The sequence below is a fragment of the Chlorocebus sabaeus genome, chromosome 19, assembly GCF_047675955.1.
Source record: "Chlorocebus sabaeus isolate Y175 chromosome 19, mChlSab1.0.hap1, whole genome shotgun sequence".
Lineage (NCBI taxonomy): Eukaryota > Metazoa > Chordata > Mammalia > Primates > Cercopithecidae > Chlorocebus > Chlorocebus sabaeus.
In genome coordinates this window covers 27,424,817-27,488,708 of record NC_132922.1, presented here as the reverse complement: position 1 = coordinate 27,488,708, position 63,892 = coordinate 27,424,817, and the positions used below count along the sequence as shown (strand labels likewise).

Sequence of the window (63,892 nt, the reverse complement as noted above, 5' to 3'; positions counted from 1 at the left end):
TGGGTCTGGAAGGGAACAGCTAGACACAGCAGCCTTCACCATCGGCAGCCCCTCCCAGCCTCCCTCGGGGTCTGCTCCCTCCTCCGGGCACAGTTCCAACACCCGGGGCAGGGATCTGGGAAAGGCTGGTGGAGGTGGGCTGGTGGGAGGCGGTGATCACAGCCCAGCACCTGGGTATTACCAGGGGCACTGGGGCCAGGGCCCAGGTGAGGCCGGGTTGGGGCTCTCCTTTAGAAGCCCTGAAAACCTGGTGATAACAAAGGGCCCACAGACAGACAGGGTTTTGTGCCTGCGGAGTTGAGTACCACTGGGTCTAAGCCCTGGAGGGCTGTGTCCCTGGGGCGCCCCAGGGGTGAGATGGAGGTGGGCTCAACTGGTGTACCCGTCACTCCTCAATCCTTATTTTATGTATTTAATTTTTAAAAAAAATTTTATTTGAACAAATAGAGATGGGGTCTCACTATGTTGACCAGGCTGGTCTTAAACTCCTGACTTCAAGCAGTCCTCCCATCTCAGCCTCCAAAGTGCTAGGATTACAGGGATGAGCCACTGCACGCGGCCTCAATCCTTATTTTGGCCTGAAAGGAAAGGCTGTGGCCCCGTTTGCAGGGGAGAGGACTGAGGCTGGAGGGGCAGGGCTTGCTCTGGGTTGCACAGCAGCAAGAGAAGTGGGAGCTGGCCATGAGGCTTCCTGGACCCGAAGCACTGGTGGGGTTCACCCTGGTTCTTCAGGTCCCATGGGGCTCAGCCCAGGACTACCTTGGTGGGGGTGGGGGACTTAAATCCTCTCCTTCATTCTCATTGTCCCTTCCCCCATCATTTCCTGAGGAAGCACATTCAGGGACCTCCCTGGCTGTGCCTCGGGCCAAAACCGGAATGACACCCATTCCTTTCCCTGGGCCTTTGCTCAGGCGGTCCCTGCACCCTGGCCTCTGCCTGACCAGGGTGGTGGGGAGAGGAGGGGGGACGTCCCCTCCACTGCTGTCTCCTCTGTTCCTGCTGCCCTGGCCTCTGGGCTTCCAGGACTGCAGCGGGTGGGTGGGTGGGCTGGCCTGAGCCCAGGAATGCACTTCGGCTCCTGGTTGAGCAAAGTCACTGAGACTTGGGAGTCAGGTCGGGTTGGGAGGAGGAGTCCACAGGCCCCCACTACAAAAGGCAGCCGTGGGAACAGCCTGCCTGTAAACAACCACTCCAGCCCAGGCTAATCAGGGACTCTGGCTGGACATAGGGGCCTGGCAGGCTGTGTGGCCTGTAAGGACACAGGCTGTCTCTGTGCCTCAGTTTCTCTGCTGCCCAGTTGGGCGTCCCAGACTCCAGGTGTAGACATCTGGAGCAGGCAGTGCTCAGCTGGGAAGGAAGTGTGGAGGACTGGAGGAGCCATGTGGGAAGGATTCCAGCCCACATCACCTGCACCCCTGCTGAGCCTAGTCAACAGAGCCCCTCAGTGGGTCCTCACTCCCCTGGCTGCCTCCCAGTTAGACACCCTGAGGCCTGGGGAGAACAGGGCCAGGCCAGCGTCCCCAGAGAGGCTGCGCTGCCAGCACAGTAATAGCGGATTTGGATTCAGGGAAGCAGACCCGCAGCCAGGGTGGGGAAGAGCTGCAGGCTGGGCGTGGCACCTAGGTGGCACAGCCTCCCTCCCTGGAGGCCCACGCTGCATTTCCAGGACAGCAAGTCCCAGTCCTCTAGCCAAGGGCTAGAGGCATGGTCTGTCTGCATTCCCCACATGGACGTCTTGTAGTCACCAGCGTTTGATGCTGTCAAGTCCCCCTGTCCTCTCTGCGGACTGAGAAGCCCTTGGTCATCCTTAGGGGGTTGTGGAACCCAAACCAGGCTGCAGAAGTGTAGGGACTTGAACCCAAGTTTTAAGTGACACCACCTTTTGTCCCCCTCCCTCGGTCTCTGTTCAGTTCCACTTCGATATTGCCTGTGCTGGGCCATGCAGAGAGGGTTAGGCGATAGAGATGGGAGCTGGGGAGTGGGGCTTCACTCTGGGAGGGGCAGCCTTGCTGGATCCAGGGGAGATAGTTGAGCAGCCCCAGCTCTGCTTTCCTGGAGCTGTTGGGAACCCCGGGAATGGTGTGGAGATTCCTGGGAGCCCTGTCCCCACTTGACAACCACAGTGCAGCAGGCACCAAGTTCTCCTGCACATTGGGACAGTGTGACCCTGGGCTCTGGTGAGTGGCAGGTGGGGCCTTTGGACCTACCGGCAGTGAGGGAGTTAACACAGCAGCTGGCTCCTCTAGGGAAGGAAAACTCCCTTCAGACACTTTGGTGCCTGGCCTCCTGCCAGGAACAAGCAAGAGCTGAAAACTAGAAGTTGAGGCATAAGTTTGGCCACTCTGTAGTGTGTACCTGGGGAGGGCAGCAGCTCGCCACAGCTGCCAGCTGCCAGCTGTCTACCCATTCACCTGGCAGCCCGCTTTTCAGACCTGCCTGTCCCCCCATCTATAAGCCCATCTCTGTCCCGTTGTCTATCTGACCATCTTTCTCTTACTGTCCTCTCTGTCCAGCAATCTGGCCTGTCTGTCGATCCATCTTCTTGTCTATCTGTGGCCCCACCTATTTGTCCATCTGTCCAATTACCTTTGATTCTATCTGTGCATCTTCTTGTCCATCCATCTGCCCATCCATCTGTCCCTGGGTCTGCCCACCGGCCTCCCCTCTCCTCCTGGGCCACAGAGCCATGGCCCAGGGCTGTGGGTCCTTGGTCAGCCTGGTGCTGCTGGGGCTGGGGCTGGGGCTGGCTGTCACTGTGCTGGCTGTGGTCCTCTCTCGCCACCAGACTCCCTGCGGCCCCCAGGCCTTTGCCCATGCTACTGTTGCTGCTGACTCCAAGGTCTGCTCAAATATTGGACTGTGAGTGAGACGTGGGAGGAAGCTGGGTGGCCTTTGGCAGCCAGCCCCTCCTGGAGAAGACGTGTGTGAGTGTGTGTGTGTGTGTGTGTGTGTGAGATTGCGTGTGTGTGTATGTATGTGTGAGTGTGAGTGTGTGTGGGGGTGTGGGGGTGTGTGAATGTGTGTGATTGTGTTTGGGTGTATGTGTGTGGGTGTGTGTGATTGTGTTTGGGTATGTGTGTGTGGGTGTGTATGTGTGAGAGTGAGTGCAGGGGGTGTGCGTGTGTGAATGTGTGTGATTGTGTTTGGGTGTGTGTGTGGGTGTGAGGGTGTGACTGTGTGTGTGGGAGGGGTGTGGGTGTGTGTGAATGTGTGTGATTGTGGGTATGTGTATGTGTGAGTGTGAGTGTGTGTGTGAGTGTGTGTGTATGCACATGCACTGGCCCAGGAAGCAGGAGCCGTGTGTGTGTGGGCTTCAGCACCTGCAGGGCTTGGGCACAAGGAGGCAGCCTCAGGGCCCTTGCACAGAACAGGTGGCAGGGTGTGCCCATGGGGCAGATGGTGATTTCGGGACAGTCGTGTGTGAGTCCATACCTGGCTCCAGGATTCAGGAGGCCTATTTGCATATCCCAGGTGGGAACCGGTCTGGCCCCACCTGACCCTGCTGGCCGATGCAGGCCCCTTCAGTGAGGCCAATTCTCCAAGGCTGGGGTCTTCTCCCAGGGTCATAGGTGAAGGGCTTCAGTGTGGGTACTGACCTGCTGGGGTACACACAATGCTGCCACAGCCAGTCTGCCCCAGCTCCCAGCTGGGGGCCACATCTCGGGTTTCTCTGTCTTGGGGAGCCTTGTGCCCCACACCTCACATCCTCTCTCCCTGAGTTAGGGCCTGGGTCTGGTGAGCTGAGTGACTGATACTTGGTGTCCAGGATGAGGGTGTGGTGGAGAGGGGCCACGGCGGGTGTTTCCTGACCCTCTTCCAGGAAACCTAGCCCAAGGGAGGCCTCCACTGCTGCCGCTACAGAGAGGACACATACAGGACGCCCCTTCTTGCCCCCTGCCTCCCATTGGGCCCACAAAAGCCGGGGCAAGCCTCCCCTCCCTGCCAGCCACCTGGTCTGCTTCCCAGAAGTTCTGTCTTGCAGTCCGTTGGGAGGATCCCAGTGGTTTGTAAACTAAAGCAAGGGAGGCGTGGCCATTCTCTCTCTTTGTTCATTCATTCACCATTTGAGTCATTCCTTCCTCCCTCCATTCCCCCATCTGTCCATCCTTCCCTGCCCTGATTGCTCATGCCACCCCCCAGCCCCTCCTGACCTGGTCCTTTGGTTTCTCTTCATGGCTTTCTGTCTCCTCCCACAGGGCTGAGAATGGCAGCTCAGGGACAAGTAGAGCCTGGTGACTGCTTGGTCTCCCGGGTGACTCCTAGGGGATTTGAGGGATTGATGCCTGCTGAGGCTGTGCCCCTCCTCTGCTCAGGAGGACATACGGTGGCACCCACTTAAACTCAAAGTTGCACAGATGCAAATGAGACTGGAGTCTCAGGCACCAGAGACCACCGTGGGCACGTGGCCTTTGGGAGTGGGGACCTGCTGCCACAGATCTCTGAGTGGAGTCTGGACCTACTGGGTCTCTCCGAGTGACTGTCTGGGGGTCTCCATAGTGTGCCCTGCTGTGTGCGTGAGGGTCAGTGGTTGGATAGGGGTCTCTGCTCTAATGCTCCCTCCGCCGGCACTCCCTCAAACTCTCCCTTGGTGAAGAGAGAGGATGTGGTTTGCCCCAGTGTTTTATTGAACAACTCTCTCCACTTCCTGTTTTCAGAAGCTGGGAGTGGAAGAGAGCCTGGGGCTGGCCCCAGCTGCTGCTGCGGAACAGGGGTCACTGGACGCTGGGACCCTAGCCAGGCTGGCTGGGAGCCTCAGGAAGAGGCCTGCTGCAGCGTCATCCTGGCCAAGATCCCTCCCTGCAGGGGCCCCTGGCCATGCTGCCGCAGGGTCTGCTGGGGCCACCAGAAGCCCATGCCCCTGCCTCCATCTCTCCTCTCTGTGCTCACCTCTCACCAGCAGGCCCTCCCAGAGTCCAGTCTCTTCTGCTCTTTTTTTTTTTGTTTGTTTTTTGAGATGGTGTCTCACTCTGTCACCAGGCTGGAGTGCAGTGGCGCAATCTCGGCTCACTGAAATTTCCGTCTCCTACTCTTTCAGCATCATGTTTTATTATTGGGATTCGGCTACAGCCAGAGACCCTCAGAGCAGATTCCTAAGGCATATGTGAGTGTGGACCCAGCACCGTGCCCAGTAGACATACAAAAGGAGCATGGTGACAGTGAGGCCTGTCATCTCCAGCTTAATGACTGTTTTGATCCTTGTCAAAAAGGTGATTTTTGGCTGAGCGTGGTGGCTCATACCTGTAATCCCAGCACTTTGGGAGGCCGAGGCAGGTGGATCACTTGAGGTCAGGAGTTGGAGACTAGCCTGGGCAACATGGTGAAACCCCGTCTCTACTAAAAATACAAAAATTAGCTGGGCATGGTAGCGGGTGCCTGTAATCCCAGCTACTTGGGAGTCTGAGACAGGAGAATCACTTGAACCCAAGAGGCAAATGTTGCAGTGAGCCAAGATAGCACCACTGCACTACAGCCTGGGTGACAGAACAAGACTTGGTCTCAAAAAAAAAAAAAAAAAAAAAGAGAGATAAAAGTTTATATTTTTGTTCTAAAACTTATCTTAATGTCTTCATTCTATATTTTATATAATTATAAGAGCTATATAAGATATACTACCCCTAGTACTTTGTTTTTTGGATATTCTATTCACTCCTGATGGTTAATTTATGTGTCAACTTTGCTAAGCTATGATGCCCTGTTGTTTGGTCAAATACTTCTCAATATCTTGCTGGGAGGTTATTTCATAGATGTGATTAACATTGACAGTCAGTTGACTTTAAGTAAAACAATGTGATTAATGCTGACAGTCAGTTGACTTTAAGTAAAACTGAGGTTTCCCAGAGAAGCAGGAATTCTGCTTTAACACTGTAACATATAAATCCTGCCTGAGTTTCTGGCCTGCTTACTGCTCTCCAGATTTTAGGTTCCAGACTTCAAGATCAACTCTTACCTGAATTTATAACCTGCTGGTTTGCCATACAGATTTTAAACTTGCTAGTCCCCACAACCATGTGAGCTAATTCCTAAATAAATCTCTCTCTGACTATGTATAACCTATTGGTTTAGTTTCTCTAAAAACCTTTTACATCTAGTTTCCTGGATGTTAAGTAATACTGAAACTAGCTAGTAACTTCTTTTCTTTTTTTTTTTTTGAGATGGAGTTTTGCTCTTGTTGCCCAGGCTGAAGTGCAGTGGTACGATCTTGGCTCACTGCAACCTCCACTTCCTGGGTCCAAGCGATTCTCCTCCCTCAGCCTCCCGAGTAGCTGGGATTACAGGCATGTGCCACCATGCTCGGCTAATTTTTGTATTTTTAGTAGAGATGGAGCTTCTTCATGTTGGTCAGGCTGGTCTTGAACTCCCGACCTCAGGTGATCCACCTGCCTTGGCCTCACAAAGTGCTGGGATTACAGGCATGAGCCACCGCGCCCGGCTCCTAGTAACTTCTTCTTTTCTGTGATATGTCTCTTATCTCTAATAATACTTTTCTTCTTAAAGTCTATTTCATTAAAAATAGTAATGCTGGGCATGGTGGCTCATGCCTGTAATCTCGGCACTTTGTTGGAGGTTGAGGTGGGTGGATCACTGAAGCCCAGGAGTTCAAGACCAGCCTGGGCAACATGGCAAGACCCTGGCTCTACAGAAAAATACAAAAATTAGCCGGGTGTGGCTAATGTAATTCTAAGTTAGCACACCTGTAGTCTCAGCTACTTGGGATGCTGAGGTGGGAGAATCGCTTGAACCTAGAAGGGAGAGATTGCTGTGAGCCAAGATCATGTCACTGCACTCCAGCCTGGGAGACAGAGTGAGGTTCTATCTCCAAAAACAAAAACAAAAACAACAACAAAAAAAAGTTATACAGCTTTCTTGGTTAATGCATACATATTTTTCATTATTTTCCACCTTTCTGTATCCTTATATAAAAGGCATTAGTTGGGTTTTTATTTCTAATTAGTTTAATTTTTATTATCCTTTTAAATGTAACTAATGATTTATTTGGGTTGAAAGCCACCACCAATTTGTTTTCCATGCCTATTCTTTCTTCTTATCTCCTCCCACATCTTGTTTCGCATTTATTATTTTTATTATTTAATTTCCTCCTCTATTAGTTTTATAACTGTGCAGTCTTGGAGTTATTTTAAAAGAGACAGTAGATTATTTTAGAGCTTACAACATGCATCCTTCACTTACCAAAGTCTAACATGAGCTAGTACTTTTTTGTTGTTGTCCTCATTGAGACAGAGGGAGTCTCGCTCTGCTGTCCAGGCTGGAGTGCAGTGGAGCAATCTTGGTTCACTGCAACCTCTGCCTCTTGGGTTCAAGCAATTCTCCTGCCTCAGTCTCCTGAGTAGCTGGGATCACAGGTGTGCACTACTATGCCTGGCTAATTTTTGTATTCTTTTTTTAGTAGAGACAGGGTTTCACCATGTTGGCCAGGCTGGTCTTGAACTCCTGACCTTAAGAGATCCGCCTGCCTCGGCGTCCCAAAATGTTGGGATTACGGGCATAAGCCACTGCGCCCAGCCTATGAGTTAGTACTTCTATCCCCTTCCTAGTCGGTACAAGAACCTTGGAACAGGAACGAAATTGACCCCCAATGACATATGCTAATATTTTTGTGTTTTTAAAAGATATGTATATGTGCAGCTGGGTGCGGTGGCTCACGCCTGTAATCCCAGCACTTTGGGAGGCCGAGGCGGGCAGATCACAAGGTCAGGAGATCGAGACCATCCTGGCTAACACGGTGAAACTCCGTTTCTACTAAAAATACAAAAAACTGGCTGGGCGCAATGGCTCACACCTGTAATCTCAGCACTTTAGGAGGCCAAGGCGGAAGGACAACCTGAGGTCAGGAGTTTGAGACCAGCCTGACCAACATGCAGAAACCCCATCTCTACTAAAAATACAAAATTAGTCGGGCACAATGGCGCACGCCGGTAATCCCAGCTACTCGGGAGGCTGAGGCAGGAGAATCGCTTGAACCTGGGAGGTGGAGGTATATACACACACACACACACACACACACACACACACACACACGTGTGTGTGTGTGTGCATAGATGTATCTGTGTGTTTTTTGTGTTTTTATTCTTATTTATGTTGAGAGTGTAGAGCTGTGTAAAAGTAAAGAGAATTGTATAATGAAGCCCCATGTATACATTCAATTTCAACAACAATCTTATGGCCAAGCTAATTTCATGTATACTCTTCCTCTTTCCTGCTTCCTTCTATCCCACATTATTTCAGTGCAAATCCCAGATATATAACTTTACCCATACATATTTCAGTATGTTTTATTTATTTTAAACCCCACAAAATACCATTTTCTGTACTACTACAATTTTATAACAATAACATTCATTTAGATTTACCCAAACATTTACTTCTTCTGTTACCCTTTATTTTTATTTATAAAAATATATTTGGGAAAAAATATCTTTGCATACATAGTCAAGGATCTCGGCTATGTCATGGCCAAAATATACATATATATTCCATATTTATATCTATCTATATATACACACACACATACACACACACATATACACACACACACACATATATGTATTCCACTTTCACTTTTTTGTTTGTTTTTTGAGACCGAGTCTCCCTCTCTCGCTCTGTTGCCCAGGCTGGAGTGCAGTGGTGCGATCTCAGCTCACTGCAACTTCTGCCTCCTGGGTTCAAGTGATTCTCCTGTCTCAGCCTCCAAGTAGCTGGGATTACAGGCATGAGCCACCACGCCTGGCTAATTTTTTTTTTTTTCGAGACGAAGTCTCACTCTGTTGCCCAGGCTGGAGTGCAGTGGCACGATCTCGGCTCACTGCAACCTCTACCTTCCTGGTTCAAGCAATTCCCCTGCCTCAGCCTCCCGAGTAGCTGGGATTACAGGTGCACACCACCACGCCCAGATAATTTTTTTGTATTTGTAGTAGAGACAGGGTTTGCCTATGATGGCCAGAGTGGTCTCAAACTTCCGACCTCTGGCAATCCACTCACCTTGGCCTCCCAAAGTGCTGGGATTATAGGCATGAGCCACCATGCCTGGCCTGGTTTTTTTTTTTTTTTTTTTTTTTTCCTTTTTTTTTCGAGATAGAGTCTCGTTGTGTCACCCAGGCTGGAATGCAGTGGCAGGATCTTGGCTCACTGCAACCTCCGTCTCTGGGGTTCAAGCAATTCTTGTGCCTCAAGAATTGAGTAGCTGGGATTACAGGTGCCCACCACCACATCTGGCTAATTTGTGTATTTTTGGTAGAGATGGAGCTTCACCATGTTGGCCAGGCTGGTCTTGAACTCCTGACCTCAAGTGATCCACCTACCTCGGCCTTCCAAAGTACTGGGATTACAGACATGAGCCACCATGCCCGGCCATTTTCACTTTTGAAGGATATTGTTAGTGCACATAAAATTCTAGGTTGGCAGATATTTTCTTTCCTCAGTTTGAAAACATGATTCCCTTGTATTTGATTTCTCCTGTTTTTATTGAGAAGCCAATTCTCAATCTAATTTTGCTCATTTGAAGGCAATGTCTTTTTTTGTTGTTGTGTTTTTTGAGATGGAGTCTCACTCTGTCGCCCAGGCTGGAGTGCAGTGGCGTGATCTCGGCTCACTGCAAGTTCTGCCTCCTGGATTCACACCATTCTTCTGCCTCAGGCTCTCGAGTAGCTGGGACTACAGGTGCCCACGACCACACCCAGCTAATTTTTTGTATTTTTAGTAGAAACGGGATTTCACCATGTTAGCCAGGATGGTATCGATCTCCTGAACTCGTGATCCACTTGTCTTGGCCTCCCAAAGTGCTGGGATTACAGGTGTGAGCCACCGCACCTGGCCCCTTAATTGTTGTATTTTTAATAGAGATGAATTTTTGCTGTGTTGGTCAGGCTGATCCCAAACTCTTCGTTTCAGGTAATCCACCCTCCTCAGCCTCCCAAAGTGCTGAGATTACAGGTGTGAGCAACCCCTACACCCCGGCCTGAAGGCAGTATCTTTTTTCCTCTGGCTGCTTTAAAAAGGTTTGTCTTTGGCTTTGAGCAGTTTTACACTGATGCATTTAGGTGGTTCTTCATTCTATGACTTCATTCTTTTTTGTCCATTTTAGAAAATTCTCAGCTTTATCTCTTCAAGTATTACGTCTTTCTCATCCTCTCTCTTCTCTCCTTATGAGACTCCAATTTCACATGACTTATACCTTGTTAAAGTATCTCCCATGTCTGTTAATCCATTTCCTGTGTGTTCTATCTATTTTTCTCTTTGTACTTCAATTTGTACATTTTGTATCAAACTATCTCCCAATTAGCCGGACATGGTGGTGGGGTACCTGTAACCCCAGCTACTTGGGAGGCTGAGGCAGGAGAATGGCTTGAACCTGGGAGGTGAAGGTTGCAGTGAGCTGAGATCATGCCACTGTCCTCCAGCCTGAGCAACAGAGTGAGACTCTGTCTCAAATAAATAAATAAATAAATACCAGTTCATTATTATTATTTTTTTTTATGTTTGTGTCTACTGTGCTGTTCAAAATGAGTTCCTAATTCCATTTTTTTTTTTTTTTTTTTTTGAGACAGTCTCTATCTGTTGCTCAGGCTGGAGTTCAGTGGTACGATCTCAACTCACTGCAGCCTCTGCCTCCCAGGTTCAAGCGATTCTCGTGCCTCAGCCTCCTGAGTAACTGGGATTACCACCATGCCTAACTCAGTTTTGTGTTTTTAGTAGAGACGGGTTTCGCCATGTTGGCCAGGCTGGTCTTGAACTCCTGGCCTCATGTGATTCACCCCGCTGTCTCCCAACATGCTGGGATTATAGCGTGAGCCACCACTTCCAGCCTCTTTTTTTTTTTTTTTTTTTTTTGAGATGGAGTCTCGCTCTGTTGCCCAGGCTGGAGTAGAGTGGCACGATCTCGGCTCACTGGAACCTCCACCTCCTGGTTCAAGAGATTCTCCTGTCTCAGTCTCCCGAGTAGCTGCCAGGCACATGCCACCATGCCTGGCTAAATTTGTAATTTTAGTAGAGATGGGGTTTCACCATATTGGTCAGGCTGGTCTTGAACTCCTGACCTCAGGTGATCCACCCGCCTCAGCCTCCCAAAGTGCTGGGATTACAGGAGTGAGTCACCATGCCCAGTGCGTCCATTTTTTTATAGTAGCCAGTTTTCTGATTAAATTATTGTTTCTTTTTATCCTTGAATATAGATATAAAGTACTTATTTTAAAGTTCATGGTCTGACAATTTCATAATCTAGAGATCCTATGGGCCTTTTAAAAAATTGTCTCTGCTTTCTCTTGAGCTTTGTTCCTGCTGTCTTATTTCCTTGTTTGCTTGGTTGTTTTTAATTTGGCAATGGAGGGTGTGTATAAAAATCGTTAGAAATAATTTTTTTTTTGAGACGGAGTCTCGCTCTGTTCCCAGGCTGGAGTGCAATGACATGATCTCGGCTCACCGCAACCTCCACATCCCAGGGTTCAACTCTCCTACCTCAGCCTCCTGACTAGCTGGGATTACAGGCAGGTGCCAGCACGCCTGGCTAATTTTTGTATTTTTAGTAGAGATGGGGTTTCACCATGTTGGTCAGGTTGGTCTCGAACTCCTGACCTCATGATCTGCCTGCCTCAGCCTCCCAAAGTGCTGGGATTACAGGCGTGAGCCACTGTACCCAGCAAGAAATAATTTTTAAAAATAATTTCCAGCTCCAGCATGATGGCTCATGCTTGTAATCTCATCACTTTGGGAGGCTGAGGCAGGCAGATTGCTTGAGCCTAGGAGTTCAAAATCAGCCTGCGCAACATGGTGAAACCCCATCTCTACAAAAATTAAAAAATTAGCTAGGCGTGGTAGTGTGTGCCTGTAGTCCCAGGTGTTTGGGATGCTGAGGTGGGAGTCTCACTTGAACCAAGGTGATCGACGCTGCAGTGAGCCATGATCCTGAGACTGCACTCCAACCTGGGCAACAGAGTGAGATGCTGTCTCAAATAAATAAATAAAAATAAAATAATTTGAGGCCTAGGAGTCTGAAATTCTGGGATGTCCTTCACGCAGTTTGTGTGACTGAGATGATCTGAAGCTGGATCCAGTGCTCCTGAGGGCTGCTCTATTTCTGGTTGACTGTCACTCCTGGAGTGAGAAACCTGCACCCCACGTGTGGGGCATTATGGCATTGCCTCCCTCAGCCACGTGAATAGGTCAACAGCACTGCTCTAGACCAGGTGTGGTGGCTCACGCCTACAGTCCCAGCTACTCGGGAGACTGAAGCAGGAGGATTACTTCAGGCCAGGAATTTGAGACCACCCTGAGCAATGTATTAGGTTGGTACAAAAGTAAGTGTGGTTTTTGCCATTAAAAGTAATAGCGACCCTGTCTCAGCAAAAAAAAAAAAAAAAAAAAAAAAAAGAGAGAGAAAAAGAATCGGCTGGGCACGGTGGCTCACACCTGTAATTCCAGTACTTTGGGAGGCTGAGTTGGGTGGATCACAAGGTCAGGAGATCGAGACCATTCTAACATGGTGAAACACCGTCTCTACTAAAAATATGACAAATTAGCCGGGCATGGTAGTGGGCACCTGTAGTCCCAGCTATTCGGGAGGCTGAGGCAGGAGAATGGCGTGAACCCAGGAGGCGGAGCTTGCAGTGAGCCGAGATCGCACCACTGCACTCCAGCCTGGGCGACAGAGTGAGACTCCGTCAAAAAGAAAAGAAAAGAAAAGGAAAGAAAAAGAAGGAAGGAAGGAAGGAAGGAAGGAAGGAAGGAAGGAAGGAAGGAAGGGAGGGAGGGAGGGAGGAAGGAAGGAAGGAAGGAAGGAAGGAAGGAAGGAAGGAAGGAAGGAAGGAAGGAAGGAAAAGGAAGGAAGGAAAGAAAGAAAGAAAAGAAAAGAAAGAAAAGAAAGAAAATCACTGCTCTGTCTCTCAGCCTCCTCTTCCAGGATTGGCTGTCACCTTGAGGGGAATGCTGGCCTTGCCTGTCTCCAGCCTTGTTCTTCTCTGCCTCCTATGCCTTTAAGCACATGTTTTCTATTTGCTGGGCTGTGAAATCTGCTCTTCATCTGATGGGGTTTGCTTTATAGGTGACTAGATCCTTTTCTCTTGGTGGTTTTAGAATTTGCATCTTCACATTGACTTTAAATAGTCTGATTACAGTTTGCCATGGCAAAGACCCTTTGCATTGCATTGTTTGGGGATATTTGACTCTCTTTTATCTGAATGTCTAATCTCCTGTTGGATGTGAGTAGTTTTCATTATTATTTCATTAATGGGCTGGCATGTGGGCCGTGGTTCCAGGGGGGCTCAGAGAGGCACCGCCTGATGTCTGACAGCTTCTCTTTCTATCTCTTTTCTTACCTGGACTCTGGGTTGCTTGTTAGCTTCTTCTGCCAGTTCTGGGTTTTCAAGGGGAGAGGGGCCCAGTGATGGCTGTCCTTTGAAGGAAAGGGAAGAATGTCTCCTGCTTAACATGTTTCTATGTTTCCAGTTAGTTAGGTTAGTTAGTTAGTTAGAGCCAGGGTATCTCACTCTGTTGCACAGGCTGGAGTGCAATGGCATGATCTTGGCTCACAGTAGCCTCCACCTACCAGGCTCACGCAGTGCTCCCACCCCAGCCTCCCAAGTAGCTGGGACTGCAGGCATGTGCCACCATGCTTGGCTACTTTAAATTTTTTTTTTTTTTTTTTTTTTTTAATACAGACAAGGTCTCACTATATTGCCCAGGTTGGTCTTAAACTCATGGGCTCAAGTGATCCTCCTGCCTTGGCCTTTCAAAGTGCTGATATTACAGGCAGGGTTTCAATTTTTTAAAGCTCCCAGCAGGGGTATTAAACTCTCCCTTTCCAGAGAAAGCACACTCTGTCCCCATCCCTCATGGTATCCTCTCCTGCCTCTGCGTAGGGTTCACTCTGGGGGAAAGTGCCACTTCAGAGATTCCTTTTTGTGTGTGGCTTCTGACTGACCGGTCCCTGCTCACAGCTGCTGCTTCTCAGGGTGGGGTCCCTGAGGCCTGGAGTGTGGCCTCTGAAAACCTTCAGGGCCAGAAGCAGAATGAGAGCCTGTGGCCACATAGCCCCTGGTGGGAGACGTCCTGCCACCCTTTGCTTCTCTGTGTCACTCTGGCTGTACATTTCAGATCCCTGGGAAACATTAACTGGTAGGACCTAGAAGGGGAGGTGAGGAGGGTCACCCCCCAGGTGTGCCTGTGGTGAGCCTTTGTGCTGAGCAGGTGCAGGGAGGGAGGCCCAGGTGCACACATCTGTGAAGTAGGGGCAGCTGGTTGGGCTCCTTGACCTGCTCCAGAGCTTCTCCTTATTTTCTAGCCACTTCACCTGCAGAAGGCCCAGGTGGCTGTGGCCTCTAGGGTCCTTTGCAGTGAACATGATGCCTGTCCTCAGCCCCTCTCTAGGCCTGGCGCTGTGCTCAGCACTGTCGTATGTGTGTATGTGTGTGTGCACGCACAGGAATGTGCAGACATCATGAGGTGTGGTCTCTGCTCTTAGGCAGCTTGCCTTGTGGCTGAAATGAACTATCACCTGCATCAAGGGGTGGAAACACAAGGCCAGATGCAGTGACCTTGTCTGGAGTCAGACAGTGGCTCCGTGACCTGGCTTCACTCCAGAACTACCTGGGGTTTTTAGTTGTGCAAATCCCAGGTCCCACCCAGATTACGAGTCCAGTTTTCTACAGGTGGAGCCCAGGAAGGAGCATTTTTAACACGATGGTACTGCCCATTCACCCAGCCCAGCCAGTGGTCTCTGTGTACCCAGGAACCGCTGACACAGAGCTTGTGCTCCCCATAAAACGGGAGACAGAGCCTTCACGGACGGGGGACGTGTGGCTTGGTCATGACAGGGTGTTTCGTACCAGCACAGACTGTGTTCAGGTGACATTAAGGACAAGTTCCTGCAGGCTAGCTGCCTGGACAGGGCTGGGTGGGGGTAGAAGTTAGAGGGGTCACAGAGGGGCTTCCTCCCAGCCGCCTCACCAGCTGCTTGATTTAGGGCTTGGCTCTGGGTCCTCCTGGGTCTGATTCTGAACCACGGGACTGGTGTGGCCTGCAGGCTCCTCCTGCCACAAGCTGTTCATGGTGCAGGGGGAGAACAGTGTCCACAGTTCCCCGGACAGCAGCAGTGGATACCAGGCCACCAGGAGTTGTTACTGAAGTTGCTGCTGGACAACTCGCCTTTCACTGAGCTCCACATAGCACCCGTGGTGATGCGAGCTGGGCGGAGAGAGTCTGCCAGCCTGCGCATCAGCTCCCAACTGGGAGGGGCAGAGGGAGGAGGGGGTGGGAGCCCCAGGCAGCAGGGCTCTGGGAACAGTGGGGCCCTGGGTTCCAGGGGTGTCTGGCAGGCCCCTCCTTACTCTACCTCACTTAGCCTCTGGGTGGAGATGCTGGCCACAGTCAGGCTCTGTCTCTAAGGACTGGAGAAGTGGCGGGTGTGGGCTGCTGCCCCGTGCAGCCTCTGAACAGACCCCAGGGCCTCTGCCAATCATGACTCCTTGCTTTCAGCTGGACCCACAGGCCCTGCAGGACAGAGACTGGCAGCGCACCATCATCGCCATGAATGGGGTACGTGTCCGTGGGACTTTCCTGGTGCCCACTTCCCCCAGAAGGGTAGGGTGGCCTCTATTCATTTCAAGTTGGTCAGACGTAGCTGAGCCTGAGCCAGCATTTGACACGGAGCCTGGTTGGAGGAGGGAGGTTCCCTGAAGAGCAGAATCACCGTGCATGGGAATCGTCATTCACTGGCTGGGATGCAGTTGCCAGCCAGGCCCTAAGCATCCTTCCTCAAACAAAGGTCTCATGGCACCACCAGGACAGGTGGGGCCTCCACTCGGTGACCTGGGGACTGCCTGTAGAAATGGAGACCCCCGATTTGTCTTTAGGTACCCCAGAAAGGTTTAGACCTTAAAAGCAGTGACACACCCAAAAAGGCCTGGGCATATATGGTAAAATGTTAATATTTGATGATTCTTGGCTTTTTCTTATATTATTCTGTCTTTCCTAATTTTTAATTGTTACTAAGAAAGAGAGAGTGGGCACAGTACACCTATGGTCTCAGCTACTCTGGTGGCTGAGCCAGGAGAATCACTGGAGCCCAAGAGTTCGAGTACAGCCTGGGCAACATTGCAAGATCCCATATTTTAAAAAAAGTAAGCAAGCAAGAGAAGCAGCGGGGATTTTAGAAGGTGGTTCTGCAGAAGCCAGTCCTTTACACCATCTTCAACAATCCCGGCTATTGCTGAAGTAGACTAGGGGATTCCCTAAGGGGCAGCCCTACCCCATGCTGAGACCTCTGCATGCCTTGGGAGTGGAAATATTTGCTGAGACTCCAAGGGGCCCTTGGCACCTTGGGCTATGAGGACCAGAAGGATTAGTGGACTATGCCCCTTCTCCCCTCTATAGATTGAAGTAAAGCTCTCGGTCAAGTTCAACAGCAGAGAGTTCAACTTGAAGAGGATGCCATCATGAAAACAGGGGTCTTCGGAGTCAAGATTGCTGTGGTCACCAAGTGAGTGGGGATGGGCTTGGGCTCATGCACTGAGGGTACGTGTCCCTTCAGCTGTTTTTGCAGAAAAGAGCATGTGTGGGTCTCTCCTCTCTGTGCGTGGCCACTGCGCGGTGAGGTCAGGCCCCAGGGAACACTTGGTGTGTTCAGCTACCTCCTGTGTTTACTCAACACCAGCTCAGGAATGTCCTTGCCGCCTTGCTTGGAAGCAGTAGGCTGGCTCCAGGAACTGCCCGAGTGCAGGGTTTTCTGCCCTCACTTGGAATTTGTCATGGTCCCAGGTTCCCGTTGAATGGCCATAACCCCTGCCCCTTTGTCACAAGTCAGTTGCCAAGAGAAACCTGTTTGGTTTGAGAGCAGTTCTTGCAGACACAGACCACTTCCTCTGAGAATTCATTTGCTTCCCCAGGATGGAATCCGGCTGGGCCTCTGAACTTGCCGGTCATGTGGGCTGGGGCCTCCATCAATCATACCCTGGACTCCTTTCTGTGTCTAAACAGCACGTCCCACCCCCAGCTGCATGGCAGCCACTTGCGTAGCACTCTGGGAGGGCTCTGGGCATGAGCAGTGAGGACTCCAGCAGTAGCTCCCCCAAATAACCACTGCTAATGAGGGTGGCTTGAGAAGCAGCTTTGATGTGCTGGTAAATCTAGTTGCAAAACAAAAGTAAATTTAAGGCCTCAGCACAGCACTTACTTTGAAGTATTCTTACTCTAGTGTCCTGTGTGGCAGTATTGGAATTGTTCATTGCTAAGACTCAGAGGAGAAAAGCACGTAGCATCACAGGACTTGGAGCACTGGTGCTGAGGCAACCCTTCATTCATTCCTCGGATGTGTGTTAAGGCCCAGGCCCAGGGCAGGGGTCAGGGATTCTCCTCTCACACAGCACGCGGGTGGCAGGACCAACACTGGGTCTGATCTCCCAGCTGAGGGCACAGGCTGCTAACCCCAGGCCTGGAATCTATCAGATGCCCTTTCTGTGCTGACTTTACTTAGACAGGCCTCCTGACCTTCCCACAAAGATCATGTGTGACTCTCAGGGGTTCTAGCTGCTTGACAGGTTCCTGAGAAAGTACATGCAATGAGGACAGGGCTTGCAGAGGGAGCACAGACATGCAGAAGGCTCTGTGTGCAGCCCCAGACCTGGGCGCCTTTGTCACCGTCCTCACCCCACCTCCAGGTATGCAGAGAGGGGGCAGGCCTCCTGTGTTGTGGCCCAAGAAGGGCTGTCAGGACACTGAGAACATTTCCTCCTCCCGCAGGAGACAGAGGTCCAAGGTGCCCTACATTGTACACCAGCACATGGAGGAGATTGAGCGCCGAGGCATGGAGGACGTGGGCATCTACCGCGTGTCTGGAGTGGCCACGGACATCCAAGCACTGACGGCAGCCTTCGACGTCAGTGAGTGTCGGCCTGCGCAGGACAGGATGGAGGTGTGGGCGGTGGTGTCCACGATGTGATCTCAGAGCGCTCCATGGCCCGGGCATGTCACATCCTTCTCTGTGTCTTTTCTTCATTTACTGTTTTATTATTTTTAAAAAAGAGAAAACAAGAGTTGTAGAAAAAGCTTCTATAGAAGCCAGTTTTTACACCATCGTACCCACTCATGCCACTTGCTGGGGTGAACCAGGGGCTTCTGTGGGGCCTTGGCCTTCCTGCCTTGGGGGTGGACAGGAGGTGGAAGCCCAGGACTCAGTGTGGTCTGTCCACTGCCCTGTGTGAGGATGCGGTGCGAAGAGGGCACTGATGGGACCCAGCTCAGGCCGGGGCTGCAGCATCTCCACCTCCATCTCACAAACCCTCACAGGCTTTGAAGGACCCAGACCTGCCTCAAATGCCAGGGGAGGGCACTGAGACCCCAGAGGGTCCTTTCCAGCATCTTCAAAGCAACAGGATTTTGTGCCTGCAGACCCTTCTGTGCAGCACTCACCACCGACCCTGACCAGGACCCCTAGAATGCCCAGCACCCCTGGGAGGGCCTGTGGTAGTTTCAGCTCACTCTGGGGGCCCAGAATAGACCTGGCCTGTGGTGAGGATGTAAGCACCAATGACCAATTGGGTCCAAAGGAAGACACCGGTTCAAACACTGAAACCAATCAGATTCTCCCACAGCCTTCCTGCCATCAGAAGACACTGGTGCAGGGGTGGTTGCTATGTACAGGGCAGAGTCACCCGATTCCCACACAGGCGCTGTGTCCTGCCGTGCTGGCCTCCTCCTGGCCGTCACCTCGGAATAAGCAGGGGAGAGGAATGGGAATGCCCACGCACCCCCATCAACTCTGCAGACACAGAACCACGCACAGCTCTTGGGAGGGGTCAGATGAGCTGCTCAAAGCCCAGGAGGGACCCGCACAGTGGTCTGCGTGGCAGGGACGGTGCTTTAGCCAAGGCAGGGGTGGTGGGAGACTCACTCGGGATCCTGAAGGAGGCCGCTGCATTTCCGTGCTCTTTCCAGATAACAAGGACGTGTCGGTGATGATGAGCGAGATGGACGTGAACGCCATCGCAGGCACGCTGAAGCTGTACTTCCGTGAGCTGCCCGAGCCCCTCTTCACCGACGCGTTCTACCCCAACTTCGCCGAGGGCATTGGTGAGCACTGGAGGCCTTGGCCTCATGGGAAACGTCTCCTCCACGTGCACTGCTGCCCTTGGAGGCTGTGAAAAGTGATGTGTGGGAACCCGAGCTGTGCCCCCTCTGCCATGGTCAGTGTTTTAACCCAACCTCAGAAAACAGGGGACCAAAATCAAGCCTGTCCTGGAAGACCTCGCCCATCCCCAGAGGGCTCCCCGTCCCTATTCCTCAAGGAGACCAAGAGGGTGAAATGGTCAGCACTGCCGTGCTGTGGGGTCCTAAAGTCTGCTGTCCTCCTTCCTGCAGACCAGGGCTAAACACTGGTGACCAAGTGCTCTAGCCACGGGTCCTGGTCCAGTCAAGCATGGGTTCAAACATGGCCTGACCCTTAGTCAACCTGCAGGCTGATGTCTAAAGCGGGCGCTGACACGTGCAGCACCTGTCGTCTCCACATGACCCTTAGGGCAGGTCTTCCCGCAGGCCCATGCACAGAAGACCTGCTTTCCCAGCATGCAGGTGGCCCTGTGGTGTCCAGGACGATGAGGGGGTCTCTGCGTACTTGGTGGGGCTGGGGCCCCCTCCCACTTCCCACCTCCTTGTGTCCCTCACTCCCCTGTTTCATTCCACACTGAGCCTTGCCTGCATTGGGCTCCCCTGGGGAGGGGGTGGTGGCAGGAGTTGCCCAAGGGCAGCTCTGCCCATGAGCGGCTGTTCTCACGGCTCCTCCTGCTGCTGTTTGCTGGGTGCTGCTGACCCCTGTGAGGTAGAGAAAAGATGTTCAGGTGGTTCACATCCCACACAGGTGCCCCTCACAGGGTCCTCACTGGGAGCCAGCGCTGTGGGTGTGGGGATGATGACGAGCCTAAACTGTGCAGAGACTCATGTCCCAGGTGCTCCATGTGACCACCTCGGGAGAGGTCTCTGGCTGGTTATGACACAGAAGAGTAACCCATCGCCTCCTGCAGCTCTTTCAGACCCAGTTGCAAAGGAGAGCTGCATGCTCAACCTGCTGCTGTCCCTGCCGGAGGCCAACCTGCTCACCTTTCTTTTCCTTCTGGACCACCTGAAAAGGTAGCCCAGCTCTCCCATGGCTGCGGGGGGCTCCAGGTCTCCAGGCCATGGGGTGCCCCTCTGCTCCCACCAGACCTCCAGACTGAGGACCTTTTCCCCCGACCCCTCTCTGCAGTCACTTACTGCCTCTAAGGACTAGCAGCACTGCCACCCCTGCCCCTGCCTCTCCTCTTTGCCACCCTCCTCCCTCTGCACTGTGGTCTTAACAAAGAACTCAGAGCTTTGGTCATGGCCAGCAGTGCACTTGAACCACCCTCTTCCCTCCCAGTCACATCATAGAGGAGACCTCCCCACCAGCCCAGAGCTGGCCCTTTTTCCTGGGCCGCTGAGACTCGGAAGTACCAGGGCTGGAGTCAGCTTGCAGCATAGCCAGGGGTGAGGTCACTCCCTTCCTGAGGACTCCAGCATGGCACAGCCCCTCTGTCTCTCTCGGTGGTGGTATTGAAACAGCACCCACTGTTTCAGTCCTCTACAGTATGGCAGAGAAGGAGGCAGTCAATAAGATGTCCCTGTACAACCTCACTGCTGTCTTTGGCCCTACACTGCTCCATCCCTCCGAGAAGGAGAGCAAGCTCCCTGCCAATCCAAGCCAGCCCATCATCATGACTGACAGCTGATCCTTGGAGATCATGTCCCAGGTATGGGAAGAGAGGCTCCAGCCCACCCAGCCTGACAGACGTGGCCTCTACCTTCTCCACCCCCAGTCCTGCCCATCTTTCTACTTGCATTGTATGTAGTGGTGGCAGAGATCCAGAGAGAGGGACTTGCCTAGGTCTGCATGGATGGGAGTGACGTGGGGGGGCCCAGGCCACCTCCTGGTCCTGCTGGTGCACTTTGCTGGAAGCTTAAAATCACCTCAAGTGTTCGGGTGTGGTGGCTCATGCCTGTAATCTTTGGGAGGCCAAGGCAGGATAACCGAACCCAGGTGTTTGAGACCAGTCTGGGCAATGTAGCAATCCCCATCTCTAGAAAAAATACAAAGAAAAATTAGCCAGGCATTGTGGCACACACCTGTAGTCCTAGCTACCTAGGAGGCTGACACAGGAGGATCGCTTGAGCCCAGGAGTTAGAGGCTGCAGAGATCCATGATGGAGCCACTGCACTCCAGCCTGGGGGATAGAGCAAGGCCCTGTGCATCTCTAAAATATACAGCCCCCTACGAAGTCATGCCTTGTCAGGACCCCACCCCACCCCCGTCTCACTGTAAGGGGGTTCATGACACCAGCAGGGGTTTCCAGCACCTGAGGTGGACTTGGAGGCTTAGGCCCCAAAGACCTCCCCACCAGCAGCTGTGAGCCCCCCTCTGAGCTGCTCTCCTCTTCCCCACTCTGCCCGGGCAGGTCCAGGTGCTGCTGTACTTCCTGCAGCTGGAGACCATCCCTGCCCTGGACAGCAAGAGACAGAGCATCCTCCTCTCCACTGAAGTCTAAAGGCCCCAGTCCATCTCCAGGAGGTGGACAGACAGCCTGGAAACCTCTGGCTAATCAGGCCATCCATAGAGTGGGAATCAAGATTTTCTGAGGCATCCTTGGGCCTCAGTGTCAGGCCATCTGCCAAGAGACAGCGGCCCAAAGCAGAAGGACATTTGGCCTGGGCAGATCCCGCCCAAGTCTGAAAATCCCAGGCTGCCCTCAGACTGTGTTTTTTTTTTATGTGGCCACCTGAGGGCGTGCCAAGCCAGTGCATCTGAGAGTCCAGGCCTGGCCCTGGGAGACAGGGTGAAGACAGTGGTTTTTACGAACTTATAGAGTTTAAAAGGTTTCTACTGGATCACTTGTCAAGATACGCCCTCTCAAGGGAGAAGGGAACGTGATCAGATTCCCTCACTGTTGTATCTTGAATAAATGCTGCTGCTTCATCCTGTGGGGCCATGGCCCTGTCCCTGTGTGGGTGGGGCCTCTTCCATTTCCCTGACTTAGAAACCACACTCCATTTAGAACAGGGTTTGAGAGGCTTAGTCAGCACTGGGTAGCGTTTTGACTCCATTCTTGGCTTCTTTTTCTTTCCAGAAGGATTGTTGTGCAGAAATGGGTCTCTTGTTGCCATGTTTGTCCTCCTTGGAAGGCAGCTCCAGGCAGGCTGTGAAATGTTGGGGGACAGGACCCCCAGGGAGGGAGTCCCAGGCTACGCACTTTAGGGTTCGTTCTCCAGGGAGAGCGACCTCGTCCCCTGATCCTGACCGCCCTTCCAGCGCACGCTCTCCTGTTTGGCTTCCACAGACCTGGACTTCTCTGGTTTCTCTCTGCCCACACACTCCCTGCCCCAGGTGTCCCTGCCCCTGCCCCAGCACAGGTGACTTCATTTCTGTCCTCTCAGCTCAGCAGACTCGCTCAACTTTTGTAAAAGTCTCCACTTGGTAGCAGCTTGTTGATGACTTGTTTTAAAACTTTCAACCTAAATAAGCTTTTGATACTTGAATATTTTCAAGTGTTATGCATAGTTTCTAATTTTTTTTTTTTTCCTAACAGATCCAGATACCTAATACAATGCTGGAATGTACTCTGGGGATAATCCGTGTCCTGGCAGCATTTGCTCTTCCTCTAAGCGCCTGGCCCCACTGCTCTTAGGAGTGGGGTTCCAAAGTCTCTGGAGAACAGGATACGTGGAGGGTTAGGAAGGGGCCAGCCCTAGAGATGGAAGATTCCCTCCCAGAGCAGGTGGAGGCACAGGACCAATCACTACCCCCTCTGCCGGCACCTGCGGGGGAGCCCAGGCATTCTTTGTAAATCCTCATGACCACCTGGCTCAAGGAAAACGGAAGCATGGAGGCCGCCAAGTATTTTCAAGAAATAACCCCATGAACACTGCATCACTTTTTTAGAAAGAGGGGTTTGGGGCAGGGAGAGGAGAGAAGGGAGAGCAGAGCCGAGTTTCCAGATGGTCCTGCAGGAGGAAAAGATGCAGCTGTCCAGAGGGAAGCAGGATCGAATTCAAGAGAGTGTGTGGGGTCCCTGGATGACACCAGCACCCAGTGTGGCTCTGTCTGGCGACCGCTCCCAAGGTGAAAGCAGTGGGTTTCCCCTGTGTGTCAATGGGCAGCTCCTGCTGAGCCTGCAGCTCATCGGGGAGGCTGACAGCGGGGCCGTGCACTTGACACTCCTCTCTGCTTGTGGACCTGGTGAGGCAGGGAGCAGAAAACAGAGTCAGGGTCATTTGAAGGTTTTCTGTCTGTGTCTGTGTGCGGTGTGGATTTTGTTGTGCTTTTTTCTTGCTGGGAGAGCACGGCCACCATTTGCAAGCAGTGTCACCCTCATGGGTGGTGAGGACAGAAGAGGAGCCTCTGCTCTCTGTACCTGTCTGGGCCCTGTGAGCTCCCCTGTCCTGGGTTCCATCTCTGTCTCAGTGGCCATCCAGCCCTGCAAGGAAACACATCTTTCTTAGAAAAACCAAATCCAGCCCTTGTCTCGGTCTCCTCTGGTCTCATGATGTGCATCTGTCGCCTTGAAACTGAAAACCAATCTATCAGTGTCTCTACCAATTTTTTGTTCCCTCCCCAACCTCCTTCCCCGTGCGACTTTTTATTTATGTAGGATGTGTGCTGTCTAATGATGGGATGACCACACTTTTCCATGTTCTAAAAGTGCTCCTCTCCCACAGGGCCCCAGAGCTGATGGTCGCTTTGGGTCAACAGCTCCTGCCTCAAAAGCCTGTGTGGTGGTAAAACTGGTACGGGACTGGGGAATGCAGCATTCTCCAGGAGGGGACCCGGCTCTCCTTCTGCAATGCAGGCAAAGGCCTAGATGCCAGTGTGACCTCCCACAAGGCATGGCTTCAAGACTCCCTGACCAGAAGTGATGCTTTTTTGCCTCGGGCCCTGGGTTTGAAGCAGCCTGGCTTTCTCTCGGTCAATGGCTGGTGTCTTAGCTGCTGCAATCTGAGCTCAGCCACCTACATACCGCCGTGGGGGAAAGAACTGCCAACACTTTCAATAAAGTTCCCTGAGACAACTTGCGTGCATGTTGATTTCATGATCAGCGCCACTGGGAAGAACCCCTGAGCCGGTGAGGTGGGGCTGGAAGCAGCAGGTGCAGTGATGGGGCTGGGTGCCCAGGAGGCCTCAATGCTCAATCAGGCCAAGGTGGCTAAGCCCAGGCTGCAGGGAAGGCCGGCCTGAGGGGTGCGGGTGAGCACAGGCAGTGCCAGCTGGGCAGCGTTAGGACACTGGAGCAGCAGCCGTAACTCCACGGAGTGGGGCAGTCTGGTTGGGGCAGGGACCACTGTTGCTTTGGCAGAGAAAGACGATCCCCACTGGGGAGAGGCTGTTCTGACTCTGCAGGTGGGACAGGGACAGATGGCCTCCAGGGTGACCCAGCTGGTCTTCCTTTGCTGTGCTGAGCCCTGGGACAGGGAGGACTCCCACCACACACAGCCTGGGCCTGGGTTCTTACCTGTGGCCACCGCTCTGGCACGAGCCCTTCAGTCTTGGGTGGTTTCTGCTTGGTCCGGGATTTGGTGTTGCTGCTGAGTCCAGCCTTTCCACCACCTCTGCATGGGCCATAGGTATTGTCAGCCGCCTCCCGCCTTGGCTTCAGTAGCTCACCCAGCTTACAGGGGAGCTGCCCTGGGCTGGAGATGGGCTTGAAAGAAGGAACAAACAAACTAGGCATAGAAGAAACATACCTGAAAATGGCCGGGCTGGGCACAGTGCCTCATGCCGGTAATCCCAACACTTTGGGAGGCTGAGGTGGGTAGATCACCTGAGGTCAGGAGTTTGAGACTAACCTGGCCAACGTGGTGAAACCCCATCTCTACTAAAAGTACAAAAATTAGCCTGGTGTGGTGGCGGGCGCCTGTAATCCCAGCTACTCGGAAGGCTGAGGCAGGAGAATGGGTGAACCACAGAGGTGGAGCTTGCAGTGAGCCGAAATAATGCCACTGCACTTTAGCCTGGGTAGCAAGAGTGAGACTCTGTCTCAAAAAACAAAAATTAAAAAAAAAATACATGAAAACAATAAAAGCTGTATATGGCAAAGCCATAGCTAACCTATTACACAATGGGGAAAAGTTGAAAGCATTTTCCTCTGTAAACAGGAACAAGATGAGGATGCCAGTTCTCACCACTCCTATTTGACATTACACAAGCAGGCAAGAGAAAACAGTAAAAGGCATCCACAATGGAAAAGAGGACATCAAATTATCCTTGTCTGATGAAGATGTGATTTAGATCTAGAAACATGTAAAGGCTCCACCAGAAAACTCCTAGACCTGATAAATAAATTAATACAGCTATTTGCAGGATATAGAATCAACAACAACAACAACAACAGCAAAAATCAGCAGCATTTCTATACACCAATAATGGTGTGGTTGGGAAAGAATTAAGAAGGCAATCCCATTTACAATAGCAACAAAATGGAAAAATGTATGCCACAGAAAAAATTTTACCAAGGAGGTGAAAGATTTCTACAAGGAAAACTACAAAACACTGAGAAAATGTTTAAGAGGAGAGAAAGAAATGGACAATCATTTCATGCTCATGGTAGGAATTCATAGCATTAAAATGACCACACTGCCCCAAGCAGTCTAGAGATTCAATACAACCCCTACCAAAATACCAATGTCACCACTCACAGAATTGGAAAGTCCTAAAATTCACAAAAAAGGACTAAAAAAAAAAGAGCTCAAAGACCCAAAGTCATCCTCAGCAAAAACAGCAAAACTAGAGGCATCCCATTACACTGCAAATTACAACTACAAAATGTTTGACAAGTGCGTAGTCACCAAAATAGTATAATCCTAGCATAAAACTAGACACTTAGATCAATGGGACAGATGAGAGAACCCAGAAACACAGCCACATGTTCACAGCCAGTTGATCTTTGACAGAGCCGACAGAAACACACACTGGGGAAAGGACACCCTCTTCAATGAATGGTACTGGGAGGGTTGGGCAGCCACATGCAGAAGAATGAACCCGGACCCTTGTCTCTCAGCATGTACAAAAATCACCTCGAGATAGATCCAAGACTTGAATGTTAAGATACGAAACTACAAAAATACTGGAAGGAGAAAACTCTTCTGGACCTCACTCTAGGCAAGGAATTTATGACGGGCTCAAAAGCCCAACATGGAGAAGGATGAGCGGAAGATGGTCCTTTGGACCTGTGTCCAGTAGAAACCCTGACAGCGCACGAGGGAGCCTTAGAGGCCAGGTCCCTCATTGCTGTGCCCACGCGGAAAGTGGGGTGGCTAGGGTCAGAGGCTGGCCCAGACTTGCACGTGCAGCCTGCCTTGTTTGCAGTGGCACTGGGTCCCTGACTTGCAACTGGAGGTGTCTGCTTAAATGGTCCCCCAGGGATGTGATGGAAAGTAAAGACAAAAGTGCCACCCAACAGAGTTGCTCCCTGTGCCAGTTCCCGCAGTCACCATGGATGTGCTCAGCCTGGGGGGGCCCTGGTGTTCAGGCCCCCTCATGCCCCATTGCCATGGGTGGTGCTCGGGGCCTTTCTCTTTACCTGTTTTCTTCTGAAGGAACTCAGAGCTGGGGCTGGCTCTCTGCTCCCAAAGCCCGTGGGCGTGGCTGCAGGGCTGGAACTGGCTCCAGAAGTGTCAGGCCTTGGGCTTCTCATGCTGCCCTCCATGCTTGCAGCTGGCAAGGGGGCAGGAATCAGCGAGGTGACCTGGGCTGAGTCCTGGGAGTGGGAAGAGGTGGCAGGAAGGGGATCTGAGAAGAAGAACAGGGGTCCTGGTGGTCTGTGCTTCTTCCCAGACACAGGAGCTGTAGAGGGAGCCTCTGCAGCAGATGCTAGGGGAGCACTGGGCCCTGGGAGTCTTGGGACTTGTGTCTCTCCTGCTGTGCATCCATATTGGGTGCTTTAGAAACAGCAGGTAGACCAGAAGCCCCTGTTGCAAGTGAAGACAAAGTGTGGGAAGGCCGTGAGGGTCTGCAGTCCCAGATAGCCTTGGCCTCATCCCGCAGTACACTGTTGATGCACTGGAACGCCGCCTCCTTCTCCAGGTCCAGATCTTCAGCAGTGACCCGGAATCCCAGCTCTAAGGGAGGTGGCAGCATCAGAGGCTCCCCTCGCCTGCGTGGGAGCAGGGGAAACTTGCGTCTACGGGGCTAGAGGCCTGGGATCTGGGGGAGCCAGTCCTCGGGGCGAATGTCTGCCCTGGTGCTGTATCTGCCACCTTTTCACACTGGGTGTGACCCGAAGAGGCAGCTTGAGGCCTGCCCTCACTCACTGTCTTTGAGGTACTGAGGGTCAGCTGACAGTGGGATGAGGCTGGCTCCCCCATCCTCCTCCGCTTTGGCCACGGGAAGCCTTCCATGGAGCTGTAGGAGCTCGAGATGGCATGTCGTTTGAGACACGAGCTCATGCAGGAGGTCTGGGATCTCTGGTTATATCTGACTTCTGACCTCTGGGCACCTGCTGCAGCTGTGGTTGAGGCCCGGAAATGTGAAGGGCCTCCATCCAGTCCACTCAGTAGGGACCCCGACGTGGGGGTCAAAGTGGAGGGGGGAGGGGCCGCTGCAGCAGCTGCAGGAGCAGAAGTGCCAGGCCTTGCTTTTCTCATGCCCCCATCCATGCTTGCAGCTGGCAAGGGGGCAGGAATCAGCGAGGTGACCTGGGCTGAGTCCTGGGAGTGGGAAGAGGTGGCAGGAAGGGGATGTGAGAAGAAGAACAGGGGGCCTGGCGCCCCTCGCCTGCATGGCAGCAGGGGAAACTTGGGTTTACGGGGCCTAGAGGCCTGGGATCTGGGGGAGCCAGTCCTCGGGGCGAATGTCTGCCCTGGTGCTGTATCTGCCACCTTTTCACACTGGGTGTGACCCGAAGAGGCAGCCTGAGGCCTGCCCTCACTCACTGTCTTTGAGGAACTGAGGGTCAGCTGGCAGTGGGATGAGGCTGGCTCCCCCATCCTCCTCCGCTTTAGCCACGGGAAGCCTCCCGTGGAGCTGTAGGAGCTCGAGATGGCATTTCGTTTGGTGCACGAGCTTGTCCAGGAGGTCTGGGATCTCTGGTTATATCTGACTTCTGACCTCTGGGCACCTGCTGCAGCTGTGGTTGAGGCCCGGAAATGTGAAGGGCCTCCATCCAGTCCACTCAGTAGGGACTCCGACGTGGGGGTCAAAGTGGAGGGGGGAGGGGCCGCTGCAGCAGCTGCAGGAGCAGAAGTGCCAGGCCTTGCTCTTCTCATGCCCCCATCCATGCTTGCAGCTGGCAAGGGGGCAGGAATCAGCGAGGTGACCTGGGCTGAGTCCTGGGAGTGGGAAGAGGTGGCAGGAAGGGGATGTGAGAAGAAGAACAGGGGGCCTGGCGCCCCTCGCCTGCATGGCAGCAGGGGAAACTTGGGTTTACGGGGCCTAGAGGCCTGGGATCTGGGGGAGCCAGTCCTCGGGGCGAATGTCTGCCCTGGTGCTGTATCTGCCACCTTTTCACACTGGGTGTGACCCGAAGAGGCAGCCTGAGGCCTGACCTCACTCACTGTCTTTGAGGAACTGAGGGTCAGCTGGCAGTGGGATGAGGCTGGCTCCCCCATCCTCCTCCGCTTTAGCCACGGGAAGCCTCCCGTGGAGCTGTAGGAGCTCGAGATGGCATTTCGTTTGGTGCACGAGCTCGTCCAGGAGGTCTGGGATCTCTGGTTATATCTGACTTCTGACCTCTGGGCACCTGCTGCAGCTGTGGTTGAGGCCCGGAAATGTGAAGGGCCTCCATCCAGTCCACTCAGTAGGGACTCCGACGTGGGGGTCAAAGTGGAGGGGGGAGGGGCCGCTGCAGCAGCTGCAGGAGCAGAAGTGCCAGGCCTTGCTCTTCTCATGCCCCCATCCATGCTTGCAGCTGGCAAGGGGGCAGGAATCAGCGAGGTGACCTGGGCTGAGTCCTGGGAGTGGGAAGAGGTGGCAGGAAGGGGATCTGAGAAGGAGAACAGGGGGCCTGGTGGTCTGTGTTTCTTCCCAGACACAGGAGCTGTAGAGGGAGCCTCTGCAGCAGATGCTAGGGGAGCCACTGGGCCCCGGGAGTCTTGGGACTTGTCTCTCTCCTGCTGTGCATCCATCCTGGGTGCTTTAGAAACAGCAAACAGACCACAAGTCCCTGTTGCAAGTGAGGACAAAGTGTGGGAAGGCCGTGAGGGTCTGCAGTCCCAGATGGCCTTGGCCTCACCCCGTAGTACACTGTTGATGCACTGGAACGCTGCCTCCTTCTCCAGGTCCAGGTCTTCAGCAGTGACCCGGAACCCCAGCTCTAAGGGAGGTGGCAGCATCAGAGGCTCCCCTCGCCTGCGTGGGAGCAGGGGAAACTTGCGTCTACGGGGCCTAGAGGCCTGGGATCTGGGGGAGCCAGTCCTGGGGGTGAGTGTCTGCCCTGGTGTTGTATCTGCTGCCTTTTCACACTGGGTGTGACCCGAAGGGACAGCCTGAGGCCTGGCCTCACTCACTGTCTTTGAGGAACTGAGGGTCAGCTGACAGTGGGATGAGGCTGGCTCCCCCATCCTCCTCCGCTTTGGCCACGGGAAGCCTTCCATGGAGCTGTAGGAGCTCGAGATGGCATGTCGTTTGAGACATGAGCTCATGCAGGAGGTCTGGGATCTCTGGTTATATCTGACTTCTGACCTCTGGGCACCTGCTGCAGCTGTGGTTGAGGCCCGGAAATGTGAAGGGCCTCCATCCAGTCCACTCAGTAGGGACCCTGACGTGGGGGTCAAAGTGGAGGGGGGAGGGGCCGCTGCAGCAGCTGCAGGAGCAGAAGTGCCAGGCCTTGCTCTTCTCATGCCCCCATCCATGCTTGCAGCTGGCAAGGGGGCAGGAATCAGCGAGGTGACCTGGGCTGAGTCCTGGGAGTGGGAAGAGGTGGCAGGAAGGGGATGTGAGAAGAAGAACAGGGGGCCTGGCGCCCTTTGCCTGCGTGGCAGCAGGGGAAACTTGCGTTTACGGGGCCTAGAGGCCTGGGATCTGGGGGAGCCAGTCCTCGGGGCGAATGTCTGCCCTGGTGCTGTATCTGCCACCTTTTTACACTGGGTGTGACCCGAAGAGGCAGCCTGAGGCCTGCCCTCACTCACTGTCTTTGAGGAACTGAGGGTCAGCTGGCAGTGGGATGAGGCTGGCTCCCCCATCCTCCTCCGCTTTAGCCACGGGAAGCCTCCCGTGGAGCTGTAGGAGCTTGAGATGGCATGTCGTTTGGGACACGAGCTCATGCAGGAGGTCTGGGATCTCTGGTTATATCTGACTTCTGACCTCTGGGCACCTGCTGCAGCTGTGGTTGAGGCCCGGAAATGTGAAGGGCCTCCATCCAGTCCACTCAGTAGGGACCCTGACGTGGGGGTCAAAGTGGAGGGGGGAGGGACCGCTGCAGCAGCTGCAGGAGCAGAAGTGCCAGGCCTTGCTCTTCTCATGCCCCCATCCATGCTTGCAGCTGGCAAGGGGGCAGGAATCAGCGAGGTGACCTGGGCTGAGTCCTGGGAGTGGGAAGAGGTGGCAGGAAGGGGATCTGAGAAGGAGAACAGGGGGCCTGGTGGTCTGTGTTTCTTCCCAGACACAGGAGCTGTAGAGGGAGCCTCTGCAGCAGATGCTAGGGGAGCCACTGGGCCCCGGGAGTCTTGGGACTTGTCTCTCTCCTGCTGTGCATCCATCCTGGGTGCTTTAGAAACAGCAAACAGACCACAAGTCCCTGTTGCAAGTGAGGACAAAGTGTGGGAAGGCTGTGAGGGTCTGCAGTCCCAGATGGCCTTGGCCTCACCCCGCAGTACACTGTTGATGCACTGGAACGCCGCCTCCTTCTCCAGGTCCAGGTCTTCAGCAGTGACCTGGATCCCCAGCTCTAAGGGAGGTGGCAGCATCAGAGGCTCCCCTTGCCTGCGTGGCAGCAGGGGAAACTTTCGTCTACCGGACTTAGAGGCCTGGGATCTGGGGGAGCCAGTCCTGGGGGTGAGTGTCTGCCCTGGTGTTGTATCCGCTGCCTTTTCACACTGGGTGTGACCCGAAGGGACAGCCTGAGGCCTGGCCTCACTCACTGTCTTTGAGGAACTGAGGGTCAGCTGACAGTGGGATAAGGCTGGCTCCCCCATCCTCCTCTGCTTTAGCCACGGGAAGCCTCCCGTGGAGCTGTAGGAGCTCGAGATGGCATTTCGTTTGGTGCACGAGCTCGTCCAGGAGGTCTGGGATCTCTGGTTATATCTGACTTCTGACCTCTGGGCATGGAGGTCTCTCTGCAGTGGCCCAGGCCTGGGCACAAAGGGAGAGAGGCCTCCATTGTCCCGCAGGGGCTGAAATGCAGACCGTGCATCCCCGGTGACCATGGGGACCCTTCTCTGGTCATAAGGATTCTCTTGGACTCTGGGGTCCTTGTCCTGCTCAGGCATCCCTGCCCCGCTCTCCTTGAGGTCCCCTTAACAGGATCTTCCCTGGACACGAGTCTGGGGACAGCCGGGTGTTGTGGGCCCCAAAGGGGTGACTCCCTGCTCCTGGCCCCACAGAGATTCCTTGTGCTCAGTGCAGGGGCTGAGCTGCAGGACGCCCTGGAATTTGGAGCACACAGCACTGGCTTGCTGTGGTACCTGTACAATCAAATTGAAGGCAGGATCACCAGGAAGGAACGCAGGGCTTGAAGGATCACGGAAAACCTTCTTGGAGTTGTCTTGACACCACTGATGCCAAGTGTCTGGATGCTTGTTGGATGGCCTGCCACTCCGTCCAGGGACAGGAGCAACGGGGAGATCCCACAAACAAAGTGAACTGGGGGATGGGCTGAACGGGCTCCAGGCAACTGAGCCCTACTGGCAGGTCCTCAGCCGCAGGCCGGGACAGGAATAAGGGGCACAGAGAGCCCAGGCAACCGCTCCTGGGAGCAGTGGGGAATGGTCCAACGCTTGAACTCTCGAGAGCTGGGCTCTGAGGTCCTCGTTGAGCTGCCAACTCGGCCGAAGGCTAAGCGAGCAGTTTCTTCTGTTGCCAGGCAACGCGCCTTTTAAACCTGAGGGAGTGGGTGCGCGTCACAGAAGGGCGCGAGTGATTGAGCGACCTTAAGGGATTAGCCTGGCAAGATACCAGCGGGAAAGGCACCTGCTGGTTGCCAGGCAACGCATCTTTTAAACCTGAGGGAGTGGGTGGCTGCACAGAATGCCGAGAGTGACAGAGCGATTAACGGATTAGCGCGGCAAGGTACCTGTGCAAGACACCTGCTGGCAATGGCGCGAGGCGGACGTGGGGGGTGGGTATGCAATAGGTAGTGGAAGGAGAGACTCCCGCACAAAGGTCGCAGGAAGAACAAGCGCCCACAGTGGCTGCAGATCCGCTAGTGGATCACTGAAGGTTCCTGCTCTCCCGCTGAAGTGGAGATTGTAGTGAGCTGAGATTACACCATTGCACTCCAGCCTGGGCAACAAGAGCAAAACTCCGTCTCAAAATAAAAAAAAAAAAAGAAAAAGAAAAAAAGAGACCGGGCGTGGTGGCTTATGCCTCTAATCCTAGCACTTTGGGAGGTCGGGCGGACAGATCACGGAGATCAGGTGTTGGAGACCAGCCCGGCCAACATAGTGAAACCGAGTCTCTACTAAAAATACAAATTTAGTCAGGCATGGTGGCACGCGCCTGTAGTCCCAACTACTCAGGCGGCTGAGGCAGGAGAATCACTTGAATCAGGGAGGCAGAGGTGGTTGTGCGCCGAGATCGCGCCACTGCACTCCAGCCTGGACAACAGAAAGAGGCAGGCTCCCTCTTAAAAACAACAGCAAAAAAGAGGTAAATGGTTATGAACTTAATGCACTTTTATGCCTGTGTTCTTCAGTTTGCTTAGGAAACACCCACACTTGAGAGCTAGACTGTGGTCCTGACTGTGGACATGAAATACATGGTTTCTTGCAAAAAATAGATACTGAATAATTACGATTTAGTTGAACTAGAAATCCATTCGGTTTCTTCCATATTTTTCCAAAATTTTCATCCGTTTTTTTTCTTTCTTTTTTTTTTTTTTTTTTTTTTTTTTTTTTTGAGACGGAGTCTTTGCTCTGTCGCCCAGGCTGGAGTGCAGTGGCGCGAACTCGGCTCACTACAAGCTCTGCCTCCCGGGTTTACGCCATTCTCCTGCCTCAGCCTCCCGAGTAGCTGGGACTACAGGCGCCCGCCACCTCGCCCGGCTAGCTTTTTGTATTTTTTAGTAGAGACGGGGTTTCACCGTGTTCGCCAGGATGGTCTCGATCTCCTGACCTTGTGATCCGCCCGTCTCGGCCTCCCAAAGTGCTGGGATTACAGGCGTGAGCCACCGCGCCCGGCCGTTTTTTTTTCTTTCTTTCTTTCTTTTTTTTTTTTTTTGAGACGGAATTTCGATCTTGTCGCCCAGGCTGGAGTGCGACGGCGGATCTCAGCACTTGCTGGCAATGGCGGGAGGCTGGGGGACGCTCCTGCAGTAGGTACTGGAAGGAGAGGCGCGCACAAAAAAGACATTGGAAGAGGAGGGGTGCACAATGGCTGCAGATCCGCCAGTGGATCACTGAAGATTCCTGCTCTCCTGCTGAGGTGGAGATTGCAGTGAGCTGAGATCGCACTATTGCACTTCAGTCTGGGCAGCAAGAGCGAAACTCCGTCTACCAAAAAAAAAAAAAAAAAAAAAAAAAAAAAAAGAAAGAAAGAAAAGAAAAGAAAAAAAGGAGGCCAGGCGTAGTGGCTCATGCATCCCAGCACTTTGGGAGGTCGGGACAGGCGGATCTCGAGATCGGGAGTTGGAGACCGGCCTGGCCAACATGGTGAAACCTCATCTCTACTAAAAATACAAAAATTAGCCAGGCATGGTGGCACGCGCCTGTAGTCACAGCTACTTGGGCGGTTGAGGCAGGAGAATCATTTGAACCCGGGAGGCAGGGGTTGTGGTGGACCGAGATCAGGCCACTGCACTCCAGCCTGGGCAAAAGAGTGAGACTATGTCTGGTTTTTTTTTGTTTTTTTTGTTTTTTTTGTTTTTTTTTGTTTTTTTTGAGACGGAGTCTCCCTAGGCTTTCTCCTGCCTCAGCTTCTGGAGTAGCTGGGACTACAGGCGGCCGCCATCACACCTGGCTAATTTTTTGTATTTTTACTAGAGACAGAGTTTCACCGTGTTAGCCAGGATGGTCTAGATCTCCTGACCTCATGATCCACCCGCCTTGGCCTCCCAAAGTGCTGGCATTACAGGGGCGAGCCACCGTGCCCGGCCTGGAGTTTTTTATGATTACTCAAATCAGTCTCCTTGAGCATTTGAGGAGCAGAGTTTGTAAGGACAGCTTGGTGGGTTTGTGGAAGCCAGTGGGCCAAGAGTGCTGATTGGTTAGGGATGAAATCAAAGGGAGTTGAAACTGTCTTATTGAGCTGAGTCAGTTCCTGGGTGGGGGCCACAAGATCAGATGAGCCAGTTAATCCATCTGGATGGTGCCAGCTGATCCATCAAGTGCAGGGTCTGCAAAATTTCTCCAGCACTGATCTTAGGAGCAGTTTAGGGAGGGTCAGAATCTTTAGACTTCAGCTGCATGACTCCTAAACCGTAATTTCTAATCTTGTGGCTAATGTGAGTCCTATGAAGGCAATCTAGTGCCCAAGCAAGAAGGAGGTCTGCTTTGGGAAAGGGCTGTTACCGTCTTTGTTTTAAACTATAAACTATAAACTAAGTTTCTCCCGAAGTTAGTTCAGTCTACACCCAGGAATGAGCAAGGACAACTTGGAGGTTAGAAGCAAGATGGAGTTGATTAAGTTAGATCTCTCACTGTCTCAGTCATAATTTTGCAAAGGCAATTTCAATCGTGATAAGAGTGGATTTCCTTGTCTCATTTTTGATCCTATGGGGAAAATATTCAGTCTTATGTCATTAAGTATAATAGCTACAGATATTTCATGTATGCCATTTATCAAGTTTAGTAGATTCTCCTCTATTTACGTGGAGTTTTGCATTTTTTAAATCAGGAATGAATGTTGCCTTGCCAGCATCTATTGTTTCTCAACTTTTTAATCAGCGCAATTCCTACTGGCATGAGAAGTTATCTCATTGTGGTTTTGATTTGCATTTCTCTGATGATCAATGATGTTGATATATAGACCAATGGAACAGAACAGAGACCTCAGAAATAACACCACACATCTGCAACCATCGGATCTTTGACAAATCTGACAAAAAACAAGCAATGAGGAAAGGATCTTCTATTCATTAAATGGTACTGGGAAAACTGGCGAGTCTATGCAGAAAACTGAAACTAGACCTCTTCTTTACACCTTAGAAAAAATTAACTCAAGCTGGATTGGACTTTACTGTCATGTTCTGATTGGATGAGAGCAAGCATTAGGACAACCAATCTGAGCATGAAAATAAAGTCCAATCAGAGTAGGCCTACAGGTTTTTCTCTCATCCAATCAGAACATGTAGTCCAGGAACCCCATTGCCTAACATCAGTATAGGAATCCTGCTGAGGTGGGAAGTGAGGCCACTCCATGCTTTCCTGCCTAAGCCCGCCAAGCTGTTCCTTGCTAGCTTAGGAAGCCACCTACTACGTACTACACGCTGGAGGCTGGAGGCCGGAGGCCGGAGGCTGGAGCCCACGGGCACTGTGGCTCTCCTCACGCCTCGCCTCGCTGTGGTAGGTGGCGGCTACCGAGACTGCAGCGTCCCGGGAGCGATAGGAGGGCCGCCGGCAGGGAGAGCTGCTCCTGTCCAGTTAGAGGATGAGGAGATGGGAGAGCAACATGCCCCACGTTGGAGGCTGGGGCCTGTGACAGCGCGCCTCGCCTCGCTGCGGTTGGTGGCGGCCACAGAGATGGCAGCGCAGCTGAGGAGGTAGGAGAGGAGAAAATAGTTTTGGGGTAGATGGAGGGGTAAAGAGGGCGGTGAGTGTCAAAGGGAAAAAAAGGACGGCGAGCAGGAGAAGTCGTTGCAGACCGAGGGTGAGGAAGAAGATGGTGGAAAAATAAGTTTTTGGGTAGATGGAGGGGAAAAGAGGGTGGTGAGCAGCAGGAGTGGGGAGAAGGCTTTGGGAAAAGATGAGGGAAAATGTTTTTGGGTGGATGCAGGAGCAAAAGAGGGTGATGAGAGCGTGACGGGGGAAAGAGGGTGGCCAGGCAGAGGGGAAAAGATGGTGGTGAGCGGTGGAGTGGAGAGGGCTTTGCGAAAAGTTGGTGGGGGAAAATGGTGGGGAAAAAGTTTTGGGGTAGATGGCAAAAGAAAAAGGGGTGGCGAGAGGGAGGGGGCCGAAAGCAGTAGGGAAAAGAAGGTGGGGAAATAATGGTGGGGGACCAAAGGTTTTGGGTAGATCTTTTTCTGATTTTTAAATTAGATTACTTGTCTTTTTGCTTTTCAGTAGTCTTGCTTTTTGTGTATTAACCGCTTGCCTGATGCATAGTTTGCTAATACTTTCTTCCATTCTCTAGATTGTTTCTTCATTCCACTGATTGCTTCCTCTGCTTTGCAGAAGCTTTTAAGTTTAATGTAATTCCATTTGTCTATTTTTCGCTTTTGTTGCTTGTACTTTTGATGTCTGTTTGAAAATTCCTTCTCCTAACCAATTTCATTAAGCATTTATCGTATGTTTTCTTCTCTAGTACTTTCATAGTTTCAGGTCCTACATTTAAATCTTTATGTTGAGTTGAATTTTGTATATGATAAGATAACGATGTAGATTTATTCTTCTACATGTGGGTATTGGGTTTTCCTAGCACAGTTTATTGAAAAGATTGTTATTCCAGAGGGTGTGTTCTCGGTGCCTAGGTTAAAAATGAGTTGACTGTAAATGCGTGAATTTATTTCTGAGTTCTCTATTTTGTTTCATTTATTTATGTCTGTCTGTCATTTGTCTTCCTCTCTCTCTCCCTGCCCCTTTTTTTGACAGTGCCATGCTGTTCTGATATGATACTATAGATTTGCAGTTACTATGGATTTATAGTATATTTTGTAGTATATTTTGAAATAAGTGTGATGCCTCCAGTTTTTCTTTTTTTCAAGATTCTTTTGTCTCTTTGAGGTGTTTTGCATTTCCATGTGAATTTTAGAATCTTTTTTTGTCTGTTTCTATGAAGAATGTCTGTAGTTTAACATGGATTGCATTGATTCTGTAGATCACAATGAGTGATAGAGATATTTTAACAATATTCTTCTAGTGCATGGACAGGAGATATCTTTCCATTTACTTGTGTCTACTTTAATATCTTTGATCTATGTTTTATAGTTTTCATTGTAGGATCTTTCTTGGTTATGTCTATCCCTAGGTATCATTATTTGGGGGGGTTAGCTACTGTAATGAAACAACTTTCTTGATTTCTTTTTTATGTGTTTCACTATTGGTGCATGTGTGTGCTACTCATTTTTATATAGTGATATTGTATTTTGCAACTTTACTAAATTCATTTTTTCTAGTAGGTTTTTTTGTGGAATCTTTAGGGTTCTCTATGTATATATGATCATGTCACCTGCAAACAGGAACAATTTGACTTTTTTCCCCCCAATTTGGATGGATTTTATTGCATTCTCCTGTCTAATTGCTCTAGCTAGGGCTCCCAGGACCATGATGAATGAAAGTGGTAAAAGTAGCCACACTTGAACAAGATCTTAGAGGAAGAGCTTTTAACTTTTCCCCACTGATTACGATGTTAGCTGTGGGTTTGTCATATACGGCCTTTATTGTGCTATGTTCCTTCTGTACTTATTTTGAGTTTTGATCATGAAGGAATATTTAATTTTATTTTTTCAGCATCTACTGAAATGATTATATGGTTTTTGTTCATGATTCGCTGAATGTGATGTATGACATTTACTTATTTGTGTTTATTGACTCATTCTCATATTCCTCCAATGAATCCCCAAGTATTTTCTTGAGGATTTTTACATCTGCGTTCATGAGGGATATTTGCCTGTGGTTTTCTTTCTGTGTTGTGTCCTGGTCTGTTTATTTATTTATTTTTTTTGTAGCAGGGTAATGCTGACCTCATAGAACAAGTTTGGAAGTACTCCTTCCTCTTCATTTTTTGGGGAATATTTTGAATAAAATTGGTATTACCTCTTTTAAAAATGTTTGGTAGAATTCAGCAGTAAAACCATAATTTTTCTGTTTTTCTTTGATGGCAGATTTTTATTACCGCTTTAATTTCATTACTCATTATTAGTCTGTTTGGGTTTTTTATTATTCTAGCTTGTGAAATTGCTATGCTTCCAGAAATTTATCCATTTCTCCTAGATTTTTTCAATTTGTTTATATATAGGTTTTTTAGGAATCTCTTATGATCCTTTGTGTTTCTGTGTTATCAATTGTAATGTCTCCTTTTTCATCTGTGATTTTACTGCAGTTTTCTTTCTCTCTTTCCTAGTCTTGTTACAGCTTTTCAATGTTTTTTTCAAAAACAAATCCCCCACTTCTTTGTTCTGTTGTCTTTTTGTAATTTTTTTTTTAGTTTGTATTTTTAAAATCTCTAATCTTCATGATGTGTTTCTTTTTACGAATTTTAGCATTTAATTTTGTTTGCTTTTCTCATTACTTGAAGTGTACTGTTAGGTTGGCTATTTGAGATCTTTCTACTTTACTGATTAGGCATTTATAGCTATGCACTTTACCTCTTAACAACTGCTTTTGCCACATCCCACAGGTTTTGTTATGTTGTGTTTCTATTCTTTTTTTTTTTTTTTTTGAGACGGAGTCTTGCTCTGTGCCCCAGGCTGGAGTGCAGTGGCGCGATCTCGGCTCACTGCAAGCTCCGCCTCCCGGGTTTACGCCATTCTCCTGCCTCAGCCTCCCGAGTAGCTGGGATTACAGGCGCCCGCCACCACGCCCGGCTAATTTTTCTTGTATTTTTAGTAGAGACGGGGTTTCACTGTGTTAGCCAGGATGGTCTCGATCTCCTGACCTCGTGATCCGCCCGTCTCGGCCTCCCAAAGTGCTGGGATTACAGGCTTGAGCCACCGCGCCCGGCCCTGTGTTTCTATTCTTGTTTCAATTAATTTTTACTTTCCCTTATTCATTTCAATGAATTTTGAATTTTTTCATTTATTGTTGGTTTGTGAGCATGTTTTAATTTTCATGTATTTGTACAATTTTTAAAGTTCCTGCTGTTACTGATTTCTAGTAATATTCCACTGTGATCAGAAAAGATAGTTGATATGATTTCAGTTTTTAAAAATGTGCCATTACTTGCTTTTTGGCCTAACACATAGCCTATCCTGGAGAATAATCCATGTGCTACTGAGTAGAATGTGCCTTGTGAGGTCGTGGAGTCGTACAAAGCTGTGTAAATTTCTGTTAGGTCCATTCGGTATAGAGTGCAGCTTAAATGATGATTTTTTTGTTGTCTGGATGATCTGCCCATTGACGATAGTGGTGTGTTCATTATAGTGGAGTGTTGAGGTAAATTATTATTAATTTTTTTTTTTTTTTTTTTGAGATGGAATTTCTCTCTTGTTGCCCAGGCTGGAGTGCAATGGCACAATCTCAGCTCACTGCAACCTGCACCTCCCGGGTTCAAGCGATTCTCCTGCCTCAGCCTCCCGAGTAACTGGGATTACAGGCATGTTCCACCATGCCCTGCTAATTTTTTGTATTTTTAGTAGAGACTGGGTTTCTCCATGTTGGTCAGGCTGGTCTGGAACTCCCGACCTCAGGTGATCCACCTGCCTTGACCTCCCAAAGTGCTGGGATTACAGGCGTGAGCAACCACACCTGGCCGGAATCTTAAAAAGTTTAATACATGGAAGTAGGGTAGAATGGTGGTTACCAGAGACAGGGAGGTGGGAGAAAAGGGGATCTGTCGGTCCAAGAGTACAAAGCTGCAGTTATGTGATTATAGTTAATAATACTGTATATTGGAAATTTGTGAAGAGAGTGTATTTCAAGTGCTGTCATCTAACTATATGAGAAGATTGATGAGTTCATTAGTTTGACTGTAGTAATTTTTAACTATGTGTGTATATATATACAAACACACATGTAGGGTATATATATACAAACACACATGTAGATTTTCATATATATGAATCAAAACAGGCTGTCCACTTAAATATATTCAATTTTATTTTAAAAATAAAAATGTGAGACAAAGAAAAAAAGCATGCATATAGTCTTAAACTCAATTACCAATATAAATAAGTGCACTGCTAATCAGAGCAGTGAATTAAATGTCAGTTACATTTGTTTGCTTATATTGTAAACTTTCCTTTTATTTTCATGTGTTTTCTATTTATAATTATGCAAATACTTAATGAGTTCACAATGCTACTATATATTAAATATGCTCACCAGATTTGAGAGGTGATGAATGTTACAAGTTTTAGGTCATAGTCACTGTAAGAATGTTCCCTTGGGAAGTGTTATTTTCTGTTGGTTTGTATTTTAAAACATTCACCACCACCAAGAGATAGCCTGGGTTTTTCTCATCTTCACCCACCATAAAGACTGTTATAATGAATGCCTCTGAGCATATATCAGTATGGGCAACTAAGCATACTTGTGACAGACAGTTTCTCAGATTTGGAATTGCTGATCCAAAATCAATGAGTTCCTGAGGTCAGCCCAGTTCTAGCACAGGCAGAGACAGAAAGCCTGCAGGAAAGTTTGGCCTTGGGGTGGAGCTCAAGGGGAGAGGTGCACTCCCCATGGGCGTAAGTGGGGAATACCTATACTCAAACTTTCACAGGTATCTAGTACCTCTAAACCCAGGGAGGCTTTTCTGTCTATTCTGATTGCATAGGTGAATGATGGTGTCTTTCTCTCCATGAGTTAACGTTTACTTTCTCTGTTCTAAAACTAGTTCTTGACCGGGCATGGTGGCTCATGCCTGTAATCCCAGTACTTTGGGAGGTCAAGGCGGGCAGATCACGAGGTCAAGAGATCGAAACCATCCTGGCCAACTTGGTGGAAACTCTGCCTCTACTAAAAATACAAAAAATTAACTGGGCATGGGGGTGGGTACCTGTAGTCCCAGCTACTTGGGAGGCTGAGGCAGGAGAATTGATTGAACCTAGGAGGCAGAGGTTGCAGTGAACCAAGGTTGCGTCATTGTACTCCAGCCTGGAGACAGAGCGAAACTCCGTCTCAAAAAAGTTGGCCTTCCGGTGTGCAAAATGCTGTCATCTCTTCTTCCACAGTTTGTCTGTGTGGGTTTGTAGCTTTAAAAACTTCATTTCACTGTTTTTTTTTTTTTAAGGATAATTGGAGGGGGAAATAAAAATTTTTGGATCCCTCTTCTTTCACAGGAAGTGGTGAACCATTTTTCATTTACACAAACATTTAAAAACAATTTTTCTACCTTTTTGACAGCTACATTGCATCCCATAGTATAATACTCTTAAATTATTTAACCATCTACTATTGTTAGCCATTCGAATCATTTCTTATTTTATACTATTGTCAACTTCACTGAGGTGACCATCTGATACATATATCTTTGGGCTCATTCAGAATTATTCCTAGAGAATAGTGCTTTAAAATAAAGGTTTTATTATTATTTAGGTATGGCAGGGCCCACAGATCAGATGTCAGACATTGAAAAAGCAATTTGGGACAGGTGTGGTGGCTCATGCCTGTAATCTCAGCACTTTGGGAGGCTGAGGTGGATGGATTACCTGAGGTCAGGAGTTCGAGACCAGCCTGACCAACATGGTGAAACCCCGTCTCTACTAAAAATACAAAAAAATTAGCTGGGCATGGTGGTGGGTGCCTGTAATCCCAGCTACTCAGGAGGCTGAGGAAAGAGAATCGCTTGAACCAGAGAGATGGAGGTTGCAGTGAGCCAAGATCATGCTATTGCACTCCAGCCTGGGAGACAAGAGTGAAACTCCATCTAAAAAAAAAAAAAAAGAAAAGAAAAGAAAGACAAAGAAAGAAAGAAAGAAAGAAAGAAAGAAAGAAAGAAAGAAAGAAAGAAAGAAAGAAAGAAAGAAAGAGAAAGGAAAGAAAGAAAGAGTAGTTTGTTACTCGCATATCCCAAGACAAGGGTGCACTCCATGCCATGGGAGCAGGAGGCTACACAGAGAACGCTGGAGTCTGTCAGAAGGTGGTGGGGATGGGGGATGTTGCAAGAGGTGTTGCTGTGGTTTCCATGGGAAGGAAGAGGTGAGGCAGGGTGAGCAGGTTTAGGATTGGTTAGTTCGAACAATTTCAGTGGGCTCTGTGGCATTGGGGCTGTTCCATCTGGTACCTAGCTCCTGGGGTGATAAGGATGTGAGGCTATTAGTCCACAAAGGAGGCCCCACAGGATGTGAGAGCCCCACAAAGGAGGTGGTTGGGGATGTGGGCTCTGGATTGGTGAGTTTGTATATGAAAGGCACACTAAGAGATAAGTGGCTTATATCTCTAGGAATTGGCTAAACCTGGGAGGAGCAGTCCCTACAGGAGCAGTAAAGCCCTGGATGTCAAAGTATCAGAATGGAGATCACAAAGAACACGGTTAATAAAAAATAGCTAGGGCAAAAGGGATGCTCCTTTGAAATGTTAGGATAGATTTTGCCAAATTGCCCCCAAGAAAGCTTGAACTAATTGATCTCTCACATCAATGGTGAAAGTTCCTGTTTTTCTATATTCTTGCCACTAGGCACTACCACCAAAAGAGTAGTGGTAAAAATCCTTGCAAATTCAGTAGGTGCCATTTCGGTATCTGGTTTGAATTTGCGTGTCTTGGTGTGCATGCTGTTGATCTGTCAAAAAGGTATTTTGTGGATGTGAAGACCCCTTGGAGCTTGGTTGGTGGGATGGAGAGGACTGTGGGCTGTACCCACCCTGATGTGCTCCTGGCCTCCATAGAAGGACAGCTATGTGTGAAGTTTCAGAAGAGCTACAACTTCCCCACCCCAGCTGCAACCCAGCCCATGAAGGATTCTAGAGATTTCATCCCTTGCATGACCTTCTAAAGTGAGAACACAGGGCCAGCATCAGTAGCTCCTGGGATTTGGGCAGATCTTTGTGCAGTCCAGCTTCTTGGAGAAGCTTATGTCATTTATGCTTGCTGTGTCCTGTGTAAGCCCCAAAGCCAAGCTTTCACAAGCGTAGGACTTAGGCATCTTTGAAAAGGAGAAGTTTACCTTCTACCCTCCTGATGAGTGAGTAAGAGGTTCCCCTTGCGAATAACCACTGGTTCCTCCAGATGGCTTGGCTGCTTTTGCCAGGCTCTACTTTTAGGAGCACCCTTCTCAGAATTAAGGCCTTTCAGCATCTCTCCATTCTCAGAATTAAGGTCATTCTCAGAATTAAGGCCTTTCAGCATCTCTCCATTGTCCAGGGATGAAGTCTGTTCTCCTTAGCTTGGCATTGAAGCTCTCTGTCCTCCATTCACCCTTCCAGTCCAACTGGCCTCCCCAAGAAGCCCCTGAATCTGCCTTGTACCAATGCTAATTTCTTCTCTGCCTCTCCAAATTTTGCCCATCTCTCAATACCCAGTACCATCAAGAGACATCACAGTTTTGGGTATTAACATATATGAACACTGACAGTTCTCAGGGCAAGAAAACACACAGAACTTGCCTCTCTATGGAGGCCACTCTATTCACCTGGATGTTGACAATGTAATCTATAGTTTGAATTTACAGAGCTCTTTCCAGATTATAATTCAATCTTAGCTTTTCTGAGTCTAAATTTTTACATTGCTTCCTGAATCATTTTTTTCCCATTTTACTCTTAACAGGCTAAAGGAAGGCTTAATAGAGTAGTGCTAATGAATAGGATCTGGGTTTATAATCAAGCTTTTGTGATTTGAATCAAAGAAATACAAAAACTTAGTGTTTATCAGAGTATAGTGCACTTATTCCTGGAGTTATGCAAGATAATTTTAGATAGAATACAATCTATAAAGCACTTATATAATGGATGAGTATTTATTTTGCTGTGTATTAGGGAAAAAAAGCTTACTATCGAGTCCATGGTTTAATGCATATTACCCGTGGCAAGGATTGCTGGCAGTCTGTTAAAATCTCTCCCACCTGACTGTAAACTAGTTCGACCATTGTGGAAGACAGTGTGGCGATTCCTCAAGGATCTAGAACTAGAAATACCATTTGACCAAGCCATCCGATTACTGGGTATACACCCAAAGGATTATAAATCATGCTGCTATAAAGACACATGCACACATATGTTTATTGCGGCACTATTCACAATAGCAAAGACTTGGAACCAACCCAAATGTCCATCAATGATAGACTGGATTAAGAAAATACGGCACATATACACCATGGAATACTATGCAGCCATAAAAAAGGATGAGCTCATGTCCTTCGTAGGGACATAGATGAAGCTGGAAACCATCATTCTCAGCAAACTATCTCAGGGACAACAAAAACAAACACCGCATGTTCTCACCCATAGGTGGGAATTGAACAATGAGAACACTTGGACACAGGAAGGGGAACATCACATACCAGGACCTGTTGTGGGGTGGGGGGAAGGGGGAGGGATAACATTAGGAGATATACCTAATGTAAATGACAAGTTTTGGGTGCAGCACACCAACATGGCACATGGATACATATGTAACAAACCTGCACATTGTGCACATGTACCCTAGAACTTAAAGTATAATTACAAAAAAAAAAAGGAATTTTGAAGACAACAACAAAAAAATCTGTCCCACTTTCCTTTGTACACAGCCAGATTACATTTTTCAGCCTTGGTTGCAGTTAGATTGAGCATGTGAATAAGTTCTCGCCAATGTCCTCTGAGTGGGAGTGGAGAGTGCCACAGCCAGGCCTGGCCCATACATATGCTTCATAGTCACACTTCTGCTCCTGCCTTTTCCAGGTGACGGGGGATTGACACCTATGGCAACTTCAGAAACCATGAGTTAAGGATGGCAAAGCCACCATAGTGTAGATTAGGAGTGAGTAAACTACAGCCTGAGGGCCAGATCTGGCCCATTGTCTTTTTAAAAATAAAGTTTTATTGAAGCACAGCCATGCCTATTTGCATAGGTATTGTTGAAGGGCTACCTTTACTACCACAGCAGTTGCCACAGACAGCCCATGGCCTGCAAAGCCCAAAGTATGTACTATCTGACCTTTTATAGGGAAAGTTTGCCAACACCCTAATTTAGATCTCTGAATGACCATATGGAGGACAGTCACCTTATTGACCTGAACAACACTCTAGGCCTTTACCTAAGTGGAAAATAAGCCATTGAAATTTAGGGCCTATTTGCTACCATAGTTTACCCTACTCTCACTAATAAGTCTTGCTCAGCAGTCTCAAGGTGATTGCCTGATGAATATACATGGCCCGATTTCCAGTTGTTTGAGCCAATGAGGCTGACTAGTTATGCCCACGGAAGTACAACTCTCTTCTCTACGACCCATCGCCAGGCCAAAATTTCCACCAGATGCTCTGACCAGTCGGTCCCAGGACCTGATTGACCTCAGGGAGTCTGACCCCCTAGGTATAACACAGCATCATGGGCCTGGGAAGGTATAAACATAATACAACTCCTGCCTGATGAACTGAATGTTAACAGGAAGATGTTCCCTGAAGCTCAAGGAAATGACTTTGGTGACAGTGACCCTTGCCAGAGCCAATGGCTTGTCACCTACCTGGTGGTCATGATGGTGATCACGGCTGTTCCTGCTTTCATGTAACTAACTTGCCTTCAGTGGTTCACTTTTCCCATTAAGTGAGTTTCTTCGGTGATACAATTTTGTAAACTAGAAGTGTTTTTACTGTCATTTCTTTATGTACTTTTTATTTTTACCTTCATTTTAATTTTAAAAACTGCACTCACGTTTTCCTTGCATACCTCTAATTATTGCAAGTTATACAGGTTTTGCACTTAAGGAAATGGTATGAAGTCTCCTTTTTGAGTGAGCATGCTGAAGTAAAAAGAGTGACTTCATTTAAAGAAAACTGCTCATAGAAGTACAGATGATACGCTGATAAGGCAAAAAACCATGATATTAGTATGAGAATAACTGAGGTTCCAGAAACACTGCATTCGCCTAGGCTGCAGTGGAGAATGTTATAGAATCCTGAATTCACAGAGTGTGGAGCCACAGTGAAGGGTGCATGAGAGAGCCCCTCCCCGAGAGCCACCCCCTGTCTTTCCACAAGGAATCCACAAATGTCACCCACTGGATTCTCAGACTTCTGCCTCCCAGTTCAGTGTTCTCCGCCACAAAATCTGCACCTGATCAATCCCATGGTTCACAGACCAAGCTGAGTGAGGGGCCTAGTAGGACATGGGCTTGCTGTGACCCAATGCCTGCTTTAATATGTGCTTTCCATATATCTGCTGAGTAAATTGATGGAGGTGGAGAGGTTTGGGGGAGTTCATTTGAAGCCCCCAGATATGCCCACTCTTCCAAGCCCTACCCAACTGCTTAGAAGTTAAGGCCAGTTCCTAGGATTTTACTCTCCACGTCATGTAGTTCCACATGGGAAACCAGAGGGTGTTCCCCAGAAAAAAGCAATAACCCCAAATAACTGCCATTTAAACAAGAGACATATTACGTACAGCTGAGGTGATGCAGGGGCGTTATACATATTAAACAAAAATGAGATCTATTGTGAGGCGTGGCATGCTCCAGCCTCACCCATCACAATCTGCAAGTCATCTTGAACCAGAAATGGGCTTCAGAGGCTGCAGCCTGACCCTGGCAAAACCTAGGAGTGGCCAAAAAATTCTCTGTCTGCAGAATTGGTGGGTGTCACATGCGGGCATGTGTTTGATCTGTGGATCAGGAGAAGAACTAATCCTTACCTTTTACATTTTGGGAGCACAGCACCATAAAATCTTCATAGGCCAAGAGCCAGGGCTGTTTCCCGGATTGCAAAGGTCAGCTGGCTAGGGAAACAGGCAGGATGGTTAACAGGCATGTGCATGCGTGCATGTGTGTGTTGTGCTGGGTAAATGGGACTAGCCTTGTGGATGTGTGGTGGTATTGTGGTGGACCCCTACTGGACACTCTGCCGGATAACTGGAGTGGCACTTGTGCTTTAGTCCAGTTGGCTATCCCTCTCACCTTGGCAATTCATCAACTAGAGGAAGGAAAAATAAGACATCGTAAAGTGAGAGAAGCCCCTTATGGGTCTTTCAACTCTCATGTCTAATTAGACGCAATTGGAGTCCCACGGGGAGTACCAGATCAGTTTAAAGCCTGAAATCAAATAGCTGCAGGATTTGAGTCAATATTTTGGTGGGTGACAATAAAAATGTAGATTGGATAAACTACATCTATTACAACCAACAGTGCTTTATTAACTACACAAGAGATGCTGTTAAAGGAATAGCTGAGCAATTATGGGCTACTAGCCAGATGGCTTAGGAAAATAGGATAGTCTTAGACATGATATTAGCAGAAAGAGGAGGAGTTTGCATCATGATTAAAACTCAATGTTGCTCCTTCATCCCAAACCACACTGCCCCTAAGGGAAGTATAACAAAGGCATTGCAAGGTCTGACTGCTCTATCCAATGAGTTAGCCAGCAACTCAGGGGTAAGTGACCCCTTTACAGGATGGCTAGAAAAGTAGTTCCGGAGGCTGAGGCAGGTGGATCACGAGGTCAGGAGTTCAAGACCAGCCTGGCCAACATGATGAAACCCGATCTCTACTAAAAATTTAAAAAAATTATCCAGCCATGGTGGCGCATGCCTGTAGTCCCAGCTACTCAGGAGACTGAGGCAGAAGAATCGCTTGAATCCAAAAAGGCGGAGGTTGCAGTGAGCCAAGATTGCGCCATTGCACTTTAGCTTGGGTGACAAGAGCAAAACTCTGTCTCAAAAACAAAACAAAACACAAAACAAAACAACAACAACAACAAAAACACCATAATGCAATACTACTTCAAATCCATTAAAATAGTCATTATTTAAAAAACAGCAACAACAGAAAATAACAAAATAAAGATGTCGAGAAATTGCAACCCTTGTGCATTGCTGGTAGGAATGTAAAACGGTGTAGACACAGTGGAGAACATGACAATGCTTCAAAAAATTAAACATAGAATTACATATGATCTAGCAATTCTACCTCTGGCATATACCCCAAATAACTGAAAACAGGGACTTGAACAGATATTTCTACAACTGTGTTCATTGCAGCATTATAGCCAATAGCCAATTGTAGTCAACAGCCCATTTATTTGTTGCACAATAGCCAAAGGGTGGAAACAACACAAATGTCCATTAATGAATACATGGATAAACAAAATGTGATATATACATACAACAGAACATTATTCGGCCTTAAAAAAGAAGGAAATTCTAATGTATAGTACAGCATATAGGAACCCTGAGAACTTATGCTACGTGAAATAAGCCAGACAAAAGGACAAATATTTGTATGATTTCATTTACATTGAGTAACCAAAGTCATTAAAGTAACTAAAAACTCAGTCATAGAGGCAGAAAGTAGAATGGTGGTTATTGGGGTCTGGGAGAAGGAGGGGTGGGAGTTATTTTTAATAGGTACTAAGTTTCCGTTTGGGATGATAAAAACATTCTGAAGATGTATAGTGGTGATGTTTTTACAACAACATGAATGTACTTAATGCCATTGAACTATACACTTATAATGGTTAAAATGGTAAATTTTTTATGAAGCATATTTAACCACAAGGTTTTAAATTTAAAAAAGAGTATACCATTTTATTTATAAATATTTGTGAATTTTCTAGATTTCCTTTTGTTTTTTTTTTTTTGTTTTTTGTTTTTTGGTTTTTTTTGAGACGGAGTCTGCTCTGTCACCCAGGCTGGAGTGCAGTGGCCGGATCTCAGCTCACTGCAAGCTCCACCTCCCGAGTTTATGCCATTCTCCTGGCTCAGCCTCCCAAGTGGCTGGGACTACAGGCGCCCGCCACCTCGCCCGGCTAGTTTTTTGTATTTTTTAGTAGAGACGGGGTTTCACCATGTTAGGCAGGATGGTCTCGATCTCCTGACCTCGTGATCCGCCCGTCTCGGCCTCCCAAAATGCTGGGATTACAGGCTTGAGCCACCGCGCCCGGCCTAGATTTCCTTTTGTTATTGATTTCTAATTTCATTCCCTTGTGGTTGAAGAAGATACTCTGCATGATTTCCATCCTTTTACATTTATTGGGATTTGTTTGGTGGCCTAACATATGGTTTGTTCTGGAGGATGTTGCATGTGCACTTGAGAAAAATGTGGAATCTAATATCACAGGGTGGAGTATTTGGCTGCATTTAAAATAGTTGATTTAAAGTCTATTATTTTAGAAGTTCCATTACTCCCTATAGCTAAAATGTTTGTTCTATTACTACATATGGCTAAGATGCTGGGGAAGACATTTCTAGAAAGAAAAACTCCTGGGGGATGGCCCCCAGAAAATTATAGAGAGATGGGAATTTTCTATCTGGTCCTGAGGAAGGGGCAGGAATGGAAACAACAACTGATCAACATTCCCAGACTCTGAAAGGCAGGTGAATGGCGCAGGTCATCATGGTACAGTTCCATCCAGGCACACCTGGGAACGCCCTCTCCATGAGGAAACAGAGGCAGAGGAGGCAGCCAGTCAGTAGACAACATAGATCCCCTTGGCCACCAGCCTCGCTGGGCTGTGGTCCTGAAGCAGGGTGCTCAGAGACTCACCTCTGTGATAATTGAGCTGTGATCAGCCCATGGACCACAAAGAACACATCTCCAAGCAAATCCAGAAGACTGTCTCGGATTTCAGTCAAGGAGTGCTTGTCATAGAAGTATTCACTAGCCACAGAAGGCAAATACTGGAGCGGGACATGCTGTGAAAAAGTCGTAGTCATAAGAGATGCAGGTCAACCACAATGGCCAACACAATAAACACTCACCTGTGCAGGTATGATTCTGAATGCTTTACCCACATTGTTTCATTTAACCCACACAGCAACCCTATGATGCAAATATCAAAACTAGCCCCATTTCACAGATTAAGAAACTGAGGCTTAGAGAGGTGAAGTGGTTGGGCCCAACTGGAAGAACCATGATTCTTTCGCAAGTGTATTTGCATCCAAGTCTCATGCTCCTGACCATAGGCCTCTCTCTCATGTCACAGAATGAGTCACTCATGCGCAGAACTGGCTGCATCATCTATGGGGCTCAATGCAAAGTAAAAACATAGGCTCCTTGTTCAAAAATCATTAAGAATTTCAAGATGGTGACAGCGGAGCATTAAACCAAATGTAGGACCCTTCTGAGCAACAAGATCCTCTGTGACTAGCAGAACATCCATGAAACCACTCCTGCTCTGGTACCAGCGCTGCTTCCAGCCCTTAGCTATTATCTTACCTAAGCTAGTTGGTCTCTTGGAGCCTCAGTTTCCTCATCTGTAGGGATGTGGAGGATTATACAAGATATGAAGAGAAAAGCATGCAGCTTGGCCCAGAGCAGGTCTTCAGTCCTGTCGGTTCACCCAGGCCCCATTGCTGAGTGCCTTAATAGGACATTTGATGCTTCTCTGACCTGGCACCAGCCTGCCTCCCAGGCTTCTCCCTCTCAACTTTTCCCAAGCACAAATGGCAAAGAGACCATGGTAAATTCTATGAAGATTCAGGGATCTGGTGCTCTGGGAAATGCTGGAAAGGTGTTGTAGCTCAAACCCCTACCACTAAGACAGCAGCACAGCCCTTGACAGGTTTCTTTGGAATTTGGAGGCGAGGCAGTGTACATCACATTGGGGAATGCTGCTCAGACTCGTTTATCAGGTCCTCAGGAGACTGGTGGTTTTTAATCAGGCCAGAGCAAGGGAGGCCTCTGCAGCAGGTCCAGTCTATGGCGTAAGGGCCTGGCCTCTTTGGCCATATAACCAGCAGACCCCATGGTGCTGGAGGTGTCCAAGGTAGGTATAGATGCTGTGTGGAGTCTCAGGTGAACCCCCATAGGACAGAGTGCAAAGTCCTAGGGTTCTGGAGCAAGGCTATGCCTTCTGTATCAGCAAACTACTTACTGTTTGAAATGCAGCCCCTAGCACACTACCGCACCTAGGAGAGACACATGCCCTTCCGTTCCTCTTGCACTTTCCTGCACAACCTACTTTCCACTCTACTTGAAATATCCTTCTGCTCAGTTGTTCCCCTCCCCTAAGGTTCAGATCAATGAGCATCTTCTCCATGAGGCCATCTCCAATCCACCTGAGAATTCCACTGTATGACTTATATCATCAGTATCTCTCAAACCTTAGTCCCAGTTCATCATCAGACAGCTGCAACTCATCAAACATCCCTCCACTACGGGGGCCTGAGGGATCTCTACCCGTAGTGTTTCTTTCTGTTTTCTTTTTCTTTCTTTCTTTCTTTTTTTTTTTTTTTTTTTTTTTTTTTGAGATAGTCTCTTGCTCTCTTGCCCAGGCTGGAGTACAGTGGTGAGATCCTGCAGCCTCAAACTCCCAGGCTCAACAGTCCTTCTGCCTTGGCCTCCCAAGTAGCTGGCATCACAAACGCACACCACCGCGCCTGGCTAATTATTTATTTTTTGTAGAGACAAGGTCTCCCTATGTTGCCCAAGCTGGTCTTGAACTCCTGGATTCAAGCAATCCTCCTGCCTTGGTCTCCTAAAGTGTTGGGATTACAGGTGTGAGCCACTGTGCCCAGTTTCAGAGGGCTTTTTCTAAAACTAGAAATAAAAGAATGTCCTTCTTCCTTCTGTTCTCAGTCTTTAGGATGAAGTTCATGCTCATTACACAGCTTACAACAGCTGAAAGCATTCTCTCCTGCTGCAGCCAACCCTCAGCTGATCTCTTCACACTCCTCTGCTCCCAGCTGGTACTCTTGTTTCTTCCCAGTTTCTCCACCCACCCCTTCCATCACCAGACAAGCTCCATTAATCTTCCAAACCCTTCTCTCCAAAGGAGCCACCTGTCCCCTTCTGTGGGCACCACAGGGCCTTACATATTCCTCTGCTTCGTATGTGCTGTATTGAAGTGTCTTGTCATCTCTGTCCACGTACATTGCACCCCAGTGCCCAGGGAAATGTGGGGGAATGTGGACTCTCACTAAACATGTGTTCCATGGACAAATGAACAAAATGAACATTGACACTGAGTCCACACTGAATACATGTTTATGGAAAAGAGGAAGATGGAAAAAGGAGAAAAGAAAGGAAGGAAAGCAATCCATCTCTATATCCAAGTGTCTAGAGTAAGACCAGATACTGCTAAGTTTGTGCAGTGAATGAATGAATTAGTGATAGAACAATAAATGAGTGAATGACTGGTCTTGCCAGAACCTGGCCCAATGCCTGGCTGGTGTGTAGTGAATACAGGTCCTCAGTCCCATGTGTGTTTCAGCATTCAGAGCTTTTCAGACTGTAGGTAGACAATGCAGCACCTACGTTGCATGTTATCACACAAGCTCGGGGTGGGGGCAACATCCCGACACCCACATTAATGCATCCACAGAGAAACATCTGAAAGCTGGGATAAATAAAATGAATGAATGTGTGGGAACAAAAATGACTGATAGCAAAAATCAGTCAAGGTCCCTTTTGGCTGCTGGGTGGGTTACAAAAAGCCTCTGGGTTTTTGGAGCTCTTCCAGGTTGGGGATTGTGTATTGGGATTGTGGGTCTATTGATATAGGTTGGACCTGTGTGCCCCACCAAATCTCATGTTGAATTGTAATCCTTAATGTTGGAGGTGGGGCCTGGTAGGAGGTGATTGGATCATAGGGGCAGTTTCTCATGAATGGTTAGCACCATCCCTTTGGTACTGTTCTCGTCATAGAGTTCTCCCGAGATTTGGTTGTCTAAAAGTGTGTGGCACCTCCTCCGTCTCTCTCTTCCTCCTGCTCTGGCCATGTAAGACGTGCCTTCTTCTCCTTCACCTTCCACCATGAATGTAAGTTCCCTGAGGCCTCCCCAGAAGCTGAGCAGATGCCAGCATCATGCTTCCTGTACAGCCTGCAGCACCATGAGCCAATTAAGCCTCTTTTCTTTATAAATTACCCAGTCTCCAGTGTTCTTAATAGCAGTGCAGGAGTGGACTAATACACCTATGCTTAGTAAAGGTCTGTTGAATGACTGAGTGCCCCTGGCTGCTCTTGATGAGTGTTACCCAGGGCTGTCTGTTAAGTGCATGTGTCTCTAGAGTACTGCAGCCTCCCAAGCTACTCACCAGGATGTTTTGTATCAGATGGAGGCAAGGGATTGTTGGAGCCACTGAGGATCTAAGGAGCCTCCTTCTGTGGACAGAAGCAGTGCCCTCCATAAGCCATCTGGTCATCAGAAGGTAAACCCATCTCCCCGAGGGCCTGGGCACCTGACTTTCACAGGGGAAGCTGGGAAGGGCAGGAGCCCTTGAGCCCAGACAGCCACGTGTGGAAGTGGCCTCAGTGTGCTGGTCAGATAGTTAATTTCTTCTTCTCACTTTTGATAAAAGGCAGCTGTTCCCTGTCATTCCATCTGCAGCCTTGTGGGGCCCGAGTGGCCACCTTGTGGGAAGACTCCCGCTATGGGCTAAGTTGTGGCTCCCTTAAAATTCACACGTTCAACCTTAACCCCCTGCACTTCAGAATGTGACTATTTGGAGACAGTACTTTTAAAGGGGTGATTATGTTAAAAGGCGGTGTTAGAGTGGGCCCTAATCCAATCTGGCTGATGTCCTTATGAGAAAGGAAAGCTTAGACAAACAAACCAATATTAGCACCTTGATCTTGGACTTCCAGCCCCCAGAACTGTGAGAACATGAATGTCTGTCCTTTAAGCCTCCCAGTCTATGGTATTTAATTATGGCAGCTCTGACTGCCTAAGAGGCCCCAGCTTAGCTTTGACACCAAGTTCAAAGAGAAACCAGAAAATTTTGAAACTGGCGTTTGTTGTTCTCCTTCTAAAGACCTTTGCGGGTGGGGCCTCTGAGAAACCACAGTGGGAGGTCAGGCAGTGGTGGTGAGGCTGGTGGCTGAAAGTACAGGCTCCCTTTGCTGCCCTCTCCGGCTGAGAACTTGGCAAGGGACTCAACTTTTCCTGCCTCAGGCTCCTCATCTGTAAGATGGAGTTTGCAACAAGTACCTCCTCCCAGGGAGGTGATGAGAACTGAGAGAGTTGATATTTGTAAAGCTCTTACAATGGTACTTGGTATGTAGTAAGTGCTTCATGTGATTATTTGTTAAATTACCATATTCTGGTGAAATTACAGCTTCAAAACGTGAGGCAGCAGAAACACTATCCACCTGACAAATGAATTTTCTTGGTATGTTTTCTGCTGAAAATCTTGGGGTAATGAATCACTATGGCCAGTACTTAAATGAATACTAGGACCATACCTAGCTCCTGGAATCTCAGGGGACCCTCAGAGTCATTCAAGTTACCCACAAACATATTTTAACTACTAAAAACTTTCTCTGCACATTAAGGAGCTGGGATTTGTTTCTGGGGAATTTCCTGTGGTTTCTAACAGCTAGCAATGGGTTTAACTGCAAATTCACATGGAATTTCAGCACCCACACAGGCTTTTGAACTCTACAAATTCTGTCACTTGAATAACTCCAATATCTAACATTTACTGAGGACTGACTGTATGCCAGGCTGTTTGATGTATACCTGTGAGGCAGGTGCTAAAATTAACCCTGTTTCACAGATGAAGGAATGGAGGCTCAGAGAGGGTAGGCAACTTCCCTAATGTCACACAGCAGGTAAGCAGAGAACTTAGCATTTAAAGGCAGAGGCTCGGCTGGGCACAGGCTCATGCCTGTAATCTCAGCACTTTGGGAGGCCAAGGTGGGTGGATCACTTGAGGGCAGGAGTTCGAAACCAGCCTGGCCAACATGGTGAAACTCTGTCTCTGCTAAAAATACAAAAAAATTAGCTGGGCATGGTGGCAGGCACCTGTAATCCCAGCTACTCTAGAGGCTGAGGCAGGAGAATTGCTGGAACCCGTGAGGTGGAAGTTTCAGTGAGCCGAGATTGTGCCACTGCACTCCAGCCTGGGCAACAGAGTGAGACTCTGACTCAAAAGCAAAATAAAAAAATAAATAAAATAAAATAAAATAAAATAAGACAGAGCCTAAATGCATAAAAAGTATTTATATACCAGTGTCTCCTTATTAGCTGGGAGATGTTGGAAAGCCACTTTAGCTGCTCTGAGCCTCAGTTTCTTTAAAATAGGGATAATCATGCCTGTTTTCAAGTTGTTGCTTGGATGGCCTGTGCTTGGCACTGGAAGGCATAGGGGAACTGGCTATAGTAGTTACAGTGGTGGTTGTCATCACTAGCAGCTCCCTTCTTCTTTCTAATACACACCCAGAAATCACTGAAAGTACTTACTTAAGCCATGAGCTGTGATTCAGTGGCCTCATCTGCAACACGAGGACAAAAATCCCTAGTCCCACTTCAAAACATTGCCCTGGAGGTCAAATTAATAATGATAGAACATGCTTTCACAACCCAATGAACTCGGGATTCTGGTTCTACACAGCCATCAGCTAGCTTTGTAGTTTGACAAACTTCTTTATTTCATAAACCCACTTCCTCCAGCTTAAAATGAGGAGGTCAGTCTGTCTACACGAGCTTCAACAGTATTAGGAATTTGAAGCCTCCACTCTTCTAAGGACAGATGAAAAGTTTATTTCCAATGAAGAGAGTCTTCCTAAACCATGGAATAAAAAAATAATGGGTCTTTCCCGGCACCCGGGCCTCAACTCAACAATCTCTCCCCAGAGGAGCCTTTCCTAACCACCTGTTGTCTCCCTAAAGATAGCTTCTCTCCCTACTTGTGCCCTTCATAGCATCTATCACTCTCCAAAATCATCTTCTCAACCTCGTGTCTCATCTGTCTCTCCCCACTAGAGTGTATGCTCCCAGAAAGCTGGTACCATGCTCGCTGCCAGCTGCTCAGTTTTTATAAGCTTGTAATAAATACTCAGTACATACTTGTTGAATAAATAAAATGATTCAACAATTTTGCAACTTATACAACCTTAGCATTCTTGGATGTCAAGATGCCAGAACCAAGGCTGGACATGACATGTTTAAAGGACTGAAGTTTTTCAAATCTATCTGAATGTCAACTCTGAAGTAGTAACTGCATTTTTTGGAAACAATCATTTGTAATATTTTTTGAACAAAGACCAAATGGACCCATCCCCTCTTTCCTTTTTATGTAGTTGTTTCTTCCACCCTAAACCTTATCACATGAGGAGCAAGGCAGACACTTGCTGTGACTGGCCTGGTCCTCACTTACCCTTTTTCAGAGAGAAGAAAGGTGATCACTGTGTGCTTTGCTGGTGGGCTCCAGCACTTACAACAGCTGATGTCATCTGTGGAAATGCCCAGCTGTTGAAGCCAAGAGCTGCATCAGTTTGAGGGAGTGGCAGCATGGACAGCTGGAATTCTTACCATAGGCAGCAGGAAGCTACACTCGTGGCTATTGACTCCTATGATGGAAGGAATTGCTTTAAATGCTTTCTGAGACAATAGATCTAGAGGCTCATTAGGAAAGAAAGCACCATCAACCACTTGAGGAAAAGCCTTTTCCTGTAATAAGGAAGAAAAAAAAATCAGCAGCTGTTTCTGTTCACAAAATCTGCTGTCCCAAATCCTGGCCAAGCAAAGCCAACCCAGTCTAGCACTGGCTTAAATGCACTAAAAAAGTAAAAGCAAACACTATGGGCCCAGCTCAATATATCAGTTCCTGGCAGCTCTGCCATGTACTTGGGCAAGGGGGCTAAACTTGTCTGTGCCTTATTTTCTTATCTGCTAAATGGGAATAATAACATCTACCTAAGAAAAACAGTGGCCTGTGATATGGTTTGTCTGTGTGTCCCCACCCAAATCTCAAATTATAGCTCCCATAATTCCCACATATTGTGGGAGGGACCCCACATATTGTGGGTGGGAGGTAATTGAATCATGGGGGCAGGTCTTTCTCATGCTATTTGCATGATAGTGAATAAATCTCACGAGATCTGGTGGTTTTTATAAAGGGGAGCTCCTCTGCACAAGATTTTTTTTTTTTTTTGCCCACTGCCATGTAAGATGTGCCTTTGCTCTTCCTTCACCCTCCACCATGATGTGAGGCCTTCCTAGCCATGTGGAACTGTGAGTTTATTAAACCTCTTTCCTTTATAAATTACCCAGTCTCAGGTATGTCTTTTTTTTTTTTTTTTTTTTTTTTTGAGACGGAGTCTCACTCTGTCGCCCGGGCTGGAGTGCAGTGGCCAGATCTCAGCTCACTGCAAGCTCCGCCTCCCGGGTTTACCCCATTCTCCTGCCTCAGCCTCCCGAGTAGCTGGGACTACAGGTGCCCGCCACCTCGCCCGGCTAGTTTTTTGTATTTTTTAGTAGAGACGGGGTTTCACCGTGTTAGCCAGGATGGTCTCGATCTCCTGACCTCGTGATCTGCCCGACTCGGCCTCCCAAAGTGCTGGGATTACAGGCTTGAGCCACCGTGCCCGGCCTCAGGTATGTCTTTATTAGCAGCATGAGAGAGACTAATACAGCCTAGCACAGAGATTCTCAAAGTGTGGTTCCTAGACCAGCAGCATCAGCATCATCTGGGAACTTGTTAGAAATGCACATTCTCAGGCCCACTTCAGGTCCTCAATAAGAAACTCTGTGGTTGGAGTGTAGCCCAGGAACCTTCTTGTAGCCAGTCCTCCAGGTGATCCCGATGCATGTTCAAGTTTGTGAACCACTGGCCAAATGCAAAGGGAAAAATGGTGGTAGATGGAGTGGCCAGGACTGTAGAGGTTGGTGTTAACACCTTTCTCAGATGTCTCCCTGAGACACAGTGCCTTGGACATGCCTGGATATTTTTTGGGTCTCAGAAAGCAACACTCAGCTCTAATCATGGTTTCTTTAGGTTTCTGTTTTGGGATTTGGGTAGTAAGGAGCACATGAAAGAGTTCAACACAACATCAGGTCCAGGACTTATTATCCATTTCACTGAGTCTCTAGCATGGCTCAGAGTGGACACTGAGTACACACCACATAACTAGCAAATGTTGAAATCTGAAAGATAATGATCTTGTTCATTCAAAGACTGTCATCAAAGGCTCTCAAGATTGGAAGGGACATAAAAGATCACCCGGTCCAATTAACTTTCATTGATTGGAAGTTTGTCAGCCTAGGTCAGCTAGATTTTGCTTAAATACCTGGAAAGGTGAGCATCTCACCACCTTCTAAAGGAGCCCAGTCCTTTTCCAGACAACTGAGGTCTTGAAAAGTTTTTAGTTACACAAAACTAAAATGACTTCCTAATAGAACTTCCAGCTTCTGATCTTGACTTCAGCTTCTGGAAGCATGCGTAACAAGTGTGGTCCCTCTCTCCAGTGAGATGTCTTCAGGGACTTGGAGACAAACCTTGTACTTTGCTGAATCTTCTCCAGGCTAAGTTGCACCCCTGCCCCAACAATTTTCTTAAATTACCTACAAGGGTTCTGTACCCTTACTTATTTTTTTTACAGCTGTTACCAAGTATCCCCAATCCTCCTCTTTTTCATGTTCCAAATCCAAACAAATAACAGAGCAGTAGGATTTGTTCACCTCTCCATTCAAAGGGCAACGCTGCCCCCAAAACTGCCCCCTGTCCTCACCTAGCTGAGGGTGAGCTGCTCCTTGGAGGATTTTGTCCTCAGGCACCTCAGCAGGACCTCAGAGTCTGAGGCATTGTTCCCACAGAAATGTGCAACCACCTGCAGCTATTTTCAGAGAAGGACCAGGTCAGAGCATGATATTGAAAGCATCTAGGAAAATGAAAGCTGGAAAATGCCCTCCAATCAGCCACAGGTTGGTCCTCCATATATGAGTCCATCCTGCTACCCCTGCCTAGCCCCATGCCCCTATAACAGAAGGTGCACGTGGCAGACAGGTTGCCACTGCATCACCCTCACCCTCTTGCCTGGCTCTCCTTGTCATCTTTAGCAAACACCACATCTGGGGATGGGTGTTTGTCAGTCTGTGGCCATGGAATGGAATCAAGATTCCTGGTCACAAAGAGATCAGTCCTGTGAGCTTGGCTGCATTGGTACTTGGTCCCTCCGGAGTCTAGAAGCTCAACCTTGAGGTGCTAAATGAAGACAGAAACACCAAGAGCAAGGAGCAGCTTTGCAAGCTCCTTCCTTGTCAGTAGAGGCAGGGCTCCAGATCAGATTCTCAGCTGGTCAGCCCTGCCCAAGCCCCAGGCCCACTCACAGCCTGGAATGTCCTACCTGTCTTTTTTCCTGCCTCTATACCCGTCCTTCTCATTCTTTAAAGCCCAAGTCCTTCCCTCCACGATGTCCTTTCAGGGCATTGCAGCCCCCAGAAACCCCTTCCTCATCCAATCTCCTATAAGCTCGATGTTCCTCACCTTCCATGCCTGGCCCATTGCTGAACACCTGCTTTCCTTATCACTGAACCTTCCATATTTGTAGAACTCGTGGGGACTCCACCTCCCCCAGCCTCCATCATTCCCTCTCAGGTGACTCTCCATGTGGTTTGCCTCTTGGAGTCCCTGCAGGGGACCCCTGTTGACCCTAAGCTGGCCTCCTGTGGGCTGGGAAACTGGCCATCCCTCTGATTCCTGGTTCTTCCTCCAGATGGGCTGTCTCTTAGCTGAGAGCAGTGCCTACACCCAGGCCACTCCCCGGCCACGGCCTCACTGACCCAGGCCACAGCGGCTGCCACACCCTGGTCAGGGGCAGTCACAACCTTGGACAGGAGCTGGGATCCCACCCCCAGACCCCGCTGCCCACTGACAAGTGGGACAACTTGGGGCCAGGCCAGGGCTGCCCGAAGGCTACTATGCTTGAGAAGGTCCCAAGACAGGAGCCCTGCCCCTTGGGAGGGGTAGCAAACAGCCCCAGGACAGTGCCGGGGTGTCTGGGATGATTCATCACTATGTGAAATGTGGGATAGACACCCTCGACTCAGCAAGGGAACTTCTGACTTCCCGGCCAGCCCCTGTCCTAGGCCCCCATGGGAACTTCGGATCCAAGTGGGGAGGGGGCTCCCCCAGTACTGCCCCTTCCCTGACAGAGCTTCCTGCCCTGCTGGATGCCCCGGCTGCAGCTCCTGAGAACCACTTGGCCTGCTCTGGGCACTGCGTCTGCAGGGGCGTGGTGCTATCTGGTGCTGAGACTGGGAACTGCACCACAGCTCCAGCCCGTACCTGCACACAAGTCCGGGAGACCGAGGGGCGGGCATGGAGGGATTCTGGGCCCTGCTGCTCTGCTCCTCACCTGCCCCGCCCCCTCGTCTCTCGCTCAACCCAGGAGCCTGGTACTGGGACACAGAGACAGGCCCCAGGAGCTCACAGCCCAGCACTGTTTACTGCTCCAATGGGCAGCCTAGTCCCAGTAGGTGCTGGGCAGGCACAGGGCAGCGATGGGGACGGGCAAGGAGTCCTGGCTCTTGGCCCCAGCAAGGACCTGAGAGATGACCTTGGCACCGACCATCAGGCACTCTGCCACACTGTCCCCCCAGGCTCAGCTCTCCGACTAGAAGGGGCAGGTGGGCAATGAGTGCCAAGAAGGTGGGGGGCTCCTCAGGGGCAGGGTGTCTCTGGGCCTGGGCAGGGGTGGGCATGTTCAGTTCAGCCCCAGTGACCCTGGAGTCAGGGGCCTGGCAGCCCCAGCACAGCCACCTCCTGGGGCCTTGGAGCCCTGGACACCCCAGCTGACAGTCATTTACTGGGGTTGCATTGTCCAGGAGAGGATTTTTCCTTGACATTCTTATATTTCTCTGATTCTTAAATAAAAAATGTGAGAAGCTGTGTCCAGAGACTCACCCAGGAGGGAGACAACTGGCCTGCTATTACCTGCACCCTGGGAGCGGCTTAGCCATACTGGGGACAGGGCAGACAAAGGGTGAGCCCTTACCTCTCTGAGCCTCGCCTCTGACATGGGGAAGCCCCAGGGACAGGGAGGTCGTGGGCCCAGCATCCCCAGCACTCTGCCCTTCCCCCACACCCTGTTCCCAGGACCCAGCCCCCATCTGTCCTTTGTCCCCTGAGGGGTGCCCCACAGGGTGGGAAGGCAGGGGAGGCTGCCCGGCACTCAGGGCATGTGTCCACTCGCCACCCTGGCCCTGGACAGGGCAGGACGCTCTGCAGGCCACCGCATCCCTCATATAGCCCCCGGTAGACCTGTCCTCTTGGCTGTGAGTCTAGGGGAAATTGGGAGGCCCAAGACCACTCTTGGAACCCCACAGGCCCTGACCGAAGGCCACCAGGCACCTCTTCCCCTCCTGAGGCAAAGGAGCGCTCATGCCTCAGGCCACAGCCCAGGCCCTGGGAGGACATGAAGGGTAGTGCCCACGCCAGGGCCCACGGCCATTTCTCCCAGGTTTTCTGGGACCCCCAACCCTCCACGTAGGGCAGCTCTGAGGGCTGAAGAGGGAGCAGACCCTGCCAGTCAGCCTGGGTGGGTGTGGGCCAGGAGCCCAGGTTAGGGGGCACAGAGATGGAGTCCTCTGAGGGTTGTGGCCGGCCCAGTGACCCCAAGTTCCATCCACTCAGGGCCTGTTTCTTGGCTTTTGAGATATGCTTGGGAGCAACCAAGCATGGGTGAGGTGGCTATACCTGTAATCCTAGCATTTTGAGAGGCTGAGGCAGGCAGATCACTTGAGCCAGGAGTTCAAGACCAGCCTGGGCAACATGGCGAGACCCAGTCTCTACAAAAATAAAATAATAAAGAATTAGCTGAGGATGGTGGCACATACCTGTAGTCCCCAATACACAGGAGGCTGAGGTGGGAGGATTCCTCAAGCCCAGGTGGAGGTTCAATATGCTGTGACTGCACCACTGCACTCTAGCCTGGGCAACAGAGTGAGATCCTGTCTTAAAACATAAAAATAGAAAATAAATAAAATGAGCTTAGGGCATGGAACATCAAGGCTGCAGTGTGGATAGCAGAACAGCCCCTTCTGGCCCCTGCCCTGGGCTGCAGCCTGGCTCCAGCAGGAAGGACTCAGGTCTCCATGCTGGGCGTCCCAGCCTCTCCTCCTCTTTGCCCTCCCAACCCATTCCTGGGCAGCAGAGGAGGGGTAAGGGCACAGGGCAGCCCCTCTGAACCAGGCTCCCCAAGGCCATCTGGACATCATGGCAACATGGGCAGGAAGTGGCTTCCATGGCAACTGATGTCCAGGGAGGTGCCAGCCTGGCAACGGGGCCACGGCTCTCCCAGCAAGCCACGCTGGCCACACGTTCTGTCCTTGAGACCGGGAGTTCCGGCTTCCAGCCAGTGTCCCCGCCGCAGCCACGCCCTGTCCTGCACGACATCCCAGAGCCTGGACCTGAGGCAAACCCCCATGCCCACCGCAATCCAAGACACTGCTTGGCGGAGCACTTGGCCTTTGTTTTTTTTTTTTGTTTGTTTGTTTTTTTTTTTTTTTTTGAGACAGAGTCTCGCTCTGTGCCCCAGGCTGGAGTGCAGTGGCGCGATCTCGGCTCACTGCAAGCTCCGCCTCCCGGGTTTACGCCATTCTCCTGCCTCAGCCTCCCGGGTAGCTGGGACTACAGGCGCCCGCCACCACGCCCGGCTAATTTTCTTGTATTTTTAGTAGAGACGGGGTTTCACTGTGTTAGCCAGGATGGTCTCGATCTCCTGACCTCGTGATCCACCCGCCTCGGCCTCCCAAAGTGCTGGGATTACAGGCTTGAGCCACCGCGCCCGGCCTTGGCCTTTGTTAAGCTAGCATATCTGATCCCGTGAGTGGGGGACCCCAGGGCTGGGGATCCAGGGCCCCGTCTCTCCAAGAGTCCCCCACCTTCTCGGGCTCAGGGCGATTGGCAAGGACTACAGGGAGGGGTGGGGGGGCTGGAGGAGGAGGGGCTCTAGGGCTGACTGACAGAGCAGCAGCATCCATCTCCTGCACAGGTGGGGAGAGGGGCTGGGGCGTCAGGGAGCTTGGGGTTTCCAGGCCAAGGAGGGTAGTGCCCAGGGTCAAGGGTGACGGGAGGACACTGGGCCATTCAGTGTGTCCTGGGTGCCTCCTTGGGGCCACTGGGGAATCTCATCCAGGCCTGGGCACCTATGGTGGGATCTAAGGACCCCACCTTGCTGTTCGTCCAGGAAGCCAGTGTTGTCTTCCTTATTACAGGAGCCACCCGTCTCCATGAAGATCTCTCCCTCTTCATCATCCTGGCCCCTGTGGGGCACCTGGCAGGCTGGGGACACACAGAAGAGGTGCAGCCCCACCCCACTCACTCAGGGACACAGAGAGGAGGAGGCAGTCCCCTCCCCTGCTGCTCAGGGCCTCCTCCACCCCACCCCAAGGCCATCTTGCCTCAGGGCTCCTCCAAGAGGCCTTCCTTAGCCCCTATCCCAAGTTGTCCCATGGGGTCTCCGAGTTCAGCACATCCTGAGACCCATGACATTCCAGCAAGGAAATAGGGCAGAGGCCAGGGGAGGGTCCTGAAGGCTACCGCTGCCCTCTGGCAGCTAAACAGACAACCTCCAGCAGCCAGGACCAGGTGTCCAGCCACCTCTGCTGGGGAGGCCCCACGTGGCACCGAGAACAGGAGAGAGGTCATCTGCAGACAAAATATTTCGAGACACTTCTTGAGGTGGTGAGCGGAGGCTGACGTAGCAGGACAGCCTGGCAGGAAGAAGGCAAGTGGCTGGCAAGCAGTGGCCTCGTCACTGGTATGAAGTGACCATACCAGTGCTGCGAACAAGCATGGCAGGACGGCAGTGGGAGCTGGTACTGTCCCCACTCTAGACTGCAGCCCTGCAGCCAGAGATGAGAGGGAGCCGGGACTGTCCCCACTCCAGATTGCAGCCCTGCAGCCTGAGACACCGCCTGGAGGCAGGAGGCCTCCCTTCCAAGACCTGGCTGTCCAGCTTCCTCAAGTTAAAGAGAGGAGTGCCTGGCAGCTCTGCCTGCCTCCCCTATTAACGAATCGAAAAGAAAGAAAAGCCAGACATTTGAGCACTGAGTCTCATGGGAAGTTCCAAGACTAAACAAAAAAGAACAAGAGAGAAAATGTAGAAAGCAAAAGATTTGTCTTCCCCCAAACCCACTTTA

The 63,892-nt window shown here is 49.7% G+C and overlaps 1 protein-coding gene, 1 long non-coding RNA gene and 1 pseudogene across 2 annotated transcripts; 1 reads left to right on the top strand and 2 right to left on the bottom strand.

The window, feature by feature from the left end:
• The first annotated feature begins 13,702 nt into the window (after positions 1-13,702).
• Positions 13,703-21,514, top strand: LOC119622552 (breakpoint cluster region protein-like; annotated as a pseudogene).
• Positions 21,515-26,466: 4,952 nt separating this feature from the next.
• Positions 26,467-45,604, bottom strand: LOC140709181 (uncharacterized). The gene is given in 10 exon segments (XM_073007115.1): positions 26,467-26,887; positions 26,890-27,190; positions 27,313-28,722; positions 28,725-28,793; positions 28,795-30,294; positions 30,297-30,365; positions 30,367-31,446; positions 31,448-31,545; positions 35,771-35,844; positions 45,564-45,604. Coding segments are annotated over 10 exon segments (4,992 nt in total). The 3' UTR covers positions 26,467-26,537.
• Positions 45,605-53,262: 7,658 nt separating this feature from the next.
• LOC140709125 (uncharacterized) lies at positions 53,263-62,210 on the bottom strand. Its single transcript, XR_012089521.1, has 3 exons — positions 61,446-62,210; positions 58,480-58,584; positions 53,263-56,419 (listed from the first exon to the last, which is right to left on the bottom strand). It is a non-coding gene; the product is annotated as an uncharacterized lncRNA (long non-coding RNA).
• Positions 62,211-63,892: the final 1,682 nt, after the last annotated feature.